The 72,089-nt window shown below is 34.5% G+C and overlaps 3 protein-coding genes, 2 non-coding genes and 1 pseudogene across 6 annotated transcripts; 2 read left to right on the forward strand and 4 right to left on the reverse strand.

Moving 5' to 3' along the window:
- Positions 1 to 3,996: 3,996 nt before the first annotated feature.
- LOC148544194 (small nucleolar RNA R71) lies at positions 3,997 to 4,104 on the reverse strand. Its single transcript, XR_015901438.1, has one exon. It is a non-coding gene; the product is annotated as a small nucleolar RNA R71 (small nucleolar RNA).
- A 14,013-nt stretch (positions 4,105 to 18,117) lies between these two features.
- On the reverse strand, positions 18,118 to 18,225 carry LOC148544195 (small nucleolar RNA R71). Its single transcript, XR_015900473.1, has one exon. It is a non-coding gene; the product is annotated as a small nucleolar RNA R71 (small nucleolar RNA).
- Positions 18,226 to 30,618: 12,393 nt separating this feature from the next.
- Positions 30,619 to 35,744, forward strand: LOC148544196 (uncharacterized). Its single transcript, XM_088498890.1, has 3 exons — positions 30,619 to 33,358; positions 33,904 to 34,241; positions 34,509 to 35,744. Exons 1-3 carry the CDS (start codon positions 30,619 to 30,621, stop codon positions 35,742 to 35,744), a joined length of 4,314 nt encoding a protein of 1,437 aa, XP_088355016.1.
- Positions 35,745 to 36,182: 438 nt separating this feature from the next.
- LOC148544197 (uncharacterized) lies at positions 36,183 to 37,960 on the reverse strand. Its single transcript, XM_088498328.1, has 3 exons — positions 37,201 to 37,960; positions 36,719 to 37,128; positions 36,183 to 36,644 (listed from the first exon to the last, which is right to left on the reverse strand). Exons 1-3 carry the CDS (start codon positions 37,958 to 37,960, stop codon positions 36,183 to 36,185), a joined length of 1,632 nt encoding a protein of 543 aa, XP_088354454.1.
- Positions 37,961 to 42,706: 4,746 nt separating this feature from the next.
- LOC107619431 (uncharacterized) lies at positions 42,707 to 46,910 on the reverse strand. 2 transcript variants are annotated; one of them, XM_016321722.3, is made up of 9 exons: positions 46,584 to 46,910; positions 45,080 to 45,607; positions 44,836 to 44,901; positions 44,537 to 44,703; positions 44,278 to 44,431; positions 44,110 to 44,191; positions 43,647 to 44,005; positions 43,438 to 43,542; positions 42,707 to 43,237 (listed from the first exon to the last, which is right to left on the reverse strand). In XM_016321722.3, exons 1-9 carry the CDS (start codon positions 46,728 to 46,730, stop codon positions 42,890 to 42,892), a joined length of 1,956 nt encoding a protein of 651 aa, XP_016177208.1. In that variant the 5' UTR covers positions 46,731 to 46,910; the 3' UTR covers positions 42,707 to 42,889. The 2 variants fall into 2 exon arrangements, with proteins under 2 accessions (XP_016177208.1, XP_016177207.1); XM_016321721.3 differs by having other exon boundaries at positions 44,278 to 44,434; positions 46,584 to 46,801.
- LOC110266810 (uncharacterized) lies at positions 46,869 to 56,728 on the forward strand (annotated as a pseudogene).
- Positions 56,729 to 72,089: the final 15,361 nt, after the last annotated feature.

A 72,089-nucleotide genomic window follows, 5' to 3' on the forward strand; every position in this document is an offset into this window, starting at 1 on the left:
TTATGTTAAATTCACATTTCTGGACTTTACTATGAGTTTGTGTGTTTTTCTGTGATTTCAGGTATTTTCTGGCTGAAATTGAGGGACTTGAGCGAAAATCAGATTCAGAGGTTGAAGAAGGACTGCTGATGCTGTTGGATTCTGACCTCCCTGCACTCAAAATGGATTTTCTGGAGCTACAGAACTCAAAATGGAGCGCTTCCAATTGCGTTAGAAAGTAGACATCTAGAGCTTTCCAGAAATATATAATAGTCCATACTTTTCTCAAGTTTAGATGACGCAAACTGGCATTCAACGCCAGCTCTCTGCCCAATTCTGGCGTCCAGCGCCAGAAACAAGCTGCAAAGTGGAGTTCAACGCCCAAACTGGCACAAAAGCTGGTGTTCAACTCCAAGAAGGACCTCTACACGTGCAACACTCAAGCTCAGCCCAAGCACACACTAAGTGGGCCCCGGAAGTGGATTTATGCATCAATTACTTACTTCTGTAAACCCTAGTAGCTAGTTTATTATAAATAGAACTTGTTATCATTGTATTCACAGTCTTGGTTACTCCGGTTCCCCTCTGGGGCCGAGACCAATGAACTTCATCATCACTTATGTATTTTCAACGGTAGAGTTTCTACACTCCATAGATTAAGGTGTGGAGCTCTGCTGTTCCTCAAAGATTAATGCAAAGTACTACTGTTTTTTATTTAATTCATCTTATTTCGCTTCTAAGATATTCATTCGCACTTTATTCTGAATGTGATGAACGTGACAATCATCATCATTCCCTATGAACGTGTTCCTGACAACCACTTCCGTTCTACCTTCGACTGAATGAGTATCTCTTAGATCTCTTAATCAGAATCTTCGTGGTGTAAGCTAGAATGATGGCGGCATTCAAGAGAATCCGGAAAGTCCAAACCTTGTCTGTGGTATTTCGAGTAGGATTCAATGATTGAATGACTGTGACGAGCTTCAAACTCGCGATTGCTGGGCGTAGTGACAGACGCAAAAGGATAGTAAATCCTATTCCAGCATGATCGAGAACCGACAGATGAATAGCCGTGCCGTGACAGGGTGCGTTGACTATATTCACTGAGAGGATAGGATGTAACCATTGACAAGGGTGATACCTCCAGACGATTAGTCGTGCCGTGACAGGGCATTTGGATCATTTTCCCGAGAGAAGAGCGAAAGTAGCCATTAACAATGGTGATGCATTACATAAAGCCAGCCATGGAAATGAGTAAGACTGATTGGATGAAGATAGCAGGAAAGCAGAGGTTCAGAGGAACAAATGCATCTCTATAAGCTTATCTGAAATTCTCACCAAGGAATTACATAAGTATTTCTATCCTTCTTTTATTAATTATTTTCGAAAACCCCATTACTATTTTATATCCGCTTGACTGAGATTTACAAGGTGACCATAGCTTGCTTCACACCGACAATCTCCGTGGGATTCGACCCTTACTCACGTAAGGTATTACTTGGACGACCCAGTGCACTTGCTGGTTAGTTGTGCGAAGTTGTGAACCATGGTACTGGCATCATGTTTTTGGCGCCATTACCAGGGAAAGAAAGAGCGATGAATTTTACATAATCAAGGTGTAATCACAATTTTTGCGCACCAAATTTTTGGCGCCGTTGCCGGGGATTGTTCGAGTTTGGACAACTGACGGTTCATCTTGTTGCTCAGATTAGGTAATTTTCTTTTTGTTTTGTTTTCAAAAATTTTTCAAAAATATTTCAAAAATTTCTACTTTGTTTTCGAAAAAAAAAATTTAAATAAAAATGTTTTCAAAAATAAAAATGTTTTCAAAAATCTATTTTTCTTCAGAATTTTTAAGAATGAATTCTAGTGTTTCATGAAACATGTTGAATCCTATCTGGCTGTAAAGCCATACCTAAACTGCTTTGGGATTGGTCTTCAACTAATCACCTCAGTGGAGCCATGTCCAATTCTTTTGGATAGGATATGTTAGGCTTGTCATGTCTGAGTACATACTAAAGCTTGGCTGGCTATTAATCCATGCCTGACCCTTTGATTGAAGCTTTAGACTAAAGAGCACAAGATTCCTGGAATTCATATTAAAGATTTTGAAATCCTTATTTTTGTTTTTCAAATAATTTTCGAAAAAAAAATAATACAAAAAAATTAGAAAATCATAAAAATCAAAAAAATATTTTGTGTTCTTGTTTGAGTCTTGAGTCATGTTATAAGTTTGGTGTCAATTGTATGTGCATCTTGCATTTTTCGAAAATTTCATGTATTCATAGTGTTCTTCATGATCTTCAAGTTGTTCTTGGTAAGTCTTCTTGTTTGATCTTTGCATTTGAATGTTTTGTGTCTTTTCTTGTTTTTCATATGCATTCTTGAATTCTTAGTGCCTAAGCATTAAAGATTTCTAAGTTTGGTGTCTTGCATGTTTTCCTTGCATTAAAAAAATTTTTCAAAAATGTGTTCTTGATGTTCATCATGATCTTCATAGTGTTCTTGGTGTTCATCTTGACATTCATAGCATTCTTGCATGCATTCATTGTTTTGATCCATAACTTTCATGCATTGCATCATTTTTCTTGTTTTTCTCTCTCTTCATTAAAAATTCAAAAATAAAAAAAATATCTTTCCCTTTTTCTCTCTCAAAATTTCGAAAATTAGATTTGACTTTTTCAAAAAAATTTTAAAATCTAGTTGTTTTTACGAGTCAAATCAAATTTTCAATTTAAAAATATTATCTTTTTCAAAATCTTTTTCAAAAATCAAATCTTTTTCAATTTTCTTAGTTATTTTCGAAAATTCTAAAAACATTTTTCAAAAATATTTTTCTTATTTTTATATCAAATTTTCGAAAATAACATCACCAATTAATATTTTGATTCAAAAATTTCAAGTTTGTTACTTACTTGTTAAGAAAGATTCAAACTTTAAGTTCTAGAATCATATCTTGTGATTTCTTGTGAATCAAGTCATTAATTGTGATTTTAAAAATCAAATCTTTTTCAAAACCAATTTCAATCATATCTTTTCAAAAATATCTTCTCATCATATCTTTTTCAAAAATTTGATTTCAAAATATCTTTTCTAACTTCTTATCTTCTTATCTTTTCAAAATTGATTTTCTAAATTTGTTTCAACTAACTAACTAACTTTTTGTTTGTTTCTCATCTTTTTCAAAACCACCTAACTAACTCTCTCTCTAATTTTCGAAAATATCTTCCCTCTTTTTTAAAATTTCTTTTTAATTAACTAATTATTTTAATCTTTGATTTTTAAAAAATTTCAAAAATTACTAACATTTTTCAAAAACCATTTTCGAAAATCACTAACTCCTTTTCAAAAATTATTTTCGAAAATTTTCTTCTCTCTCATCTCCTTCTATTTGTTTATTCATCTACTAACATCTCTCCCTTACTCACAAAAAAAAAAGATCTCTATTATTATTATTTTTTTTGTGCCCTCTTCTTTGTCATATGAGCAGGAATAAGGACAAGAATATTCTTGTTGAAGCAGATCCAGAACCTGAAAGGACTCTGAAGAAGAAAACTAAGAGAAGCTGAATTACAACAAACCAGCAAGCACCTGTCAGAAATTTTCGAACAGAAAGAGGAGATGGCAGCCGAAAATAATAATAATGTAAGGAAGATGCTTGGTGACTTTACTGCACTAAATTCCAATTTACATGGAAGAAGCATCTCCATTCCTGCCATTGGAGCAAACAATTTTTAGCTGAAACCTCAGCTAGTTTCTCTGATGCAGCAGAACTGCAAGTTTCATGGACTTCCATCTGAAGATCCTTTTCAGTTCTTAACTGAATTCTTGCAGATCTGTGATACTGTTAAGACTAATGGAGTAAATCCTGAAGTCTACAGGCTCATGCTTTTCCCTTTTGCTGTAAGAGACAGAGCTAGAGTGTAGTTGGACTCTCAACCCAAAGACAGCCTGAACTCTTGGGATAAGCTGGTCATGACTTTCTTAGCTAAGTTCTTTCCTCCTCAAAAGCTGAGCAAGCTTAGAGTGGATGTTCAAACCTTCAGACAGAAAGAAGGTGAATCCCTCTATGAAGCTTGGGAAAGATACAAGCAGCTGACCAAAAAGTGTCCTTCTGACATGCTTTCAGAATGGACCATCCTGGATATATTCTATGATGGTTTATCTGAGCTATCAAATATGTCATTGGATACTTCTGCAGGTGGATCCATTCACCTAAAGAAAATGCCTGCAGAAGCTCAAGAACTCATCGTCATGGTTGCTAATAACCAGTTCATGTACACTTCTGAGAGGAATCCTGTGAGTAATGGGACGCCTCAGAAGAAGGGAGTTCTTGAAGTTGATACTCTGAATGCCATATTGGCTCAGAACAAAATATTGACTCAGCAAGTCAATATGATTTCTCAGAGTCTGAATGGAATGCAAGCTGCATCCAACAGTACTCAAGAGGCATCTTCTGAAGAAGAAGCTTATGATCCTGAAAACCCTGCAATAGCAGAGGTAAATTACATGGGTGAACCTTATGGAAACACCTATAATCCATCATGGTGAAATCATCCAAATCTCTCATGGAAGGATCAAAGGCCTCAACAAGGCTTTAATAATGGTGGAAGAAACAGGTTTAGCAATAGCAAGCCTTTTCCATCATCCACTCAGCAACAGACAGAGAATTCTGAACAAAATACCTCTAATTTGGCAAACTCAGTCTCTGATCTGTCCAAGGCCACTGTAAGTTTCATGAATGAAACAAGGTCTTCCATTAGAAATTTGGAAGCACAAGTGGGCCAGCTGAGTAAGAGGATCACTGAAATCCCTCCTAGTACTCTCCCAAGCAATACAGAAGAGAACCCAAAAGGAGAGTGCAAGGCCATTGACATAAGCACCATGGCCGAACCTGTAAGGGAAGGAGAGGACGTGAATCCCAAGGAGGAAGACCTCCTAAGACGTCCAGTGATCAATAAGGAGCTTCCCTCTGAGGAACCAAAGGACTCTGAGGCTCATCTAGATACCATAGAGATTCCATTGAACCTCCTTATGCCCTTCATGAGCTCTGATGAGTATTCCTCTTCTGAAGAGAATGAGGATGTTACTGAAGAGCAAACTGCCAAGTTTCTTGGTGCAATCATGAAGCTGAATGCCAAATTATTTGGTATTGAAACTTGGGAAGATGAACCTCCTTTGTTCACCAATGAACTAAGTAATCTGGATCAACTGACATTGCCTCAGAAGAGACAGAATCCTGGAAAGTTCATAATACCTTGTACCATAGGCACCATGATCTTTAAGGCTCTGTGTGACCTTGGTTCAGGGATAAACCTCATGCCCCTCTCTGTAATAGAGAAACTGGGAATCTATGGGGTGCAAGCTGCTAAAATCTCATTAGAGATGGCAGACAATTCAAGAAAACAGGCTTATGGACAAGTAGAGGACGTGTTAGTAAAGGTTAAAGGCCTTTACATCCCTGCTGATTTCATAGTCCTGGATACTAGAAAGGAAGAGGATGAATCCATCATCCTAGGAAGACCTTTCCTAGCCACAGCAAGAGCTGTGATTGATGTGGACAGAGGAGAATTGATCCTTCAATTGAATAAGGACAACCTTGTGTTTACAACTCAAGGATCTCTCTTTGTATCCATGGAGAGGAAGCAGAAAAAGCTTCTCTCAAAGCAGAGTCAAACAAAGCCCCCACAGTCAAACTCTAAGTTTGGTGTTGGGAGGCCACAACCAAACTCTAAGTTTGGTGTTGAACTCCCATATCCAAACTCTAAGTTTGGTGTTGGAGGGTCTCAACAATGCTCTGAACATCTGTGAGGCTCCATGAGAGCCCACTGTCAAGCTATTGACATTAAAGAAGCGCTTGTTGGGAGGCAACCCAATTTTTATTTATCTAACTATATTTTTCTTAGTTATATGTCTTTATAGGTTCATGATCATGTGGAGTCACAAAATAAATATAAAAATTGAAAACGGAATCAAAAACAGCAGAAGAAAAATCACACCCTAGAGGAAGCATCTGTCTGGCGTTCAACGCCAGAACAGAGCATGGTTCTGGCGCTGAACGCCCAAAATGGGCAGTATCTGGGCGCTGAACGCCCAGAACAAGCATGGTTCTGGCGTTCAACGCCAGAAATGGCCAGTAAATGGGCGTTGAATGCCCAAAATGGGCACCAACCTGGCGCTGAACGCCCAGAGTTGCGTGCAAGGGCATTTTGCATGCCTAATTTGGTGCAAGGGTGTAAATCCTTGAACACCTCAGGATCTGTGGACCCCACAGGATCATCTCAGGATCTGTGGATCCCACAGGATCATCTCAGGATCTGTGGACCCTACAGGATCCCCACCTACCTCCACTCACTTCTTCTCACCTCTCTTTCACACAATCCCATAAACACCCTTCCCCAAAAACCCTTCACCAATCACCTCAATCTCTCTTCCCCATTACCTCTTCACCACTCACATCCATCCACTCTTCCCCATAAACCTACCTTATAAACTCCACCTACCTTCAAAATTCAAAACCAATTTCCCACCCAAACCCACCCTAAATGGCCGAACCTTAACTCCCCTCCCTCCCCTATATATAGCCCTCCATTCTTCCTCATTTTCACACACCACAACCCTCTCCTCTCTACTTGGCCGAAACACACTTCACCCCTCTTCTCCATATTTTCTTCTTCTTCTTCCTCTATTCTTTCTTCTTTTGCTCGATGGCGAGCAATATTCAAAGTTTGGTGTGGTAAAACAATTATGTAAAGGATCTATAGCTCAGTGGTAGAACATGTGGCTGCAAATCAAGAGATCCCTGAGATACCTCAGGGGATGCACTTCCCTCCACATAGTTATTGGAAGCAACTGAGGATAGAAATACCAAAAATCACTAGGAATCAAGCCACAAAGGCAAGGAAGAGACATAGAAGAGCTCAAGAACATCATTGGTTCCTCAAGAAGGAAATGCCATCATCACTAAGGTGGATTCATTCCTTGTTCTTATTTCTTCTGTTTTTCGTTTTCTATGTTATGTGCTTATCTATGTTTGTGTCTTCATTACATGATCATTAGTAGTTAGTAACTTTGTCTTAAAGTTATGAATGTCCTATAAATCCATCACCTCTCTTAAATAAAAACTGTTTTAATTCAAAAGAACAAGAAGTACATGAGTTTCGAATTTATCCTTGAACTTAGTTTAATTATATTGATGTGGTGACAATGCTTCTTGTTTTCTGAATGAATGCTTGAACAGTGCATATGTCTTTTGAAGTTGTTGTTTAAGAATGTTAAATATGTTGGCTCTTGAAAGAATGATGATAAGGAGACATGTTATTTGATAATCTGAAAAATCATAAAAATGATTCTTGAAGCAAGAAAAAGCAGCAAAGAACAAAGCTTGCAGAAAAAAAAATAGGCGAAAAAAAATAGAAAGAAAAAGCAAGCAGAAAAAGCCAAAAGCTCTTAAAACCAAGAGGCAAGAGCAAAAATCCAATAACCCTTAAAACCAAAAGGCAAGGGCAAATAAAAAGGATCCCAAGGCTTTGAGCATCAGTGGATAGGAGGGCCTAAAGGAATAAAATCCTGGTCTAAGCGGCTAAACCAAGCTGTCCCTAACCATGTGCTTGTGGCGTGTAGGTGTCAAGTGACAACTTGAGATTGAGCGGTTAAAGTCAAGGTCCAAAGCAAAAAAAAGGAGTGTGCTTAAGAACCCTGGACACCTCTAATTGGGGACTTTAGCAAAGCTGAGTCACAATCTGAAAAGGTTCACCCAATTATGTGTCTGTGACATTTATGTATCCGGTGGTAATACTGGAAAACAAAGTGCTTAGGGCCACGGCCAAGACTCATAAAGAAGCTGTGTTCAAGAATCATCATACTGAACTAGGAGAGTCAATAACACTATCTGAACTCTGAGTTCCTATAGATGCCAATCATTCTGAACCTCCATGGATAAAGTGAGATGCCAAAACTATTCAAGAGGCAAAAAGCTATAAGTCCCGCTCATATGATTGAAGCTATGTTTCATTGATAGTTTGGAATTTATAGTATATTCTCTTCTTTTTATCCTATTTGATTTTCAGTTGCTTGGGGACAAGCAACAATTTAAGTTTGGTGTTGTGATGAGCGGATAATTTATACGCTTTTTGGCATTGTTTTTAGTATGTTTTTAGTAGGATCTAGTTACTTTTAGGGATGTTTTTATTAGTTTTTATGTTAAATTCACATGTCTGGACTTTACTATGAGTTTGTGTGTTTTTCTGTGATTTCAGGTATTTTCTGGCTGAAATTGAGAGACTTGAGCAAAAATCAGATTCAGAGGTTGAAGAAGGACTGCTGATGCTGTTGGATTCTGACCTTCCTGCACTCAAAATGGATTTTCTGGAGCTACAGAATACAAAATGGTGCGCTTCCAATTGCGTTGGAAAATAGACATCCAGGGCTTTCTAGAAATATATAATAGTCCATACTTTACCCAAGTTTAGACGATGCAAACTGGCATTCAACGCTAGCTCTCTGCACAATTCTGGCGTCCAGCGCCAGAAACAAGCTGCAAAGTGGAGTTCAACGCCCAAACTGGCACAAAAGCTGGCGTTCAACTCTAAGAAGGACCTCTACACGTGTAACACTCAAGCTCAGCCCAAGCACACACCAAGTGGGCCCCGGAAGTGGATTTATGCATCAATTACTTACTTCTATAAACCCTAGTAGCTAGTTTATTATAAATAGAACTTGTTATCATTGTATTCACAGTCTTGGTTACTCCGGTTCCCCTCTGGGGCCGAGACCAATGAAATTCATCATCACTTATGTATTTTCAACGGTAGTGTTTCTACACTCCATAGATTAAGGTGTGGAGCTCTGCTGTTCCTCAAAGATTAATGCAAAGTACTACTGTTTTCTATTCAATTCATCTTATTTCGCTTCTAAGATATTCATTCGTACTTCAATCTGAATGTGATGAACGTGACAATCATCATCATTCCCTATGAACGCGTGCCTGACAACCACTTCCGTTCTACCTTCGACTGAATGAGTATCTCTTAGATCTCTTAATCAAAATCTTCGTGGTGTAAGCTAGAATGATGGCGGCATTCAAGAGAATCCGGAAAGTCTAAACCTTGTCTGTGGTATTCCGAGTAGGATTCAATGATTGAATGACTGTGACGAGCTTCAAACTCGCGATTGCTGGGCGTAGTGACAGACGCAAAAGGATAGTAAATCCTATTCCAGCATGATCGAGAACCGACAGATGAATAGCCATGCCGTGACAGGGTGCGTTGACCATATTCACTGAGAGGATAGGATGTAACCATTGACAAGGGTGATGCCTCCAGACGATTAGTCGTGCCGTGACAGGGCATTTGGATCATTTTCCCGAGAGAAGACCGAAAGTAGCCATTGACAATGGTGATGCATTACATAAAGCCAGCCATGGAAAGGAGTAAGACTGATTGGATGAAGATAGCAGGAAAGCAGAGGTTCAGAGGAACAAATGCATCTCTATAAGCTTATCTGAAATTCTCACCAAGGAATTACATAAGTATTTCTATCCTTCTTTTATTAATTATTTTCAAAAACCCCATTACTGTTTTATATCCGCCTGACTGAGATTTACAAGGTGACCATAGCTTGCTTCATACCAACAATCTCCGTGGGATTCGACCCTTACTCACGTAAGGTATTACTTGGATGACCCAGTGCACTTGCTGGTTAGTTGTGCGAAGTTGTGAACCATGGTACTGGCATCATGTTTTTGGCGCCATTACCAGGGAAAGAAAGAGCAATGAATTTTACATAATCAAGGTATAATCACAATTTCTGCGCACCAGTCGTATTATTGGTTTTGATGAATACATAAATTTGGTTCTGGATGATGCTGAAGAAGTGAATATCAAGATGAACACCAGAAAGACATTGATTTTGTTGAATATATGAATATTGTGTATTGTTGTTGTTGGTGCTCCATTACTGACTTCTTTGTGGTTCCTTTTTTTTCCATTAATAACTTCTCTGTTTTTTTCTTCTTTTTTTTATTTTATAATTTTTTTGTTAGGAATAATTTAGTCTAGAATTTTAAGATTTAGGTCAAAGGATGATTTGAAAATTACATGAAACATTAGAGACGATTTTGTATGCAAAAAAAGTTGGAGACGAAAAAAATTTTCGGCCTATACCTTATGGACAAAAATTGTACTTAATCTAAAGCAAAATAACTTAACAATTCATAGATTCAAGGTTGTCTTTTGAAGATTTTTTTTTTGTTTTCCACGGTATCTCCCAACCCAACAGGTCAAAGACTAATCCATCGCGGATCTAAGATCCATTTAAGGGTCTGCCGCTGGCCAATGGGTTGCTGCATGCACAAGGCAGGATTCGAACCCCTAACACTTGCTTAAACGGACGAGTGAGCTGACCACTCGACCAACCCAAGTTGGTTGTCTTTCGAAGATTTTATTATCATACATTAGATCACTTTCTATTATTAAAAGTCCGCCTTCCTCTTCTCACGAATTAAGCCCAGCTTAAGATTTAGGTTATTCTCTCGATAACAAGTAACTTTAGAGCAACTCCAATAAGATCAATTTTGGATATCACTTTTGACCTTTATTCTAATTGAAATGATTTAAAATTAAAACTTGTATTAGATATCATTGTTAAAATAATAATGGTATAGTAAGGAGATATCCTATCATTTTAAAAAAAGATCAATAAAATACTGTCACTTGTATAATTCATTAAATCCCAATTAAATGAACATTATAATATTGTTATTGTAATATTGTTATTGTAATTTTGTAACAAAAATTCAAATAAAACATACTCAAATAAATTAGATGTATTTAGTTATATTCTTATATTTATTATTCTATTTTTTATTATCTTATCAAGTTGATAGAAAAATTGATCCAAATCAATTATTTATAAAATTCTAAGTTTTCTCCCAATCCAAATACACAATTCTCAATCTTTATTTCCACAAAATTATTAATTTTGTAATTCTATATTTTTTATTTTAGTCAAATTTTTATAATTTAATTAAAATTATTTGAAATTATTAAAAATAATTTAAGTGTAAATTGAAATGAAACTAAGTATTAAAGTAATAAATTATACATTAAATTTTAAATTAAATTTTATGATATATAATCTCATAAATATTTATATAATATTTTATAAAATTCAAAATAAAATAAAATTAAAATTGTGTATTGGAGATGTTAGTAGAATAAGTGACAATTTTACTTTAATTAATTATTTATTATGGGAGACATCACATGATCAGAACTCGCATTTTTTTTTCTAGATGCATGTCATATATTATTACATTAAGGGCAATTTACGTATTTAAAATATTTGAAAAAAAAATTTATCATATTACAATTTTTTAAAACACCAAAGTAATTGTAATTTTTTTATTTATAAGTAAACCGCAACATTCTGATGCGAATTAGACTTTGTACATAAATTGCTACATGTTATCACAGCTTACGTTAAAGGATGTGCATGCAAAAATTATTACATTCTATAACGATTTTTGTAAGAATAGACAACATAAAAAAACTGCTATAGTTTGAAGCGATTTTTTCATAATGTGACTGCTTGAAAAATAATGTATTAATTATAAACTTGCAGGTATGTTTGAAATTTGAAGCTTGAAGCTTTGAAGATGGAAGACCGGTGGGAATACATTGTTTGAAGATGCAAGTTTGTATGGAATACATTGTTGAGTAAAGTTTTAATTTATTCTGTGTAAATAGTAACTAAATCCAAAAAGCATTGATTAATGTGAAATTATTGAAACATTAGTGGGACTACTGCTCTGCCCTGCTCTAACATCCAAACAAAAAAAAACTGTTATATTTTTAATTAAACATTAAATCAACAACAGAGAAATTTTTATTCTTATATTTTCATATATTTGGTCTAAATAAAGTGGAGAGAAGATTGAGTCCATTGTCAAAAAGAAAAAATTTCAAGTCGAAGCACCAAGCAAATAATAATTTTATAATATTAAACAAAAAGAAAATAAAAAAATAAATACAATAAAAAATAAAAATGTAAAAGAGAATATTATAAATTTTATAATGTCAAACAAAAAAAATATTATATAATTTTTTTAGTACTATTAATATTCTATGATTTAATATTATTTTAAATTATAAATTTTTATTATTTATGATTTTATTGTTATTTATAATTAGTTTTTATTTTATTTTGTCATTTTTGATAGGATCATAATTCATATTATGAAAAATTTTGATAATAAACGTATTATATAATAATTACAATTTTATTTTTTAATATAAAACGAAAATAGAGTACATCAAAAAATAGAAAAAAACTCATATAGATAAAAAACAATAAAAATTTCATAAAACTTACTACATATAGCATATGAAAAAAAAAACATAAAAATTAAAATGTGAAAAAGAGTACTAAAAATAATAACGAAAATTAAAATGTTCCCAACAGTAACCAGCCACCATGAACATGAATGCAGAAGCAACAAATTTTAACTTCACGTGTGAACGTGCGTTCAGAGTTGGAATCACTGCTGGATAAAAAGTTGCCAAACATGAAAATAAAGCGTTAAAAAGACTCAAATGCGCAATTCTCTTTTTCCCAACGCATTTGCCAAACACATCCATAACCATTTTTCAAGTAGCCACATTGTGAAGAACAGCTGCAGGCTACAGCAGTTTCTTCATGTTGCCTAATCCTTCAGAAACTGCTACACGCCGTTCAATATAAACCGCAATAGGGTATAACGGCTTACGTGCAAAATCTAATCTACGTTACGGTGTCGCAGTTTGCATATAAATAGAAAAATTGCAATTGCGTCTGGTGTTTTAAAAAGTTGTAATTTGGTAAAATTTTTCTCGAAATATTTTAAATACATAAATTTTCCTTACATTAAATTAGTTCTTTTTTTTTAAAGATAAATGTTATTTTATTAATATAAAATAAAGGTGTTTCCATAAGGAAGTACAAAAGAATTGGGTAATCCCATTTATCACTAACTGTGACTGAAAGATAAAGAGCTTAGAAAAGAGTAAAGTAAGAGTAAAGAGAATTAGCAGCATCCATCAGGTATGGCTCACAAGTTCACGCACTAAACTGTTGGCTTCTTTCACTATCTCTGGTGTCGGGCTTATTACCTTATAAAAAACACACTGATTCCTCACTTTCCAAGTGCTCCAACACAGCGCCGCTATGAAGAGGTTCTTTTGTCTACCGTCGAAATGAGTCGCTGCCCAAGATAAGACTCGTTGCCACCAATTGAAAAAGGTCTCTTCTTCTCTCATCCATAGGTTAGGGGTTATTAAGCTTAGGCTCCAGATTATTGAAGACAGGGGGCATTGGAACAATGGATGAGAAATTGATTCAGCCTTCAACATGCATCTTGGACAAGTGACAAGGGTGGATGCGAACCGGCTGTGAACTTGTTGCAACACCGGAAGCTTTTCATGAAGACTCTTCCATAGAAAAATCTTAATTTTATGAGGTAATTTCAATTCCCAAATGCCATTCTATACTCTGTTATTCTATATGTTCTGGGGCCTCAATGAAGTAGGAGAATGAAAGAATCTATAAGCAATTTTGTATCCTGACCCAACTTCATATATACCAGATTTTGTCCAGCACCAATTAACTTCATTCTCCTCCTTTGTAGGTTTGATTGAAAAAATTTTATTGCATATATCAACTGAAAAAATTGACTCAATCAGATTTCTGTTCTAGCTTCTATCAAGATTTAGTAATGCACTAACGTAATACACTTGCAGATTTGGCGGGATTGTGAGTGCATTTTGAGGGACATTAAAGGGCACTGGTGGTGGGAGCCAGGGGTCATGGAAGATGCGGACATGAGTACCAGAGCCTATTTTTCATAACAAGCATTTCTCGATCACCTTGCGCCCTTCAAGAACACTTCTCCATCCCCACGACGGTACGCTTCCTATCTCTGCATGTAGAAAATCTATATTTCTGAAATATATAGCTTTGAGCATTCTTGATAGATGATGAGCGGATAATTTATACGCTTTTTGGCATTATTTTTACATAGTTTTTAGTATGATTTAGTTAGTTTTTAATATATTTTTATTAGTTTTTAAATAAAAATCATATTTCTGGACTTTACTATGAGTTTGTGTGTTTTTCTGTGATTTCAAGTATTTTCTGGCTGAAATTGAGGGACTTGAGCAAAAATCTGATTTAGAGGCTGAAGAAGGACTACAGATGCTGTTGGATTCTGACCTCCCTGCACTCAAAGTAGAATTTCTGGAGTTACAAAAGTCCAAATGGTACGTTCTCAACTGCGTTGGAAAGTAGACATCCAGAGCTTTCCAGAAATATATAATAGTCTATACTTTGCCCAAGTTTAGACGATGCAAACTGGCGTTTAACGCCAGCTTTCTGCCCTATTCTGGCGTTAAACGCCAGAAACAAGTTGCAAAGCAGAGTTAAACGCCAGAAACAAGTTACAAACTGGCGTTCAACTCCAAGGAAGACCTCTACACGTGAAAGCTTCAATGCTCAACCTAAGTACACACCAAGTGGGCCCGGAAGTAGATTTCTGCATCATTTACTCATTTTTGTAAACCATAGTAACTAGTTTAGTATAAATAGGACTTTTTACTATTGTATTTACATCTTCGAATCATCTCTGGAACACATTATGTAACTTTTACGTTCTGAGACCTCCATGGGAGCCTGGCCACTCGGCCGTGTCTACCCTATTTTCACTTATGTATTTTCAATGGTAGAGTTTCTACACACCATAGATTAAGGTGTGGAGCTCTGTTGTTCCTCAAGAATTTATGCAAAGTACTATTATTTTTCTATTCAACTCAAGCCTATTTCTTCTCTAAGATATTCATTCGCACACAAGAATATGATGAATGTGATGATTATGTGACGCTCATCATCATTCTCACTTATGAACGCGTGCCTGACAACCACTTCCGTTCTACATGCAAACAAGCTTGAATGTGTATCTCTTAGCCTCCTGATCATGAGATCAGAGTCTTCATGGTATAGACTAGAACTATTGGCGGCCATTCTTGAGATCCGGAAAGTCTAAACCTTTTCTGTGGTATTCCGAGTAGGATCTGGGAAGGGATGGCTGTGACGAGCTTCAAACTCGCGAGTGCTGGGTGTAGTGACAGACGCAAAAGGATTACTGAATCCTATTCTAGCATGATCGAGAACCGACAGATGATTAGCCGTGCGGTGACAGCGCATTTTGGAACATTTTCACTGAGAGGACGGGAAGTAGCCATTGACAACGGTGATGCCCAACATACAGCTTGCCATAGAAAGGAGTATGAAGGATTGGATGAAAGCAGTAGGAAAGCAGAGGTTCAGAATGGATAAAAGCATCTCCATACGCTTATCTGAAATTCTCACCAATGAATTACATAAGTATTTCTATCCTATTTTATATTTTAATTATATTTTAATTATTAAAACTCTATAACCATTTGAATCCGCCTGACTGAGATTTACAAGGTGACCATAGCTTGCTTCAAGCCGACAATCTCCGTGGGATTGACCCTTACTCACGTAAGGTTTATTACTTGGACGACCCAGTGCACTTGCTGGTTAGTTGTGCGAAGTTGTGAAGAAGAACTAAGATTATGAACGTGCGTATTAAGTTTTCAGCACCGTTACCAAGGAATGAACGATCACGATTTCGTGCACCAAGTTTTTGGCGCCGTTGCCGGGGATTGTTCGAGTTTGGACAACTGACGGTTCATCTTGTTTCTCAGATTAGGTAATTTTATTTTAATTTTAAGTTTTTGTTTTTATTCCTTTTATTTAAAAAAAAAAAAGATTTTCAAAAAAAATTATTTTTCTATGACTTCAGAATTTTTAAGAATGAATTCTAGAGTTTTTTTATGATCTGTTGAAGCCTGGCTGGCTGTCAAGACATGTCTAAATTTTTGGACTGAGGCTTCCACTTATCATGGCAAGATCCCTTGGACTCTCATCTAATCAGCTGTTATATGCCTGATTTGTATCTGCTGAAACTTGGCTGGCCATTGGCCATGTCTAGTGTTTTGGACCGGAGCTTTTACTGAAAGCTTGGCTGGCTAGTGAGCCATGTCTAATTCCTGGACCGGAGCTTTAGACTAATATTGCATGATTCTTGGAATTCTCATTAAAAATTTTGAAATCCTTATTTTTCTTTTTCCAAATAATTTTCGAAAAATCTCAAAAAAATTTTACAAAATCATAAAATCAAAAATAATTTGATGTTTCTTGTTTGAGTCTTGTGTCAATTTTTAAGTCTAGTGTCAATTGCATCTTTTTAATTTCATTAAAATTTTCAAAAACTCATGCATAACGTTCTTCATGATCTTCAAGTTGTTCTTGATGAATTTCCTTGTTTGATCTTTGCATTTTTATATTTTATGTCTTTTCTTGTTTTTCATATGCATTTTTAATCTATTAGTGTCTAGAGTTTAAAAATTTTTTAAGTTTGGTGTCTTGCATGTTTTTCTTTTCTTAAAAAAATTTTAAAAAATAAGTTCTTGATGTTCATCTTGACATTCAAAGTGTTCTTGGTGTTCATCTTGACATTCAAAAATGTTCTTGCATGCATCATGTGTTTTGATCTTGAATTCTCATGTTCTGAGTCTTTTCATTGTTTTCTCTTTCATCATTAAAAATTCAAAAATCAAAAAAATTATCTTTCCCTTTTTATCTCATAAATTTTCGAAAATTTGAGTTGACTTTTTCAAAACTTTTTAAAATTTAGCTGTTTCTTATGAGTCAAGTCAAATTTTCAATTTAAAAATTCTATCTTTTTCAAATCTTTTTTTTTTCAAAAATTAAATCTTTTTCATTTTTTCTTTCATAATTTTGAAATTTTCAAAATTTATTTTCAAAATCTTTTTCTTATTTCTATTTCATATTTTTAAAATTAATGCTAACAATTAATATGATTGATTCAAAAAAATTTTAGTTTGTTACTTGCCTACTAAGAAAAATCTTTAAACTCTAGAACCATATCTTTTTAGTTTCTTGTTAGTCAAGTAATTAACTTTAATTTTCAAAATCCAATCTTTTTAAATTTCTTTTTCAAATCTTTTTCAAAATAAATTTCAATCACATCTTTTTTAAAATCAATTTCAAAATCTTTTCTAACTTCTTATCTTTTCAAAATTGATTTTCAAATCTTTTTCAATTAATCCTATCTTTTTGTTTGATTCTTATCTTTTTCAAAACTACCTAACTAATTCTCTCTCTCTAATTTTCGAAAATCACTAACCTCTTTTTCAAAATTCCTTTTTAATTAACTATTTGTTTTAAATTCTAATTTAATTTAATTTAATTTTTCTTTTTTTAAAACTTTCAAATTTTAACTTCAAATTTTAAATTAAAAATAAAAATATTTTTATTTTATTTTATTTTATTTTCAAATTCTTCCATCTCTCATCCTCTTCTAATTATTTATTTATCTACTAACACTTCTCTTCTTCTCAAAAATTTGAACCCTCTCCCTCTTTCTGTGTTCGAATTCTCTTTTTTTTTTCTTATACTCATATAAGAAATCTCTATACTATGACATAGAGGATTCCATATTTTCTTTTCTGTTCTCTTCTTTTTCATATGAGCAGGAACAAGGATAAGAACATTCTTGTTGAAGCTGATCCTGAACCTGAAAGGACTCTGAAGAGGAAGCTAAGGGAAGCTAAAGCACAACTCTCTGGAGAAAATCTGACAGAAATTTTTGAAAAAGAAGGAGACATGACCGAAAATAATAACAATGCAAGGAAGATGCTTGGTAACTTTACTGCACCAAATTCCAACTTCCATGGAAGAAACATCTCAATCCCTGCCATTGGAGCAAACAATTTTGAGCTAAAGCCTCAATTAGTTTCTCTGATGCAACAGAATTGCAAGTTTCATGGACTTCCATCAGAAGATCCTTTTCAGTTCTTAACTGAATTCTTGTAGATCTGTGATACTGTTAAGATTAATGGGGTTGATCCCGAGGTCTACAGGCTTATGCTTTTCCCGTTTGCTGTAAGAGACAGAGGTAGAATATGGTTGGACTCTCAACCTAAAGATAGCCTGAACTCTTGGGATAAACTGGTCACGGCTTTCTTAGCCAAGTTCTTTCCTCCTCAAAAGCTTAGCAAACTTAGAGTGGATGTTCAAACCTTCAAACAGAAAGAAGGTGAATCCCTCTATGAAGCTTGGGAGAGATACAAGCAACTGACCAAAAAGTGTCCTTCTGACATGCTTTCAGAATAGACCATCTTGAATATATTCTATGATGGTGTGTCTGAATTATCTAAGATGTCATTGGACCATTCTACAGGTGGATCCATTCACCTAAAGAAAACGCCTGCAGAAACTCAAGAACTCATTTACATGGTTGCAAATAACCAGTTCATGTACACTTCTGAAAGGAATCCTGTGAGTAATGGGACGCCTCAGAGGAAGGAAGTTCTTGAAATTGATACTCTGAATGCCATATTGGCTCAGAATAAAGTATTAACTCAGCAAGTCAATATGATTTCTCAGAGTCTGAATGGATTGCAAGCTGCATCCAACAGTACTAAAGAAGCATCTTCTGACGAAGAAGCTTATGATCCTGAGAACCCTGCAATAGCAGAGGTGAATTACATGGGAGAACCCTATGGAAACACCTATAATCCTTCATGGAGAAATCATCCAAATTTCTCATGGAAGGACCAACAGAAGCCTCAACAAGGCTTTAATAATGGTGGAAAAAACAGGTTTAGCAATAGCAAGCCTTTTCCATCATCTTCTCAGCAAAACAGAGAATTCTGAGCAGAGTCTCTCTAACTTAGCAACCATAGTCTCTGATCTATCCAAAACCACTCTCAGTTTCATGAATGAGGCACAGTCCTCTATCAAAAATCTGGAGGCACAAGTGGGTCAGCTGAGTAAGAAAATCACTAAAACTCCTCCTAGTACTCTCCCAGGAAATACAGAAGAAAATCCAAAAAGAGAGTGCAAGGCCATTGATTTGACCATCATGGCCGAACCTACAAGGGAAGAGGGGGACGTGAATCCCAATGAGGAAGACCTCATGGGATGTCCTCTGGACACTAAGGGGTTCCTCAATGAGGACCTGAAGGAATTTGAGACTCATACAGAGACCATAGAGATTCCATTCAACTCACTTCTACCCTTCATGAGCTCTGATGAGCATTCTTCCTCTGAAGAGGATGAAGACATTACTGAAGAGCAAGTTTCTAAGTACCTTGATGCAATCATGAAGCTGAATGCCAAATTATTTGGTAATGAGATTTGGGAAGATGAACCTCCCTTGCTCACCAATGAACTGAATGCATTGGATAGGCAGAAATTACCTCAAAAAAAATAGGATCCTGGTAAATTCTTAATACCCTGTACCATAGGCACCGTGACCTTTGAGAAGGCTCTGTGTGACCTGGAGTCAGGTATTAACCTTATGCCACTCTCTGTAATGGAGAAACTTGGGATCTTTGAGGTGCAAGCTGCCAGAATCTCATTAGAGATGGCAGACAACTCAAGAAAACAGGCTTATGGATTAGTAGAGGACTTGTTAGTAAAGGTTGAAGGCCTTTACATGCCTGCTGATTTCATAATCCTAGACACTGGGAAGGATGAGGATGAATCCATCATCCTTGGAAGACCCTTCCTAGCCATAGCAAAAGCTGTGATTGATGTGGACAGAGGAGAGTTGGTCCTTCAACTAAATGAGGACTACCTTGTATTTAAGACTCAAGGTTCTCCTTCTGTAACCATGGAGAGAAAGTATGAAAAGCTTCTCTCACTGCAGAGTCAACCAAAGCCCCCACAGTCAAACTCTAAGTTTGGTGTTGGGAGGTCCCAACGAAGCTCTGAACATCTGTGAGGCTCCATGAGAGCTCACTGTCAAGCTATTGACTTTAAAGAAGCGCTTGTTGGGAGGCAACCCAATGTTATTTAATTATATCTATTTATTTTCCATTGCTATTTTATGTTTTCTTTAGGTTGATGATCATGTGAAGTCACAAAAACTACTAAAAAATAAAAAATAGAATGAAAAAATAGCATTAAAAGCAGCACACCCTGGAGGAAGAGCATTCTGGCGTTTAAACGCCAGAAACAAGCATCTGTCTGGCATTTAACGCCAGAAACAAGCATCAAGCTGGCGTTTAACGCCAGAAACAAGCATCAACCTGGCGTAAACACCAGAAACAGGCTACATTTGGGCGTTTAACGCCAAAAACTGGTAGCAGTCTGGCGTTAAACGCCAGTATTGCATACAGAGGGCGTTTTGCACGCCTAAATGGTGTAGGGATGAGAAATCCTTGACACCTCAGGATCTGTGGACCCCACAGGATCTCCACCTACCCCACCTCTTCTTCTTTCCTCTTCACACCTTTTCATAACTCTCTTCCCTAAATACCCTTCACCAATCACCTCCACACCTCTTCCCTAAATACCCTTAACCAATCACATCCATCCACTCTTCCCCATAAACCTCACCTACCTCCAAAATTCAAATTCTTTTCCCTCCCAAACCCAACCCTAATGGTCGAAACCTACCCACCTACCACACCCTATATAAACCCCTCAACACTACTCCATTTACACACATTAAAACCACCACTTCTCCCCTTTGGCCAAATACACCTTCTCCCTCTATCTCCTTCATTTTCTTCTTCTTCTACTACTTTCTTTCTTCTTTTGCTCGAGGACGAGCAAACCTTTTAAGTTTGGTGTGGTAAAAGCATTACTTTTTGTTTTTCCATAACCATCAATGGCACCTAAGGCCAGAGAAATCTCAAGAAAGAGGAAAGGGAAGGCAATTGCTTCCACCTCTGAGTCATGGGAGATGGAGAGATTCATCTCAAAGGTCCATCAAGACCACTTCTATGAAGTTGTGGCCAAGAAGAAGGTGATCCCTGAGGTCCCTTTTAAGCTCAAAAGAGCGAATATCCAGAGATCCGACAAGAGATTAGAAGAAGAGGATGGGAAGTTCTCTCTAATCCTATTCAACAAGTCGGGATCTTAATGGTTCAAGAGTTCTATAAAAATGCATGGATCACTAGGAACCAGGATTAAAGTAGGAACCCGAATCCAAAGAATTGGCTTACAATGGTTCGGGGGAAATACTTAGATTTCAGTCCGGAAAATGTAAGGTTGGCGTTCAACTTGCCAATGATGCAAGAAAACGCACTCCCCTACACTAGAAGGGTCAACTTTGATCAAAGGTTGGACCAAGTCCTCATGGACATATGTGTGGAAAGAGCTCAATGGAAAGTGGACTCAAGAGGCAAGTCGGTTCAATTGAGAAGACCGGACCTTAAGCCTGTGGCTAGAGGATGGTTGGAGTTCATTCAACGCTCAATTATTCCTACTAGCAACCGGTCTGAAGTTACTGTAGACCGGGCCATCATGATCCATAGTATCATGATTGGGGAGGAAGTGGAAGTTCATGAGATTATACCTCAAGAACTCTACAAGGTGGCTGACAAGTCCTCCACTTTGGCAAGGTTAGCCTTTCTTCACCTCATTTGCCACCTCTACAACTCGGCTGGGATTGACATAGAGGGAGATATCCTCATTGATGAGGACAAGACCATCACTAAGAAAAGGATGGAGCAAACAAGAGATCATGGACCTCAACAAGAGCATGAGGAAATTCCTCACCATGAAATCCCTGAGATGCCTCAAGGGAAGCACTTCCCTCCACAAAACTATTGGGAGCAAACCAACACCTCCCTAGTAGTGAATAGAAAAAGCTTGCAAAAAAAAAAAAGAGAAAAGAAAATTGGCAAAAAAAAAAAAAAGAAAAAGAAAAAGCAAGCAGAAAAAACCAAAAGCTCTTTAAACCAAAAGGCAAAAGCAAAAAGCCAGTAACCCTTTAAACCAAAAGGCAAGGGTAATAAAAGGGATCCAAGGCTTTGAGCATCAGTGGATAGAAGGGCCCAAAGGAATGAAATCCTGGCCTAAGCGGCTAAACCAAGCTGTCCCTAACCATGTGCTTGTGGCATGAAGGTGTCAAGCAAAAAGCTTGAGACTGAGCGGTTAAAGTCAAGGTCCAAAGCAAAAAAAAGAGAGTGTGCTTAAGAACCCTGGACACCTATAACTGGGGACTCTAGCAAAGCTGAGTCACAATCTGAAAAGGTTCACCCAGTTATATGTCTGTGGCATTTATGTATCCGGTGGTAATACTAAAAAATAAAGTGCTTAGGGCCACGACCAAGACTCATAAAGTAGCTGTGTTCAAGAATCAACATACTGAACTAGGAGAATCAATAACACTATCTAAATTCTAAGTTCCTATAGATGCCAAAACTGTTCAGAGGCAAAAAGCTACTAGTCCCACTCATCTGATTGGAGCTAAGTTTCATTGATATTTGGAATTTATAGTATATTCTCTTTTTTTATCCTATTTGATTTTCAGTTGCTTGGGGACAAGCAACAATTTAAGTTTGGTGTCGTGATGAGCGGATAATTTATACGCCCTTTGACATTGTTTTTACATAGTTTTTAGTATGATTTAGTTAGTTTTTAATATATTTTTATTATTTTTTAAATAAAAATTACATTTCTGGACTTTACTATGAGTTTGTGTATTTTTCTATGATTTTAGGTATTTTCTGGTTGAAATTGAGGGACTTGAGCAAAAATCTGATTTAGAGGCTGAAGAAGGACTGCAGATGCTGTTGGATTTTGACCTCCCTGCACTCAAAGTGGAATTTCTGGAGCTAAAGAAGTCCAAATGGAGCTATCTCAACTGATTTTGAAAGTAGACATCCAGGGCTTTCCAGCAATATATAATAGTCCATACTTTGCCCAAGTTTAGATGATGCAAACTGGTGTTTAACGCTAGCTTTCTGCCCTATTCTGGCGTTAAACGCCAGAAACAAGTTGCAAAGTAGAGTTAAACGCCAGAAACAAGTTACAAACTAACGTTCAACTCCAAGAAAGACCTCTACATATGAAAGCTTCAATGCTCAGCCGAAGCACACACCAAGTGGGCTCGGAAGTAGATTTCTGCATCATTTACTCATTTCTGTAAACCCTAGTAACTAGTTTAGTATAAATAGGACTTTTTACTATTGTATTTACATCTTCGGATCATCTCTGGAACACATTATGTAACTTTTACGTTCTGAGACCTCCATGGGAGCCTGGCCACTCGGCCATGTCTAACCTATTTTCACTTATGTATTTTTAACGGTAGAGTTTCTACACACCATAGATTAAGGTGTGGAGCTCTGCTGTTCCTCATGAATTTATGCAAAGTACTATTGTTTTTCTATTCAACTCAAGCCTATTTCTTCTCTAAGATATTCATTCGCACACAAGAACATGATGAATGTGATGATTATGTGACGCTCATCATCATTCTCACTTATGAACGCGTGCCTGACAACCACTTCCGTTCTACATGCAAACAAGCTTGAATGTGTATCTCTTAGCCTCTTGATCGTGAGATCAGAGTCTTCATGGTATAGACTAGAACTATTGGCGGCCATTCTTGAGATTCGGAAAGTCTAAACCTTTTCTGTGGTATTCCGAGTAGGATCTGGGAAGGGATGGCTGTGACGAGCTTCAAACTCGCGAGTGCTGGGTGTAGTGACAGACGCAAAAGGATTACTGAATCCTATTCTAGCATGATCGAGAACCGACAGATGATTAGCCGTGCGGTGACAGCGCATTTTGGACCATTTTCACTGAGAGGACGGGAAGTAGCCATTGACAACGGTGATGCCCAACATACAGCTTGCCATAGAAAGGAGTATGAAGGATTGGATGAAAGCAGTAGGAAAGCAGAGGTTCAGAATGGATAAAAGCATCTCCATACGCTTATCTGAAATTCTCACCAATGAATTACATAAGTATTTCTATCCTATTTTATATTTTAATTATATTTTAATTATTAAAACTCTATAACCATTTGAATCTGCCTGACTGAGATTTACAAGGTGACCATAGCTTGCTTCAAGCCGACAATCTCCGTGGGATTGACCCTTACTCACGTAAGGTTTATTACTTGGACGACCCAGTGCACTTGCTGGTTAGTTGTGCGAAGTTGTGAAGAAAAACTAAGATTATGAACGTACGTATTAAGTTTTCAGCACCGTTACCAAGGAATGAACGATCACGATTTCGTGCACCAATAGAGTAGAATTAGGGTATTTCATTAGACGCCAACATTTCTTGCCCAATAAGGCCAAATTTTGTGCCCTTAGGTCCTTGATCCCCAACCCTCCATCTTTCTTCGGTCTCATCATTGTGTCCCATTTAATCCAAACCATTCTTCGTTCTACGCCTTTTTGACCCCACCAAAATTACGCGAGCATGCTATGAATCTTAGTCAACAGCGTGTCCGGGAGCTTGAAACAAGAGAGTGTATAAATAGGAATCGCCTCCCCCACCGCTCTCAATAGCGTGTGTCTACCACCTGGTGACAATAGACTTCTATTCCAACCCATAATCCTCTTTTGAACTTTATCCTTGATAGCTCCAAAGGTTGCTTTCTTTGATTTTTGGACTATAGAGAGCAGCCCCAGGTATTTGTCTTATGCTCCGATATGTTCAATATTTAGTGTCTGAGCAATTGCTAGTCTTGTGTTCTGAGGAGTGTTGTGACTGAAAAAGATGGCCGACTTATTCAAATTGACTTTTTGCCCACTGAAACCCTCATAGATCTCTAGCAATTCTAGAATACTTTGGCTTGTAATAGGTGCGCTCTTGCAAAAAAGGATTGAATCATTAGCAAACAAAAGGTGATTAACTGTTTGGCATCTCCGATTAACTTGAACTCCTTGAATTAATCTGTTTTGCTCTGCCTTGTGTAGCAAGAAGGAAAGTCCTTCTGCACAAAAAATAAAGAGATATGGAGATAGGGGTCACCCTGTCGGATGCCCCTATTTGGCCTAAAATAGCCAAAAGGTTGACCTTCCACAACAACATAGTAAGAAACAGTCATTACCAATTCCTTAATCCAGTTAATCCATTTAGCATCAAAGCCCAGCTTATCCATAATATACCATAAGAAATGCCATTCAACCCTATCATAAGCCTTGCTCATGTCTAGTTTTATAGCAATCTCATGCTCTGCCCCACTTCTCTTATTTTTCAAATAGTGCATACATTCATGGACAATTAGAATATTATCTGAAATGAGTCTACCTTTGAGAAACGCACTTTGATTTGAGCTTATAATTTTATTCATAATACCTTGTAATCGGTGCACCATAACTTTAGAAATAATTTTATACATAACTGAAGACAAACTGATCGGTCGTACCTGAGTCATGTCACTGGCATATGGCACATTCGGAATCAAACAAATTTGAGTATGATTGAAACTTTTTAGAATTTTGCCACTTTGAAAGAAACTGCTCACTGCCTTAAAAACGTCACCTCCAACTATATCCCAGAAAAAGTAAAAAAACTTACCTGTAAACCCGTCATCACTAGGAGCACTCTGAGCATGAACACTAATTGTAGCTCTTTTGACCTCGTCCATAGTTACCGGCCTTTGGAGCCTGCGATTTATGGAAGCTGTAACCTTAGGCTCCAAATCCTCTAAGTATGGATTCGGATCAGCCGAACAAGAAAAAGTAAAAATATCGCAAAAGTAGTCTTCAGCTACCTTTGCAATATCCTCCGGTTTCGATGCAATCTCATTGTCCCTCCCTACTAATCTCCAAATTCTGTTCCTTCGCACCCTTGATTGAAATTTCTGGTGAAAGAATCTAGTGTTCTGATCTCCTTCTTTTAGCCACTTGACTTTAGATTTTTCTCGCCAATAGCTCTCTTCTTTCAAATATGCCAGCTCCAACTTCTCCTCCAAACTGGTACCTCCTCTCCCCTATTGATTCCAGCCACCCGCAACTCCTCTAGTTTAGCTTGAAGGTCCTCAATTTCTTTTCGGGAGTTTGCTTAGTGAGTTTTCTGCCATTGAACTAGTCTATGTCTACAATCTTTCAACTTTTGGGCCAAGGAGAACATACCCGAGCCTACAACTTCCATTCTCCACACTTCACTGACAATTCTCTTGACATCTTCTTCTCTACACCAACTTTCCTGGTATTTAAAACGCCTTTTACTATGCCAGGATTGAGGTTTGGTTTCCATCAAGATTGGAGCATGATCTGAGCCTGACTTTGTGAGCCTGTGCACCACTGCATTCGGAAACTTCAGCTTCCATCCCATCCCAACTAAATAGCGGTCAAGCCTCTCCTTCACTAAATCCTCTCCTTGTCTTCGATTTGTCCACGTGAAAGGGCGCCCCACCATTCCAATATCCACTAATTCGTTACTGTCAATAAAATTAGTGAATATTGCAATAGTGGTTGCTGATTTTTGGCCTCCACCCTCTTTTCCGTTTAGCTTGTTATAGCACTAAAATCGCCTGCTATTACCACTTTTTCTTCCAGGTGTTGACTCATTGTTGTAAGCTCCTCAAACTGTAAGGATCGAATTTGTTCCGAACAACTCAAATGGACACCAATGAACACCCATACCTCACTACTTCCGACTTTCTTACTTTCGGCTGCGACAAAGAATTCTCCACTGTTAATAATTTGAACGTTGATACCGTCCTTCCAAGCTAGCACAAGTCCTCCTGCCACTCCTGCCGGGTTAACAATATGATAGCTTTCGTAGCCGCATACCCAAAGTTTTGCTTCCACCTGTCGAGATTGGTTCTTTGTTTCACTTATAAACACAATCTCGGGGGGAGTGGGATTTACAGATCCCTTTTAGGGTGTGAATTGTCAGAGATCTCCCCAAACCCCAACAATTCCAAACTATAGTTCTCATGGCGCCTTGGGTGCCATTTGTAGGCTGACACCCTCCACCATCTGTTCAACTACATTTTCATCCTCTGTTCTTACTTTCTTTGTAGATCCTTCAGCTATACCACTCATCAACCTTATTTTGGATTCACTTTTAGTATCTGACCCTCCAGCACCTTGTCTTGCTAAGCTTTTTCACTTCCTACCTTTCTCTGTGGTGAGACACTGCCCAATAGAGAATTGCATAAGCTGCCCTTCATCCTCTTTGGCATTGGACTGACCAGCTATGATAACCTCCATGCATTCTGTTCTAGAATTGGCTGATTGAGGTGACTCATGTGCTGCCCTGTTACCAGTGTCTTGTGGTGTCAAACTTTGTTTTCCTTCTTGCATTGACATCCCTGCAAATTCTTCCAATAAGTAGTTTAAGACCGGTTTTTCTTACATTGAGTGGCCTTATTCTGATTTTGGGTTGAGTTATTGAATGTTCTTTCTCCTTTAGAGTAGATTCGCGTTCCCACTTGGCTGGCTTTAACCCATTCGCCAATGTCATCCTCTTTTACCATATCACTCTCTGTGTCCTTCAGCAGATCATGGCAGTTTTTCACCTCGTGCCCCAATTTTGCGCAATAGGTACAGAACTTTCTAAGTCTCTCATAGCGCAATGCTACTCCTACCTCCTTTTTATTAGGTCCTTCCACTATTAACTGATCCCTAACTTGCCTGGCAGCATCAATATTGATTTTGGCCTACACAATTCTAGTTTTTCTGTCCCACATCTGAAATTTACCTACCTCCAACACTGTGCCAAGTCTCTCTCCCAATTTATGTCCAACTTCGAGGGTTTTAAACGATTCTGGCAAACCCCAAAATTGAATCCAAACTGAAAAATTGGAAATAATCTCTTCATCACAGTTCTGATCTTCCTTCCATCTCTTGACGTGGAGCACATAATCTTTGAATAGCCATGGAGAACCACGTTCAACACGCAAGACATCCACTTCTTTATTAAAAAAGAATTTGAAGAAATTGTCCCCTTTGTCACTCACGCTAAATCCTTCCGGGTTTCCCCATATAGCCTTTAAAGCATTCCCCATGGTTCCAATTGAGAAGGTTTTGGAAGCAAAGAGTCTACCATAGAGACTATTGGAGCAAGTGTTAATACCTTCTGATATATCTGCCTCTTCCAGTAGAATCACATTCCTACCTCCTTTCCAGTTGTCTTTCTCGATCCGATCTTCATTCCTCTTTGTCTCAGCCATGCAGATTATGTAGACTTGTATTGAGATTTAATTGACATTGACAATGTAGCCTTAACGACAGTAGAAACTCCATTAAGAAACCTTAACAGAGCACTAAAAAATCCTAACAGAGCACTAAATATAACTTTTAATAAATAAAATAAATTATTGTATTAAAGTAGTTCTTTTAAAATTTTAAAGAAAATAATTAATATAAATTAAATATTTCAATAAATGTGAACCCCATCAACTATGGGTCATATATATGTAATAAATATATTGGCCAAAATACTGAAATAGTGTGATTTGTTATTTATTATGAAAACGCCAAAAAGCTTCTCAAAATAATAAAAGATATATGTAAATACAACCAGAGTAAAGTATCGTTTTTGTCCCCAACGTTTGGGGTAAGTCCTATTTGTGTCCCTAACGTTTAAATCGTCTTATTTGTATCCTTAACGTTTATAAAAGTGATTCAATGTTATCCTACTATCAATTATACTAACAAATCAGATTATATTTTTCAATTATTCTCACTTGGATGTATTTATTCTCAATTAGGTCTCACTTGGATTTGTTCGATTTTAATATTATATCCACTATTTGTATTTAGATTCAATTATGTCCCTAGAAAAGTGAATTATGTAAATGTTGTATGAATTAGTTTCAACATTTGATGAGCTATTTTTCGGAGTAGATCATCGATTCTATCCTAGACGTGTATTCTAACTTCAAGAAGAGATTTTTAAAACTCAAACTAAAGCACTCATGATATGTAATTGACGGCAGAATAACATTGAATCACTTTTACAAACGTTAGGGATACAAATAGGACGATTTAAACGTTAGGACACAAATAAGATTTACCCCAAATGTTGGGAACAAAAACGATACTTTACTCATACAACAATGCTAGGGAACGAAGATGGTACCAGCAAAAAATCAGCCAAATGCTTCTGGGTGAATCCAAAAATTCTATGTGAATGGTGCTTATACTAGGCATTAGGATGTTTTTTCTACTAAGTATCAGAATATTTCTTTTTCATACTAAATGGATGTTCTTTTATATATTTTATAAATTTTTTTATATACTAAGAATTGGGATTGTTGGAAATTCCGTGATCTCCGCCTCTATTTCTCCAACGTATCATTCAGAATTTTAATTTAGGGTGAGAAGCAATTAATATCAAATATTATAAATTAAAAACAAATAAAATTAATTAAATATAATTATAAATTAATTAAGTTGTTTACTTTTTGACTGATCACCTCTTAGTTCCATATACTTTTCCATGAAAATATTAACATAATATACTTGTCCTTTGCACTGACAAATTTGTACGTGCAGAAGTAGAAGTAAATGCGTAAGCGCTTGGAAGCAGCAAGCAGGTATAGTGTTACAATAAATATAGGTGAAGTTCTCAATTTTTTTAGTAAAATATAATTTTTTTATTTTATATTTTTAAATAAAATTAAAAAAATATGTAAAAAAAATATTGAATAATAAAAAATTATACTTTACTAAACAATTGAAAAAAATTAAAAGAATTCACTTCCAATAAAAATTTGTACAAAATTATAATATTTTTATACCATTTTTTCTGTCGATAATACTAAAAAAAATTTAAATTTATTTTATTTAATATTTATTTATTACAGAATATATTAAATAAATATTAAATTTTATTAATTTTTTAATATTTTTAGTTATCAAACAATTTTTTTTACCCTGAAATATTCATCTTAGCTTAACTATATTGCAGTTCATGGCTAAATAAAAAAACTCAGTTGACTATTCAATAGTATTTTTATAATTAATTCCCCCATTAGTGGTTTTATAATTATTATTAACGACGTAAATTATTTTTTTTATTTCTAAGGTTTGTTATAAAATTTAAAGTTATTCTCAACATTTAATTTAATTTAATTTTATTTTTAACATTTAAAATAAATTTTAATTTTATTTCTCTCTTTTAAATCTATTAAATTATTTGTTTTTTTTTCTTAAAAAAATTTTGCTTTATGAAATTGACTATCTCAAAAGAGGAGCATATGGTTTTAGGTAGGACTGTCATCATTGATGTTATTATTAAATTCTGTTTAATTGAATTGTTGTTGATATGGTCACCATTAATACAAGCTATAACTCGGCCTCATAACCGTTACTGACCATCACCATAACTCGCCATTTTGTCGTTATTGCTCGGCCCTTATGAGCTATAACTCGGTGGCGTTAATATTACCATAACCGACGTCCCAAACGGAAAGATAAAATCGGTTACGAAACCGATTTTATTACCTACAATGTAACGGACGAACATATTTCTATAAAAGGAAGGTAAAATGTCTTTTCTAGACAGATCTTTTAGCTGAACTTAACACCATAACTGACTTAAGCATTGGAGTGTCTTTGCAGGTACACTCCACTCCCTTTTGTATTGCTCGTACCTTCACATCTACAACGAACATAAAGAACTCGGACTTTGAGGAGCGGACGCCTGACCTTGTAGCACATAGCTCGGCTAGTCTCGAGGAGTTGAAGCCGACCTATTTCCCAGGCAAGATCAATTGGCGCCCACCGTGGGGCCGAGGAAATCATATTTTTTCTTTTGGTCCCATCACCTCCATCTGCATCCATGGCTGACGTACCGCCTCCGTCACTGTCCGAACTCATGCGAATGGTAGCTGAGCTACAACAAGCTAATCAACGGATGGCTGACGAGAACCAAATAATGTCTGCTCAAATTGCTGAGCTAAATCATGCTCGGATCGAACACAATGATGCTCACCGCCAACAGGCGGAAGACGAGGAACATCAATCCCAACCGACTCATGTTTCGGAAACCGCTCAACATGAAGAGCAGCAGCCCGAAGACGAGAAAGAAGAATCCGAGGACCTTGTAGGCCCTTTTACAGAAGAAGTAATGAACTTCGAACTGCCGAAGAGGTTCACTCTGCCGTTGACCCTCACGCCTTATGATGGACTCGGAGATCCGAGGAAGTTCATAAAGAAATTCCGATCAATAATGATCGTTAATGGTGCATCAGATACAGTCTTATGTCGTTGTTTTCCGAATTATTTAGACGGTCATGCACTTGATTGGTTGTGTGCTTTGCCTGCAGGTTCTATTTCATGCTTTCATCAACTGGCGAAGTTATTTGAAGAACATTTCGCCGGATCTGCAATATACTTGCACGACTCCGATTACCTGAACACCATCAAGCAAGGACCAAACGAAAGCCTAAAGGACTATATGACTCGCTTTACCAAAGTCGCAATCAGCATACCAGATCTCCACCCCGAGGTCCATCTGCATGCAATTAAAAGCGGCCTCCGACCCGGGAAATTCCAGGAGACGATCGCAGTGGCAAAACCAAAGACTCTAGCAGAATTTCGAGAGAAAGCAAAAGGACAAATTGACATCGAGGAACTCAGACAAGCTCGGAAATCTGACAAGTCACACTTCCGCGAAGAAGATAAGAACTCAACCACTAAGAAAAGTTTTAAACTAACACCTCGATTTGATTCTTATACGCAGTTTAACACTAAAAGAGAAGACATAATCAAGGAGATCCTGAACTCCAAATTAATCAAGCCACCAAGAAAGGCCGGCACATACCAGGATGCAAAGCATGTAGACAGATCAAAGTACTGCGCTTTCCACCAAAAACACAGCCACAATACCGATGATTGTGTGGTCGCCAAAGATCTCTTAGAACGACTAGCAAGACAAGGCCACCTAGACAAATACATTGGGGGTCACATCCAAAAACGCGGCCCCAGTTCCACAATAAACGACCTCTCTGAACAACACCGAGGAAAAGAAAAGGCATCCTCAAACCAATATGAAAGACCACGAGGTATAATCAATTATATTTCAGGAGGATACGCAAGTGGGGGATACTCAAACTCGGCAAGGAAAAGGTCATTCAGAGAAATATGCTCAGTAGAAGGACCAAAGGAAGATGTAGCAATCAATAACCCACAACCAGAGGTCACCTTCACACAGGCCGACTTTAACTCCAACATACAAAATTTGGACGACCCTGTGGTAATCACCCTCCAGCTAGGGGATCTGTTAGTGAAAAAAGTACTCCTGGATCCCGGGAGCAGTGCCGATGTTCTGTTTTACTCAACATTTCAAAAGATGAAGCTCAGCGACAACATGCTACAGTCCACAGGAGGAGACTTAGTCGGATTCTCGGGAGAACGCGTTCCAATACTCGGATCAGTGTGGTTACAAACCACACTGGGTGAGCATCTTCTTTCAAAAACTAATGATATTCAATATCTAGTAGTTGACTGTTTCAGCCCATATAACCTTATCCTTGGCCGACCTTTTTTAAATAAGTTCGGCGCCATTGTCTCTACCGTCCATCTCTGTGTAAAGTTTCCATTGCAGGATGATCAGGTTGCAACAATCCATGGAGATCATAAAGAGGCCCGACAGTGTTATAACACCAGCATGAAGTTCCAAAACCGCTCAACACAACAAGTCAACAATGTCGAACTCAAGCAAAACGAAGACACACTAGCTGACCTCGACCCAAGAGCCGATTTTCTCGAGCGACCAAAACCATCCGATGACCTGCAAAAAGTGTATTTTAATAATGACCCTAACAAATTTACATATGTAGGTACATCAATCAACCCAGCTGAGTTACAGGCCATAAAAACGTTTTTACAAGAAAACGCTGAGCTTTTCGCCTGGAAACCTGCAGACATGCCCGGCATCGATCCACAAATCATCAGTCATAAGCTAGCAATAAACTCGGCAGTCCGACCAGTACAGCAGAAGAAACGAAAACTCGGCGAAGAAAAGAGGAGAGCATCCCTAGAAGAAACACAAAAACTCCTCAACGCTGAATTTATCAAAGAGATCAGATTCACTACATGGCTAGCCAATGTGGTAATGGTAAGGAAACAAAACGGTAAGTGGTGCATGTGCGTCGATTTCACCGATTTAAACAAGGCATGCCCAAAGGATTCTTACCCCCTACCATCCATAGACTCTTTAGTAGACAATGCATCAGGTTACGCTACTTTAAGTTTTATGGATGCGTATTCAGGGTATAATCAAATACTCATGCACCCCTCCGATAAAGATAAAACAGCTTTTATCACTGATTTCGGTAACTATTGTTATAAAGTTATGCCATTTGGATTAAAGAACGCAGGTGCAACTTATCAACGCCTTATGGATAAAGTGTTCGCCAAACAAATCGGCAAAAACATGGAAGTTTATGTCGATGATATGGTCGCCAAAACAAAAACCGGACATAATCACATCAACGACCTTACAGAAATATTCGGCCAAATCCGCCAGTACAACATGCGCCTCAACCCCGAGAAATGTGCCTTCGCCGTTCAAGGGGGTAAGTTTTTAGGTTTTTTACTAACGTGCAGGGGAATAGAGGCAAACCCAGACAAATGCCGAGCAGTGCTGGACATGGCCAGCCCCAAAACAGTAAAAGAAGTTCAGCGTCTCACAGGACGCCTTGCCGCACTTTCCAGATTTGTTCCCTGTTTAGCTTCAACTTCTATTCCCTTTTTCCAAACAATTAAAAAGAAAAACAGATTTGAATGGAACGACGATTGTGAGAAAGCATTTTCCAAATTAAAAACAACTTTCTCACAACCGCCAATTTTACAAAAACCCCTACAAGGGGAGGACTTATTTCTATATCTGTCAGTCACTGATTGGGCGATAAGCTCGGCCCTTGTATCAGAAAGAAACAAAGCGCAACATCCGAATACTTCGTCAGCAAAACCCTCCAACATGCCGAGCTCAATTACCCAAGGATTGAGAAGCTCGCACTGGCACTAATATTCTCGGCACGACGTCTCCGACCTTACTTCCAGAGCCACGTTATCTACGTCAGAACAGATCACCCACTAAGACAAGTGTTACACAAACCAGAAATCGCAGGACGACTCATAAAGTGGGCAGTCGAACTGTCTGAGTTCGATATCAGATACCAATCCAGAGGACCGATCAAGTCACAATTTTTAGCGGATTTCATCGCCGAGTTTACTACACCATCCGAAGAAGATCATGCAAAACAATGGATCTTATATGTCGACGGATCTTCCAATAATGGGGGCTGTGGAGCAGGAATACGTCTGGAAGCCGGGGACGGATTCATACTTGAACACTCAATACACTTCGCTTTCAAAGCCAGCAATAACCAATCCGAGTATGAAGCACTGCTCGCTGGACTCCGACTCTGTTTAGATCTCCAAATCTCGACGATCAAGGTATATTGTGATTCTTTGTTAGTAGTACAGCAGGTAAACGACCTTTTCCAGGTAAAAGATCTTCTACTCTCTAAATACCTGCTATTAGTCAAAAAATTATTAAAAAAATTTGTCAAATTTGAAATAGAACATATACCACGCGAACAAAATCAAAGGGCAGATATCTTATCAAAGCTCGGCAGCACACAATCCGAGTTATCCACACTGCAACAATTCACAATAACATCACCCACTGTTACTCTGACAAATGTGTTAAGTGTTACACAGGTAAAAGATTGGAGGGACGACTTTATATACTATTTACAAACAGGTAATATACCAGAAGGGGTCGAGAACGATAAAAAGTTCCGACGGCAAGCATCTTCCTTCACAATACTCAACAGAACATTATATCGACGTGGATATACTCGCCCCCTACTAAAATGCCTCAACAAGCCAGAAGCTGACATAGCATTAGCAGAAGCACATGAAGGAATCTGTGGCACACATACAGGAGCTCGGAGCCTAGCATCAAAAATCCTCCGAGCTGGATTCTTCTGGCCGTCGTTGAAACAGGACAGCCAACAAAAAATCAGGACATGCCAGAATTGCCAAAAACACGCACCACTGATACACATACCTGCCGAGCAAATGCATCATTCAGAAATCAGCTGGCCATTTAACCAATGGGGTTTGGATATACTCGGGCCGTTTCCTACGGCACCGGGCCAGGTAAAATTTCTTATTGTCGGCATTGATTATTTCTCCAAATGGGTGGAAGCCCAACCTTTAGCAAGAATAACATCTCAACAAATGATTTCTTTCGTTTGGAAAAACATTATTTGCCGATTTGGCATACCTCAACATATCACAACTGACAACGGTCGCCAGTTTGCCGACCAAAAGTTTCAATCTTTCTTGCAGAATCTCAAAATAAACCAACACTTCGCCTCCGTTGAACACCCTCAAACGAACGGACTAGCAGAGGCTGCAAATAAGGTCATCCTGCATGCACTAAAAAAGAAACTAGATGACGCCAAAGGACTCTGGGACGAACTAATTCCTGAAGTCCTTTGGGGATACAACACCACCCCACAAACATCAACAAAAGAAACGCCATTCAGACTGGTATATGGATCGGAAGCCATGATCCCCCTCGAGATCTCCCAGAACTCAATCCGAACTTACATGGACAACCAAGACGAAGCTCGGAAATCCGAGCTCGACATCATTGAAGAAATCAGAGACATCGCCGCCTTGAAGCAACGCGCGGCGCAGCAAGTAATTGCTCGACAGTACAACAAGTCGGTCAAAAGCAGATCATTCGTGAAAGGAGACTTAGTCCTCCGCAAGACCGAAACTGCTCGGAAACCACCAAAACATGGAAAGCTCGCAGCCAATTGGGACGGTCCATACCGAGTATCAAACGTACTCGGTCAAGGAGCGTACAAGCTAGAATCATTAGATGGTAAACTCATGCCTAGTACATGGAATGTGTCTTCCTTAAAGAAATTTTATAGTTAAAAGACAGGGACAGGCTTGTACTCTTTTTCCTACTACCAAGATTTTATCCCAAAGGGTTTTGCTTGGAGAGGTTTTAACGAGGCTAGCCTACCTGCACCTTTGTATTCAAAAGGTTCATAAAACTCCGAATATATAGGAGACAAATATTATCTTCTTTATCAAATAACTATACGACTAGTATTGTCGATCAAATATAACCCTATCAAACACAGCTCAGACAAAGCCCAATACATGTCTAAGCTACAACCTGCCATAATCAGATAACCACACCAACAAAAATAGCAATAAGCTCGGAACACTTTCCGGCAAACATCAAACAGCTTTTATAAAAAGCATCACATTCAAAATTCAAACAAGTCAAATTCAACAAAGTTCAAACAAAACTAACTAACTATCACATATGCAAAATAAATTCAAACATGTTTCTAACAGAACACATTAAACATTATCGGCTTCATCTTCTGCATCGCCATCATCTTCGATCAGTTGACCATCTCGAACTATTTTTCCAGGATCCATACCAGAAAGATCGGCATCTGGAACCAAAAACTTAACCTGCAACCTCGCCCTTTCAAAACCTTCAACAAAAGAATCTAATATCTCATCCGCCTTTTTCTTCTCCATCTCCTTAAATTGAGCAGTAACCTCAATCAAACGAGTTTGTATGTTCACCAGATCACTTTCCTTTTTCTTCAAATCTTCCACATCTCTAGAGTAACTTTCTTTAGTCTCCTTCAACAACTTCTCGGTCTCAGTCAAACGAGCTTGAAGCTCAGCAGCAACACTCTTACTCTTCACCAACTCCTCCTTCAAAACAGAAACCTCTCCTTTCTCTGCAGCAACCCTCTTATTTTTCAACTCTTGGCTACGCCCAAGACTTGCAAGACGAAGACCAACAACCTAAAGAAAGAAATAATACCAAAACTAATAAGAATCCAGAGGAAGAGCAAAGAAAAAACAAGTAAAATCATTACCTGCATATACTGCCCAATAGCCATGTCCCCGACTTCCTTTGCAAGAGTAACGTCAGCCGACGACTGACAATACTCGTCCACCACAGCCATATAGGGATACTCCTTTCCCCACACCGAAAATGCCTCACTTTGTTCCGAAATTTCATGAAGCCTTTTTTGATTGCCCATAAAAGCCTGTATCTCTTCAAGAGGAACCCCTATCTCCTTATCGTCAGAATCATCCGACAAATCAACAAGGTCGGATTTCTTTCTCTTCTTCGCAATCACCTTCCTCTGACCTTGACGAGGCTGCGTAACCTCGCCGACACCAGCAACTTTCTCAGCATTAGACGACGATACCTCCTTCTCCAGATTCTTATTCTTGAAACGCGTCCTCAAAGACGCAGCTGAAACACCAGGATATTTACCACCTGTGAAAACAACAAACACATCAGACATACGACAAGAAGCAATAAACACCTTATAAAAACCCTATGACTCACCCAAATAGGCTACCACAGCATCTTTATCCTCCTCCCACTTCAGAAGCTCATACATTGAAATTAAGTCTCCCCGACCGATATTTTCAACAAGAAACTCAATCACACAAATGTTCCTCGGGGAGATAACCTCAGGACCGAGTATATTCTGAGGTTCCGAGCACCAATACAATGGGAACTTCTCAGCCAGATTTTCATCCACAAAAAACGGAAAATCTTTTTCCAAAGCCCTAACCTTTAAATACATCTCTTTAAAATCTTTAAAAGAGGATTTGTACAATTTGAAAATGCCAAAACCAGGGGTGCTATTGAAGTTTATCCAACCACCTTTCCACACCCCTTTGGCTTGAAATAAAGAAAAGAAAAGGTCAACAGACGGCACCACTTCCAGAAACTCCATTAAAATTTCAAACGAACGGAGAAACGCCCACCCATTGGGATGAAGCTGCGACGGAGCACAGTTTAACTGCCTCAAGACCTGACATTCGAAATCAGTGAAAGGTAATCTAACTCTCAACTCCTCAAGAACACAGCTGTGCATATAGAAAAATTCAAAGCCTCTGCCCCGGTGATAAACCCTATCATTAACACTACAGGGCAGCAACTCAACCCCAACCCCAGAATTCTGCCTCACCACCCTACTAGCATCTACTTCCTTAACAGCAGCTTCATCACAGAACAATGACACCCGAGACCTCACGTCATCCCCCACCCAGTCATAAGACCAGTCTATTTCACCTTTCTTCTCCTTCTCAAACCCCATTAGAAACAGTAAACAAACATGCAACCAAGAAATACAAAGAGTTGAGAGAAGAAACGAATTAGAAGAACACAAACATGACCATACCTCTCTTGCTCATTCTCCAGACAAGAAGCAGAAAACCAAAAATGCCCAAAATTCCAATCAGCAAAAACAATTAATCACAACCAAAAAACGTTCCAAATATCAAAACTCCCTCAGTCACATCAAACGACGAAAGGAGCATTGGAAAACATCAAAACATTAATGAAGCACCCACTCCTTCTCTCTCCTGAACAAAAAACACGCACAATTTTCCACGTGGCGCAAACGGGAAGTTACTTTAATGAAGTACGTTGAACTGGGGGCTCACTCAGTAACCCACCTAACCGAGTTATAACTCATTACAAAAGCTCAACCTGCTTCATTAAAAAACTTTCCTCAGGCTAAGCTTGGGGGCTGTGATATGGTCACCATTAATACAAGCTATAACTCGGCCTCATAACCGTTACTGACCATCACCATAACTCGCCATTTTGCCGTTATTGCTCGGCCCTTATGAGCTATAACTCGGTGGCGTTAATATTACCATAACCGACGTCCCAAACGGAAAGATAAAATCGGTTACGAAACCGATTTTATTACCTACAATGTAACGGACGAACATATTTCTATAAAAGGAAGGTAAAATGTCTTTTCTAGACAGATCTTTTAGCTGAACTTAACACCATAACTGACTTAAGCATTGGAGTGTCTTTGCAGGTACACTCCATTCCCTTTTGTATTGCTCGTACCTTCACATCTACAACGAACATAAAGAACTCGGACTTTGAGGAGCGGACGCCTGACCTTGTAGCACATAGCTCGGCTAGTCTCGAGGAGTTGAAGCCGACCTATTTCCCAGGCAAGATCAACTACTATTATCATTTTCTTTATCCTCATCATTATCACTTCTATCTCTATTATTTTTGTTGTGTAACCATACTTTATCACTATCTCCTCTACCTCATCATCACTAATACAAATATCATCAACAATAATGTTATTTCATGTCATTTCTTGTTCGATGTTATTTTTTTCTTTAAAAAATTTTTGTACTGCAATTACTTTTTTTTTCATGCAATATCATTTTTAACAATGGCCTTTCTCCACTTAACCACCACCGACGATTTTTTTTTTAAAATAAACTTATTAATTATATGTGGAAAATTATTACAAATAAAATCCCAACAAAGCTAATTTTTGTTGCTATTTAACGAATTTTTTAATAGAAGAATCGTATTGCCCTAAAATAAAAAAGGTTGATGGCCGAAGTTTTCTTCTTCTTTTTTTTGGGACAAGGGGCGCCTTATCCATTGTTAAAATAGACAAGGGTCGAGTTGGGTCTTTACTCGTATGTTTATGAAACATGGTTAGGATTAAGTTTTAGAAAAATTTTAAATTCCTAGGTAGAGTTAAAATAGAATTTAAATCCTACCCTACTCTACTCATTGACAGTTCTAAAAGTGTTGTATTGTTGGTAATGTGGGTGATGGCAATGGCGATGAGAAGGGATAGTGGCGGTACCTACAGTTAGCAATGATAAAAAACTAACCCAACCTGAATTCTAGTTTGAACTTAAAGTATATTTTATCGAGACAGTTTGTTTTTGTCATTTTTATTCGATGTGATTTTGGATTGTGTTCGGGTCATACTTCAAGTTGATTTGATTCAACTTGAAATTGTATTTTATAATAAAAAATATATTTTAGAATAGAGTAAGTAATGAGATATATTTTTATGCTTTAATTAATATTTTTTATATTATATGATATTATTTTTATTTTAAAATAATTTATATTTTTATAAATACAATATAATATTGTTAAATTTAATTTTTTAAAAAAATTTTATTTAAATTTTTATACCGAAGTGATTCAATTTAATCTAATTTATTTTAAATTAATTTATGGTTGAATCCGAATCTAATTAAAGTTGACTCAACACTACTCATATGCAACGCCAAATAGTTGTAAGGGAAGAAGTACGTTTAAACTTCTTGAAAGCTTCAACTTTTGGTTTGGCAAAATTTTTTTCTCATGAACGCAGAAGTGATTTTGCTACCAAAACCAGGTTTACAAGAAGCAACTATTTGTAGCTTCTGCGTTTTTCTAACGAGCTTTTAGCCATGGATACTAATCATTTATTTACCTTTTACCAATCTTATCCTTTATGTATGTTATTGTATTATTTATACAATTCTTGTTATTTCTATTTATATAAACTCTATTTTTTTATTATTTATTATTTTTATTTTTTTCAATTGTTTGTTTGACATTATACACTTTTATAATTGTGATTTTTGTGTATTATGTTTGTTATTATCTTTTTATAATATGATTTATTAATTCTATTAGGTAAAATAAATTAAACAAAAAATTAACTGTAAATAATAATAATAGTAAGAAATTATAATATACTAAAAAAATACTAAAAATACTAAAAATATACTATATAAAAAGATTATCAAGAACTTTTATATTATTTTTATTTTTATTTAAAAATATATTTTATCTATTTTTATATGTTATTTTTATTTTAGGAAGTAAATATTAATTTTATTATAAAATTAACTAATAAGATCTATTTAAATATCTAAATTAAAATAATAGAATAATATAAAAAAATTATTTAGATTGATGTCCATTTTAGTAATTTTTTATTTAAAAGTGATTTTGACTCGTGCAAGCCAAACAACATTTATTTTACTATAATCAATTTTGATACAAAAATTACCAAACATAAATCACTTTAACACAAACTTACTTTTTATTAAAATCAAGTTTGCAAAATCAATTTTATGCAAACTCCAGTTTGCAAACTGTATTCCAAACACACACGTAGTAGTGAGTTGGTTGAGAAAAAGATAAGAGATATATTAGACCATTAAAATAGGTTAAATTTATTTGATTAGTCTATTTATTCGTTTAAACGAATAGATTTTACTCTAAAATTAAGTCTGTTTAAATTTTAGATTAAAGCCGAAAAAATTACGGGTTAAACAAGCTAGTTTATGGGTTAAATGGATGGTCTGATTATTTTTTTTCATTTTTTTAAAAATAATATTTTTAACCAATATTTCTTTGATCTGACCCAAAAATTCGATCTATCAACTGAAAAAAATACTGTTTGTTTCAAATTTTTAATCTAAAAATAATATTTTTTTATCAAAATATTTTTTGAAAAAATAAAATAAAATAGTAAACGGCCAACCTGTTTAACCAATTGGAATGATCTTAAACAATTTGAATTAAAAAATTATGGTCTATAAATAAAGTAAATTTAAATGGACTAAATCTAAATGGGTAGGGCTGACTTGTTTAATAGTTCTAAGATATAAGATAAAATTATCTATCAAAATATTAAAACGTCAATAATTTAATAATTTAATAGATTTAAATGGTAGAAATAAAAGTAAAACATATCCCAAACTTTAATAGTAAAACTGAAATAAATTTGCCATTCAGAATAATTTTAAAACTTGTGACAAATAAACTAGAGTTTATTTGAAGAAAACTTAATTGTTAATATTATTAACATACAATTGGATAAAATAAGAACATATTTATGATTTATTTTTGTTTTTCTCGAATCCTTGTGTATTATTCTTCTTCATCCAATAGAATTTCACTTTTCTATTTTTATTTAAAAATAATTGTATATTATTAGATCATTTATATATAAGTGCATGATGAGGCCTATATATTATTATAATGATTACAATAATTATATAATTTTAACAATACTTAAAACTGTTGCTAAATTAAAATAATATTTTTTTAATATTTGAAAATATTTTTTAATTAAAAATTTACAAAAATATATAAAAAAAGTTGCCAACATTACATAATCACCACAACTACTGAAATAACAGTCATTATAAAGAGAAAATATTCAATTTGGTTCTTAAAGTTATACTCAAACTTCAATTTACTCCTTAAAATTGAAGTAAAAACCATCCAAAAACTAACGTGATTAAAATTTAAAAAATTTAAGGACTAAATTAAAACAATTAAAATTTTAAAAACTAAATTAAAACTTGAATATAATTTCAAGAACCAAATAGAATATTTTCTCCACTATAAACTTCACCCTATATATATATAACTGCTTTGTGACATTTTCGATTAGGGTAGTAGTAAAACTAAATTTTTAAGATAAGCATAGAAATAACAAATGTAGCGTATAACTTATTAAGTAGTGTATAAAACTTATAGTATAATATATTAATTATAATATTTAATACAAAAATAAGATTTTTTTTTTTTTTTTATATTTCACGTTATCTTCTATTCTAACGCGGATTAAGAACTAATTTGCTATAAATCTAAACTAAGCATCTGTCAACCGCCAATGATTCAAAAGAATTATATGGATAAGAAATTAATTACTTGCTCTCCTTTTGTCGATCCTTCAAATTGGTTCCAATCCAGTCAAGGATAGTTTAATAATAACAACAATTTCAATTATCCAAACTTTAGACCATTATTAGGTACCTATCTTGTCAATACCCATTCTACAACAAAAAAATCTTGTAATATACGAATGAAATTTAATTTAATCTTCCGAACGTGTATAGTATACTTGTATCTTGTATGTGTTATGAATTACTCTAAATTCTTTAGTTATAAAAATTAAAAACAGATATACTAGTTATCATGTCATAAATTATCTTTCCTAAAAACTTAGGCAATTAAGTAGTAATACATGAATACTTTTATATCTAATATATGGTGGCAAGAAATTAAAAAGACTTGCTCATTACTAAAAAAATGTGAATAAAACATCTACACAAATAATGGTTGATCACATAAACTCAATAAACCATAGAAGTACAAAGGAATAATAATTATTTCTAAAATTTACATCACATGAACCTTATTAGTTACCCTCCTCATCATTAATCACTAATTTTCAAGCATTGTTGCCACTACTAGCAGGCCCTCCAAGTGTCAAAGCCAATCCTTGAAGATCACTCCTCATTTTATTATTATTATTATTATGGTCTCTGGATAATGATCCATTATTAGTGCCTCTCATTATTGGAAATGGTCTAGTAGCTATTAGATCTTGCCTACCATTATAACTCTCTACATGCGAACTATTATTATTATTATTATTATTATTATTATTGTTAGCTACCTGCTTGGAATAATGCCTCAAAATCTCTACTTGGTTTGTGTTCATCAATGTTTGATGATGAGGTGAAGAAAATGAACATGGTAAAGAACAATTTGGCTCAGCACTGCTTGTTCCTGCTCCCTGATAACAATTTTCAAATACATTTGTTAGGGAACCACAACAAAAAATAGGTTTAAAGTTTGATATTTTTATGAAATAAATAAATATTTTAAAACATTTATAATGATGAGGATAAAAAACTAGTACACCAAAAGTAATAAGAGACTCAAGATATTTAAAGCATTAAAATGTGAGAATGTAAGCAGAGTTGAGAAGCTAACAGGTGCAAACAACACTCCTCTGAAAATTCTTCCATTCACGGTTGCAGTCATGAGCAACCCCGAATCGAAGGCTCCGTCGACCTTCCCTCGAACTTCAGCGCCAATCTAGGATTGAAAAGAAAGGACTAAAACTCTAAGTAACATGAAACAGGATAAGGAAATTTTGTTAGCATAGTTGAATTCTGAAATTTTGAAAGCAAAAGATCTACCAGATGCTGAACGTGTCCTCGCGCTACCGGCTTCTGATCTGCGGCTGCTTGTTTCTGTTGATGATCTAGGAGATGAAGATCTGGTGGTTGTGGACTTCTTTGTGTGACATTGTTTAAACTCAAAGATTTCTTATTACTCAAGCCATTTTCATTGCTTGGAATTCTATTGATATGTTTGAACAAATGATACCGTTGCGAATCCATGACGGATGCATTCACCTTTTGACCTGGGGTCTGTTCTTGATCGGACTGAGATGGCGAAGAATGCTGCGAATGCGAAAGAGAATGCTCTTCTTGCTCTGAGTCAACATCCCACACCTTCGCAGCCGCAATTCTTCTTCTCTTCTGTTGCAAAATACCTGCATCGAATCGCATCTTGGGTCAATAATTAGTCCTTGAATGATGAAATGTCCTTTTTCTCACAAAATGTGATCTTAAAAAACAAGTCTTAACTTAACCCCACCTGAATCAAACTGATAAGGCTGCGCTTTCTCCGAAACTAGTTCGTAACCCCATTTTCCTAGTCCTTCTGTTGGTGGCATATTCTGCTTCGAAAAAACATTGGTTAGTACAAAATTTTGTAAGAGAAATAAAACTATTACATGAACAAGTACATAACGAGATTCTGTACCAAGTTGTTATCTGCTTCTGGAATAGTCCTCTTTTCTTGATTCCAGTAAGTTCCAAAAACTTTGCACATCGAAATGTTATGGCGTCCGATCGGATGCTCCCCTCCAAGCTGCAATACTAACAATTCATTTAGAGGACGTTCGTCTTCTCCACACCTGCTATAAGATCATATTAACCAAAGGATATAGAAAGTGAAGTGTAAAATTTGTCATGTTTATAAAGTAGGATAGGGTTAGTTAATTAGTTCACAAGGAAACTACCCGCCAAACATGGCAATGTCCATGTCCATGACAATGGCCGTATGAGAAAACCGCCCTTGCGGCTGTTGACCACCAGCATCGAGTTGAGTCCACGAACAAGTGCAGATATCAAAGACCCAAATGTCATTATAATAACGGTTATCTCCTACTCCTCCAATGATGTACACCTATAAAGTATGTAGTGTTCATTTGCTTAGTTAAGAGTATCATACATTTATTAATAAGTCTTGATGAAAATGGAAATATTCATAACTAAATATTTTAAAGAAAGAAAGAAAAAAGGATGTAGAAGAACTTACCTTGGTACCGATATTCACGGCGGCATGACCAGCCCTTACTCCTGGTGAAGAACCTTGAATTTTCAACTAGAATTGAATTGCAAATTTAAGGAAAAACCATTAAGACCCATGAAGTTGAAAAACATGAATTGCAATTTTGTATAATATAAAGATATTGCATCCTAAAAATATTGCTAAATACTAAATGACACACAAATTTGATATTTACACTCTGTTGGAATTCATTTAGTAGTTAGGAGGATACCTTTGACCAAGTCATTGTTTCCATATCAAGCATACTAAGATCCCCATGATAGTGATCGCCGCAATCTCCGCCATACACAACAAGCTTGTTGCCTATTGCAAGAGTTGTGTGACTATCCCTGGGGACAGGGAATTCGCCTTTCAACAAAGGCGAACTCCATTTCATTGTTCTAAGGTCTAGAATGTGCAAATCATTCAAGTAGTTTGCCTCGCCTTCACCGCTACCACCAAAGATAACTATCCTCTTGTCACCAACAAGAGTGGCAGTGTGACTCTCCCTCGGCGAAGGAGGAGTCCCATGACACATTGGCCGAATCCACTCTTTCGTGACAAGGTCGAGGATGTGAGTGTCATTTACCTTCTTGAAGCCATCTGTGCCACCAAACACAATCATCTTGTTCCCAACAAGAACAGCACTGTGGCTATCTCTAGGTCCCGGCTTTTCGCCTGTGGTGGCGAGCTTGCTCCAGGCCATTTTCTCGAGGTCTAAACACACAACATCGCTGAAATGCAGCCCCCCACAACAGCCCTGAAAATGTGTCAAAACATACCATAATTATAATCATTTCTAAACATAAACTTTTCAACAACGGTTAGTAAGCCTTCAAGGCAGTGTAACCAAAGTACAAGACTTGAATCATATCAAGTATTGATCAAATAAACAGAATGGAAATTAGAAATTTAGAATAATATTCATGCATTTTCTTAATAAGAGTTATTTCTTTCAGTTAATCAAGTAATTCTTAACATGATAAAATTAGAGATTCTGCAATTTATACTTGAAACTAATTAACCATCAAGAGACACCTAATTAAGAAAGTAATTACCTAAGATAAAATAACTTTACTAACATTAAACTGATAAAATAAGAGTTTTCGAATAATTAAAAACTAAGCTAAAACTGACTTTAAGAAGGTTAATCTTGCTTAAAATGATAAAATGGGAGTTTTGCAATAATTAAAACTAATCAACATGAAACAAGAGTGAAGAGACATCAAAGTAATTAATTAAGATAGATATTCCTCAGAACTTTTTTCACCCAAAAAAGAAAAAAAAAAAGAAATAAGAAAATGAAGTTCTCAGATTTCAAAGGAATGGAAGAATGTTTCTATTCAAGTGCATGTTCTGGAAGTTTTGAAGCATAACACAAGGAGAGAAGAAGAGCAAGAACAACAACAAAAAAATGTGATTTTTTCTATATTAAGAAAGCAGAAAGATGATTGTCAAAAAAACAAGCATTGTCCCCACTAATTACAGAAAGAAATAAATAAAACATAGGTGATGAGATGAATGAGGGAAAAAACTAAAATTCAGAGAAGAAAGTGTGTTTGGTTATTAGCCAAAGATAGCGAATAAAAAAAAATTAAAATAAACAAAGATTGAAAAGCAGAACTTGAGACAAGTTTAACTAAGTAATAGTACTACTTAAGATTATGAAAACTTTTCAGACATCATTAAATGACACAAAAGCACTTTCTCAGTAGTAATTAGTAATAAAATAATACCCCAAAGATATACATAAGGGAATTGGAGAAGCAAGCAGAGTGACCCCATCTTTGAGAAGGATTGAAACCCAAAACCTTTGGATACAACCACATTGCTCCTTTCTTCTTCTTTGCTTCACTTTCAGCTACCATTGCCAAAGACCCCATTATCTCTTTCTTTCTCTATCTATCTGTTTCTCCTTCTTTAATAATAAGTAGTAAGTGGTAGTAGTAGTAGTTAGTGTTATTTATTGAGTTGACAAGGATGAATAAGAAATGGAGAGAAAGAAAAAGATGAAGAAGTAGATGGACCCAAATGATGTATCAACTATCAATATCAATGTCAGTAAGCTAAGACATGAAAAGATGGCCTCTTTCAATTCCAAATCACTCCCAACTAACACACATACATATACATATATCTATACATACATATAAGTACACACATACTTACATGATTCTTGTCATTCTGAAAAAAAACACTTAAGACATTACTTTATTTTTTATTTTATTTTTTGTAATTCATGCAATTATGGTTATTTTAATAAAGATATTTTTATATAAAATTTATATTATAAACTATTAGATAGTTCAATTAAATATATTTAATAAAATATACCAAATTATTTAATAATTTATAATATAATTTTTACAGAAAAATATCTTCGTAAAAATAGTCACTTCATCAAATTAATTTCTTGTGAATTGGAATATTATTGTATTTTTATATATGACAATGAAACGGGATATTAAGATATGATATGATATGATGTTAATGTATATTATAACAGCAGTGATAGTGGTTATATAATTTTAAAAATATTTATAATTTCAAAAATTAAAATTAAAAAAACTTATAAAAATATAAAAAATAATGTGATTTTAATTTTAGAAATATTGTTTTAGTATTTTCAAAATTTTATATCTAACATAATTATTGTAATAATGGTTACTACAAATTCCACTAATATATATATTAAAAAATATTAATAATTTTTTTTATTTCCAGAAGTGTATTAAAATATTGCATTGCATATGTTTTTCTTTCTTTTTTTTTTAAATCTAAGTACAATTAAATGTATTTATGTTCTAACCAAATGAAAGTATATATTACTGTTTCTGTCAAATATTTGCAGCTATTGAAAATTGTAGCAGAAAAATTTTTGTTTGTATAGATGTATAAACAATATAATTGAACAATTTTATGAAGCCAAAATTTTTTTAAAATATAATTGTAAACATTGTGAGAATTATAAACTTCTGTAATACACTTTTTTTTTTTTTTAACTGCATTTAGAATTGCGATAGTTTATATACGGCTTTAATTTTTAAAAAAAATCTGCTAACCGCATTGCAACGATTCCAAACTATCGCAAAATAATTTAATCCTATTTTGTGGTGATTATATCAGCAGTTGTTAAAAACTGTCGCAAACATTAATTCCTATACGATAAAGTATACCGTTTATAAAACAGTTGGAATGTAGTTATACGGTGGTTTAAAACCGCCGCAAATCTCAAAAAAATTACCGCAATTTTCTTTGTGTGTTGTAGTGATTATATAATTTGCATTATAATAATTAAAGAATGAAATAAGTTAGAAACTAAATATAAAATTTTAAAGTCAAATAAAATATGTATAAGATAATCACTATAAGCTCATCCACAAATGGTTATAGCAACATATAATATGGATAAGGACTTTTTTAGTTGGAGAGTATCTTAATTAATTAATTTTTTCATATTTTATATGGAGTAATAAATTTTTGTACTCCTCATCCATTTATTTTAAAATATTTTAATAAAGTAGAAAAGAAAAAAGAACATAAAGAAAACAATAAATTGCAGATAAATATAGTGAAGAAAAAATTGATTTATACTATAGTAGTAAGAATTTTTCAAAAAAAAAAAAAATTGCTTATTCTAATAATAATAATATGATTTACAATAGTTTTTGTTCAACTTTAATCGTAGTATAATATCTCTATTTATAACATTTTTAATGAGTGTCATTAACAATACCCCATGTATTAAGGTATAAATAAACTATATGAACAGTGATATATATATTACAAAATTGAAGAACTAGCATTAGACAAACATGTTTAGGCCCAAGTGAATTTTTTTCCTTTTTAAGAAGTAAAATTTTTATTCATAATAAAAAAGCCGAATGATATTTATAAATTATAAATAGTATAAGATTTATATCTAATAAAAATAAATAAATAATATCCGTTTCGATAAATTATTATCTAATACGAGACGCACTATTCAATTCTATAAAATTTTAAAAAGTAGAAACAGAAACAAATTTAAAGGCACTAGTGATATTACCACACTACTAAAAACATATTTGTATGTACTGGATGGATAAGCTTAACAAACATTAACTAGTGATGTAAAATCATGGAATGTGACTATTGAAGGGGGAGTGTCAACAGAGAAGGATAGACCGATATTTTAATTTGTGGTAGCTAAAGTTTTTTTTAGAAAAATTTGTATCAGATTATTAAATGAAATTATTTATAACAAAAATTTAAATTTTTTAATAGATATATTATGAAAATATTAATTTGATTTTTAATTAAACTTTTATATTAAATATACTATATATTATGGGTACTTAGGAATGTTTAGGTTTGTTGTTTTTTATTTTAGTGTGGGAGCATTTGAGTTTGTTTGAAATGAGGGTATTAAATCTAATTTTAAGTTTTTTATGTAATCATTCATTGACACACCCTTATATTTTACAGCATCTTACTAATAAATATCTTAAAATTAAAACATTAATTAAGAATATCATATATAAATAATTTTAATAGAAGATATAAATTAAATCTAATTTTAAGTTTTTATGTATTGAAACATTAAAAATTTAAATTATATTTATTTTCTTTTTTTTTAACCAATATTTTTAGAATAATTTTTTGCTATTTTATATTAAGTCCAGGTATGTTTTTATGTTAAACGTTTGAATAGTTAGGCTAATAATAAAAATTTTTCTTTTATTACTTCTTTAAATACTATTTTAATTACTTGTAAATAGTAGGATTTGTATTTTCTAAAGTTTGAATTTTATTATAGAGAGTAAAATGTGATCTCTTACCATTTATCTTATAAATGGAATTAAGAATAAATATGAAAAAGAAATTATTTAAAAATAAAAAATTATATTTTATCCTCTGAAATACAAATTTAAAATTTAAAGGATCTAAATTTTAAACAGTAATATGATTAGGGATTGATGGATTTTTTATTTGTGATTTTCTCTGTGCTGGTTCACCCAAGTCTCAAGGTGGGATGTAGATCTAGAAATGTCTATTTTCAAGGTTCTTTGGGGAAGTGTGTTAAGCTTTGTTTTGTGGAAATTCTTTTTAGTTTTGGGAAATGGGATGGTCTTGTTTACCTCAAAAAGGTCAAGTGTTTTATTACAGCAGATTTCTTTATTTTCTTAAAAAAGTAACTCTTCAGCTAGTTCAAATAAATTAAACCAACACTAGATTTATTACTTTCTCAGGAGATATATATTTTTTCAATAATGCTAGGATCTAAGAGAGTATTAGCTAAAAACTAGTTAAATATTTTTGGGTGAATTTAAAATTTTTATATAAATGGTGTTTATACTAGGTATTAGGATGTTTCTTTTACTAAGTATCAGAATATTTCTTTTTTATATACTAAATGGATATTTTTTATATATTTTATAAATTTTTTTATATACTAAGAATCGGAATTATTGGAAGTTTCATGATTTCTACCCCTATTTCTCTAACGTATTATTCAGAATTTTAATTTAGAGTGAGAAGTAATTAATATCAAATATTATAAATTAAAAACAAATAAAATTAATTAAATATAATTATAAATTAATTAAATTATTTATTTTTTGGCTGATCACTTCTTAGTTCATATACTTTTTCATATTTTTTATATTAAATAATCTTAGCATGCACTCTAGCAAAATTCTTTTATATTAATCTTAATTTTCAACATGAGTAATAGAAATAGCTCATGTTAGGAGTAGGGAGTTAGGGTTCAGAAAAAAAAAAAAATCGAACTCATGAAATTTAATTAATTTGGTTTGAGTTAAATTGGATGAGATTTTTTTTATAAATGAATTCGATTCAATTCAAACCAATTAAATCCGTGATAAACCGATTTGGATAATCAAGTACTCTATTGAAAATTAAATTTTAAAAAAATTACAAAAAAAAAAAAAGAAAACGAGGGGAAATTATATAAATATGTAATAGTAAAAAAAAAAACTACAATACATCATTAAATTTATAATCAAATAAATATTATCTAATATTTATAATTTGGCAAACTTTATATCTTTAAATTTTAACAAAAAAAATTACAAAATAAACCACAAAACATAAGTTATTAAGTCTTTGAGTATCATAAAATAAACTGGTAAGTAGCAAGTATATAAGTTATTAAGTTTAAACACGTTAAAAAGTTTGTATATATATTTTATCTTTTAAAATATAATATAAAACTAATCGAGTAATTGAGTTAATTTGGATTTTACAATCATAAAATTGATATCTAAATCAATTAAAGTAAGATTTAACTAAGTCATATCCGATTATATTTGATTATTCAATAAATTCAAAATTAATTAAATTGGGTTGAGCTGATTTTGATAGACTAATCAAATTATCTACATCTAAAACATCTCAAATAAGAGATCACACCATTTTATTTGTACTGTATCACCAATAATAGTTGATAAAAGTATAAAACACTAAAAATTTTTAGAAAATTAAAAAAAAAATTAATTCATAATATACAACAAATATTAGTTTTCCATTATTATTTTATTTTCACGCATACTTCTTACTAAATCATATTTCTTTATAAAAGCATTCATATACTTTATTTGAAACAAATTTTATCATTATTCTTAAAATTTGAACGCGACATATCTTAATATAGATTATTTAATCTACTAGTAATATAGTATCAGCTAGGAAGTAGGGATAGGACAAGTAGCAGATAGGAGAGAGTGAAAGGAAATAAAATAAAAAAATATTAGATAATTATTAAAATTTATTATTTTTTATTATCAATCAATTATTAATATTTAAAAATATAAAATAAAATATATTATTAAATTATTAAATTAAAAAAATTAAATTAATAATTAAAAATAATAAATTTTGATAATCATTAATATTTTTCTCTAATAAAATAAAATAAAATAAAAGGTAAAACAGAGGAGATGCGAGTCATGCGACGAACACGGGGGTATTGTCAGTGAATAATAGATGGCGGTAGCAGCAGATAGATAACAAAACTCAAGTCATAAACCTTAGAATTTTCAAAGCCTATATACTACAATGTCCTGCCTTTTCTATTTTTCTTGAGCTCACACTCTCACTCTCACACACCACACCAGTCAATGTCAATGTGTCATAGTAACTTGAGCAAATAATTAGGATTTGTTTGGGTAAGTATATTAAAAAATATATTCTTTTAACTAGTTTTTTTAAAGTAATTTTTTAAAAGATTTTTAAGAAAATAATTATAATTTGATGTTTAAATATTTTATATAAAAATATGTTTATTTATTAATTAAATTTGAGTATAATATAAAAATATTTTTATTTATTTATTATGTTAAAATATTTTTTAAAATAAAAATCTTTTTACAAAAAGATATAAAGTTTTTTTAAAAAAATATTTTTTATTTTGTTTTTCTAATATTTTTAGTTTACTATAAAAATTTATTGAAGACACTAAAAGAAGGGAAAAATATTTTTATTGAAAAAAATTATTTTTAATAACTTAATGAAACTCAAACAAATTTTTAGATTAAAACAAGAAAATTATTTGAGAAAACTACCCGATTCACCATTAAAAAAATCACCAAAAGTATATTTGAATTACTAAGTTATTAATAAAAGTATTATTTAAATTTATTAACAATAAAAATGTTTTAACTATTTTAAAATATGATAAAATAAACAAAAATATTGTTTTCATCCCTAACGTTTTGGGTCAAAATCAAAATCGTTCCCGACATTTTTTCATTATTAAAATCATCCTCAACGTTCAAAAACGCTTTAAAATCATCCTTTCTTGAATTCTTGGACCAAAATACCCTCATCATCATAAAAAAAAAAAGAAAACAGGGGAGGGGGCAGGGGAGAGGGGAGAGGGGAGAAGGGAAAAGGGGAAGGGCGAGGGGGCAGGGGAGAAGGGAAAAGGGAGAGGGGAAGGGAGAAGGGGGAAGGGGGGAGGGGGGACGGCGCCGGCGAAGGGAGAAAGGGGAAAGGACGCGTGTGGGGGGGGGGGGGAGGGGAAAGGATGCGGGGTGGGGGTGGGGGGAAGGGGTGTCGGGGAGGAGGTGGGGGAAGGGGAAAGGGGGGAGGGGGACGGCGGCGGCGAAGCTTGGAGCCACCGTCGCCGTCGTCGTGGCCGTCGTCGTTGGGGATCGCGAGGGAGAGAGGAGACGTGAGCCACTACCGCCGCCTCGTCGCCTCCACCTCGCCGCCTCGCCGCCTCCGCCTCGCCGCCTCCGCCTCGCCGCCTCCGCCTCGCCGCCTCCGCCTCGCCGCCTCCGCCTCGCCGCCTCATCTGTATCGCTTTCTGCTTCTGCATCTTGCTTCTGCTTTCTTGCTTTCCTGCTTTCTTGTTTCTACTTTCTAGCTTTCTATTTCTACTTCTTGGTTTGGTGTTGTTTGGTGTTGTTGCTGTTGTTTGGTGTTCTTGGTGTTGGTGTTGGTTGGGTGTTGGTGGTGGTGTTGGTGTTGGTGTTGGTGCTGGTGCTGGTGCTGGTGGTGGTTGTGGTGGTAATGTTGGTGGCAGTGGAGGTGGTGGGGTGAGGAAGGTGAAGAGGAGAATGATGATGATGAGGGTATTTTGGTCCAAAAATTTGAGAAAAGATGATTTTAAAGCGTTTTTGAACATTGAGGATGATTTTAATAACGAAAAAAGGTTGGGGACGATTTTGATTTTGACCCAAGACGTTAGGGACGAAAACAATATTTAACCCTAATATGTATGTATGTATGTATGTATGTATGTATGTATGTATGTATGTATGTATGTATGAGACAAATGATTAAATCTGCTTTTATACTACACCTGCGATACATAGTTGATCCTAAACTTGGATAAAGGAGGAGGGTTATGTTAGGTCTTCGACAGCTAATATAAATACTTAGTCAAATTTTCATGACATGGATCAAAGACGTTATTGCGCTAAAGTTAGATCGTTGTCCGGAAGCAATGCACTGTATGTCTCGTGTACAGTATCAAATGAGCAAGAGCCGCTGCATTGGTGCTCGGGTATAATGTTAAATGAGTAAGGATTCCCGTGTTTTCGTGAATGAGCGAGGGTATATAAACTAGTTCACAAAGAAAAAGGTAAAGGTAAAGTTCGGAGCGCCAGAAGATTGAGATTTGAGACATGAAATATAAGTACTCTAACAGGAAAATTCATGGAGGTGGTCGATATCACAACAAGGAGAAAGATTAACATCATGTACATACAAGAAACAAAATGGGTCGGCGCGAAGGCTATGGAGTTGGATACCTTTGGGTTCAAATTTTGGTATACAGGAAAGGCGAAGAATAGGAATGTGATAGGTATTATCGTGGACAAACAGTGGAAGAAGGACATAGTAGATGTCAAGAGGGTAGGTGATCGATCATCTCTATCAAACTTGTGGTGGAAAGAGGTACTTTTCATGTGATCAGTGCCTATGCACCACAAGTGGGTTCGGATGAACAACACAAGATAAGGTTTTGGGAAGATTTAGAGAGTTTGGTCCAAGACATATCTTCGGGAGAAAATATTTTCTTAGGAGGAGATTTGAATGGCCATATTGGAAGAGAAGTGACTGGGTTTGAAAGTATTTATGGAGGACATGGTTTCGGGGTAGTCAATACCGAGGGTAAAACTATTTTAGACTTTTCCTCAACTTTTGACCTTCTCATCGCAAATACATGCTTTAAAAAGAGAGACGAACACCTTATAACCTATAAAAGTGGCATGACAAGCTCTCAAATTGACTTTTTCTTGTTGAGGAGAGTCGATCAGAAATTTTGTATTAATTGTAAAATTATTTCGGGAGAGAGTTTAACAAAACAACATAGGATGCTCGTCATGGATTTTCGCGTTGAATAAAAATTGAGAAAAAGACATCATATGAAGAATCCAAGGACGAAGTGGTGGCGAATGAAAGGTGAGGAATAAAGAAACTTCATAAGGGTAGGAGAAGAGGTAAAGTGGGAAGGGGATGGAAGCGCGGAGGAGATGCGGAGGGAGATGGTAGAAGTTATTAGAAGAACAACAAAAGAAAATTTTTGGTGAATCTAGAGTGATAAGACCAAGAGACAAGGAATTTTGATGGTGGAATGCGAGTGTACAAGAAAAGATAAAGGTAAAAAGGGAGTGCTTTAAAGAGTGGTCTTTGTTTCACAATGCAGATAATTGGAAAAAATATAAGGTGACTAAGAAAGAGATAAAAGTGGCTGTAAGTGAAGCAAGAATAAGAGCATATGAGGTCTCTACCAGTCTTTAGGCACGAAGAAAGAAGAAAAAGGCATATATAGAATCGAAAAGAGCCATGAAAGAAGAACGAGAAATTTAGATCAGGTTAAGTGCATAAAGGATAAAGATGGAGAGGTTTTGGCTCAAGATGAGAAGATCAATAAAAGGTAGAAAAGCTGCTTCTACAAGTTATTTAATAAAGGATAGAAGACTTTTTCGAGCTTTGGTCAATTATGCATGAGGGAAGAAGATCAAAATTTTGACTATTATCGAAGGATTCGAAACTTCGAGGTAAAAGAGGATCTAAAGCAGATGAAAAATGCAAGGCAGTAAGACTCGATAATATTCCGATTGAATTTTGGAAGGGCCTTGGAGAGAAAGGTATCAGTTAGTTAACCAAACTTTTTAATGAAATTTTAAGGTCAAAGAAGATGATAGATGAGTAGAGAAAGAGCATCTTGATACCTATCTACAAGAATAAGAGGTATATACAGAGTTGCGAAAACTATAGAAGGATCAAACTCATGAGCCATATCATGAAGTTATGGAAAAAGGTGATAGAATGGAGGTTGAGACAAAAGACACAAGTAACAGAGAACTAATTTGGTTTTATGCCAGGAAGATCCACTACTAAAGTTACATACCTATTAAGAAGGATGATAGAGAGATATCGTAGTAATAAAAAGAATCTACATATGGTGTTTATTAATTTGGAAAAAACATACGATAAGGTGCCAAGGGAGGTCTTATAGAAAGTTTTGGAAAAGAAGAGAATAAGGATTGTATATATTCGTGCAATTAAAGACATGTATGATGGAGTTACAACTAGGGTGAAGACTCAAGATGGTGTGACAGAGGAATTTTCTATTAGTATAGGATTACAATAGGGATCCTCCTTAAGTCCATACTTTTTCACATTAGTCTTGGAAGTACTCACAGAGCATATCCAAGAGCATGTGCCATGGTGCATGCTTTTTGTCGATGATATCATCCTTATAGGAGAGTCAAGAGAAGACCTAAATAAGAAGTTGGATTTATGCTGAGAAGCTCTAGAAGTGTATGGTATGCTCATAAGCCGTAGTAAGATGGAATATATGGAATGTAAGTTCGGCCGTCGAAGAAAAAACCCTAATACAAAGGTGAAGATTGGAGAAAATATCCTACAAAAAGTTAAAAGTTTTAAGTATCTTGGGTGCATCATACATGATAATAGAGAGATTGAACAGGATGTAAATCATAATATTCAAGTAGGTTGGTCAAAATAGTGGAGTGCATTTGGTTTTATATGTGACAAAAAAGTGCTTTTAAAACTTAAAAGTAAATTCTATCGCACTGCTATTAGACCGGTTATGATTTAAGGTACAGAGTGTTGGGCGGCCAAAGGAGAGTACGAACATAAGTTAAGCATGGCAGAGATGAAAATGTTGAAATGGATGAGTGGTCATACACAATTGGATAGAATAAGGAACGAAAATATAAGAGAGAGAGTTGGAGTAGCACCTATTGTGGAAAAGATGGTAGAATCGCTTCTCAGGTGGTTTGGATATGTGAGAAAAAGACCGATATATCACCCAATCAGGAGGGTAGATGAGATGGAAGATGGATAAGGAGTGAAAGGCAGAGGAAGACCTAGGAAGACCATCCATGAGGTGGTCAAATGAGATCCATATATAAACAATTTTTCTATAGACATGATACATGATAGAATTCAACGACGTCGTTTGATCCATGTAGTCGACCCCGTCTAGTGGAACAAGACTTTGTTGTTGTTATTGTTGTATGAGACAAATGATTTTAATATTTAGCAATTTATTTGTATATTTGATGTGAAATTTAAAAAAAATATTTGAATAAATATTTAAAACATACATGCAAAAAACCAAATTTTGATTTCTATGATTTTTCATTTTTTTAAATATTTTTTATCATTTATAAAAAAAATAAAAATATCTACTATATATAAAATCACTAAATTTTAATGATAAAATTATCTTTTTTTTTTAATCGTACTTAAAGAAACTATATCAAACTTATGCTTCGCATAGAGCTAGGTTTTTAGCTTATTCGACCCCACTTTTATCCTATTTTATCTTATATAATATTTGTTCTATTGATAGTAAAATTTGAACATCATTTAAATATAAATTAAATTAAAAAATAAGTTATATAATCTCAAATATAATACAGGATAATGAAGAGACTGAACAGGATGTAAATCATAGAATTTAAGTAGGTTAGTCAAAATGGTGGAGTGCGTTTGGTTTTATATGTGACAAAAAAGTGCCTTTAAAACTTAAAGAGAAAATTTCACTCCACTCTCCTGTGAGATGCTAAAATGACACTCCCCTCCCCCTCTATTTTATAAATATACATTTTCCTCCCTTCTATCTTTTAAAAAACTTCATCTTTAATCCATTTTAAACTTTTTGTGTTAACTAATGTTAACTTTATCCATTTTTTAGAAAAAAATTAATTATTTTTTTAAAAAATACCCATTAACAAAAATTTTATTTTTAATCATTAAATTTTGCTTACCAAAATATTATTTAATAAATTATTCTTTTATTGATTAAATTATATTTTTTAAAAAATTTAATAATTATATTATTTTTTTTTAAAATACCCTTCAATAATTTTTTAATTATTAAATTATAATTTTACCAAAATTTTCATTAACACTTTTTTTTATATTTTACTATTAATTCTTCGATATCTATATATATTATTTTAACATTAAATAAAAATTTTAGTAAGATTATTTTTCAATATCAATATATATTAATTGTTATATATATTAATAGTGGTAAGATTTTTTATTTAATGTTAAAATAATATATATTGATATAAAAAAATTAATAGTAAAATATAAAAATAATTGTTAACAAAAATTTTGGTAAAATCACAATTTAATAATTAAAAAATTATTGAAGGGTAGGTATCTTAGAAAAAATAATTTAATTATTAATTTTTTTAAAAGTATTTTAATAAAAATATAATTTAATCAATAAAAAAATAATTTATTAAAGGGTATTTTGGTAAGCAAAATTTAATAATAAAAAATAAAATTTTTGCTAATGGGTATTTTTTCAAAAAATAATTTATTTTTTCTTAAAAAATGGATAAAGTTAATATTAGTTAACAAAAAAAATTTAAAATAGATTAAAGAGGAGATTTTTTAAAAGTTAGAAGGGAGGGGAATATACATTTATAAAATAAAGGGGAGGGGAGTGTCATTTTAGCATCTCGTAGGGGAGGAAAGTGGAATTTTATCAAACTTAAAAGTAAATTCTATCGCACTGTTATCAGACCGGCTATGCTTTAACATACAGAGTGTTGGGCGGCCAAAGAAAAGTACGAACATAAGTTAAGTGTAATAGAGATGAAGATGTTGCGATGGATGAGTGGTCATACACGATTGGGTAGAGTAAGGAACGAAGATATAAGAGAGAGAGTTGGAGTAGCACCTATTGTGGAAAAGATGGTAGAATCGCATCTCAGGTGGTTTGAACATGTGAGAAAAAGACCGACAGAGCACCCAATCAGGAGGGTGGATGAGATGGAAGATGGATAAGGAGTGAAAGGCAGAGAAAGACCTAAGAAGACCATTTATGAGGTGGTCAAATGAGATCTATATGTAAATGATTTCTCTGTAGACATGATACATAATAGAGCTCAATGACGTCGTTTAATCCATATAGCCGATCCTATCTAGTGGGACAAGACGTTGTTGTTGTTGTTAAAATGATTTTAATATTTAGCAATTTATTTGTATATTTGATTTAAAATTTTAAAAAAATATTTGAATAAATATTTAAAACATACATGCAAAAAACCAAATTTTGATCTCTATAGTTTTTTATTTTTTTAAAAATATTTTTTATCATTTATAAAAAAATAAAAATATCTACTATATATAAAATCACTAAATTTTGATGATAAAATTATCTTATTTTTTTTTTATCATACTTAAAGATACTATATCAAAATCATGCTTTGTATAGAGATATATTTTTACATTATTCGACCCCACTTTTATCCTATTTTATCCTATATAATACTTGTTCTATGGATAGTAAAATTTAAACATCATTCAAATGTAAATTAAATTAAAAGATAAGTTATATAATCTATATATATATATATATATATATATATATATTATTTGTATTAGGACAAGTAAAAATATCTCAAATTCAACCCAATTCACTCCAATAAAAATTCACTTCACGCAGAGTCAAATAATTATTTGCCCCAATCAAATAGGGATGGAATATCATATATGTATACTTTTTTTGAAAAGCGCATTGGGTTCAAAGAAAAATACTAAAAAATTAATTAGAATTTATTGTTTTTGGCCATTATTTTTAGCCATCAATCTAATATTTTTAGTTTAATAATAACTAATTAACGATCAAATACAATAAATTTTGATAATCCTCTAATATATTTTGCATTCAAATCTTAGGTGAGAGTAACAAATAGGCATAGAATCCATAAAAAGAGGGAGGAGGGGGGAGGTTGTGTGTGTGTTTACGTTAGAGTATAATTTGTCCAAAAAAAAAAAAAAAACAGAAAAGAATAGAGTGGATGTATTATGTTACTACTCCTAATCCCATATTCAATCCTTAATTTCTTACACAACGTGTACATATGTAGTAAGTCATCTGGTTACCTAAAGAGGTAATAAGTAGGTAAGAATAAGAGCGAAACTTTATCCCGACCCCTAACAATTTCACCAAATTCCTTTCTGTCCCTTAACAAAAGTATAATCCCATCGCGACTCCAAACAATTAACTCCGCGAGACCTTATAACTCTTCTATGAATGTCTCCGTCTATAGCTAATGGATGATTGTTAAGTCAACAATTTAATCGGACAAATCGCCCCTCTTCTTCTTCTCTTTTCTCCTCTCCTCCTCTTGACGAACCAGAACACCACCATGCCAACTCTCTTCTCTCCTTTTCCTCAACATCATTTTCGGCCACCAACATCACCAACATCCACTAGCATTCTCTGTTCTCGTTGCACCAACCCACTGCCACCTCCTCCTCCTCCTCCTCCTCCTCCTCCTTCGCTGCGCCAACCCACTGTCACTTCCTTTTAATTGAGTAATTTTATCTGTTTAAATACTTGAATTTGGTTTGAGATATAGTCTTACGAGTTATACTTTTCTAAATTTTAATGATTGAGTATGGATATTTACTTAAAGTATCAATTTTTATGTGAAAGCGTGATTGATGATTATGGGGTGTGTCGGTATTTTAATTTATTTGATGTAAAGTTCTCTCTACTTCGGATGTAGATTTAAAATTTAGTGTGAAACCAAATAGAGACAAGAGCAAGCTAGTGAGAGAAGGATTGTGAGGATAAGGAGAAGAAAAAGGGAAATAGGATAGCCATGGCAGCGTTGGAATTACTGATGGTGAACAGAGAAGTAGAGGGAGCGATCTGGCTTCGTGGTTTTGGTTCGGTCAAAAAGAAGAAGAATGATGGTAGTGGAGTGGTGCAGCAAAAGCAAAGAATGGTGGTGGATGTTAGTGATGATGGGGACAAAAATGGTGGAGAGAAGAAAGAGAAAATGCAGAGAATGGTAATAGATATTGGTGATTATTAGGGGCCGAGTTGGAGTTATACTCTTTTTATTAACAAAGACTTTGACAGAATGGCTAGAATGTTTGACGAAAATTATGGATAAGGATCGCGATGGGATTATGCTTTTGTTAAAGGGCGAAAAGGAATTTTGCAAAATTATTAAGCATTGACCATGGGGTGAGGTTTTACTCTAAGAATAATAAAGTTTCTAATATATTAATTTATTAAAAATATATTGAAAATTAAAAAAATTAGTTTTAGTAAAAAAATTTCTTTTTACTACTTGTTTAAAATATTTTTTAACCAAATAATAATTTAATAGATTTAGATTATAAGGTCAATATCACAATTTTAAAAAATATTAAGAACAAAATTACAAATAAAATATCAAGTGTATTTTTAAAAGAAATACTACTAACAAGTGTGTGAGTAGGTACTAGTTAAGATGTTTAACAGAAAAAAATATGGAAAAAAATTTAAATAATTAAATATTTTAACGTACTTATAATATATTTATTAAGAAAGAAATTTTTTTAAAAAACTTATTTGTAATGACCTTAGTCAATACCTTAAAGACACCTGTTAGGAAAAAGAACCCAATAATCTATATATATCTTGTCATATCTAAGTACCCAGCAAACTATTTGAATAGAAGCACATTATATTGTTGTTTCGTTAGATGCTAATATGCTATAAAACAGAAATGATAAACGCCAAAACGAGATTTAGAAATAATTAAGCAGATTTGGAAGAATGACAGAAAGATCATTCATTATTCATTAGCATAGAGTGCACGTAATACGCTCTCCGAAGAAGGGACCAACGTGACGGATACGTTCATGTTCTCACCAATAACACTGTTATTACGGTACACATAACGGGATCAACCGGTCAACACGACACTTTTTTACGGATAATTTTTTTAAGGTTAATATTTTATTTAATATATATTAGTTCTAATTTTTTAAATTTTATTGTTTCAAGAGTTATTTAAAACTAATGTAATTTTAGTCTAGATATAAGATTGAGGTTTCTTTTTATGAAGGTTCTAATATCTTTTTTAATCGATATAAAATTATCCGAGATTTTTAAGTGAGGAAAGTGAGTGATATTTACAAGTAATTCCGATAGTTAAATTAATAAGAGTTGTAAAGAGATTTTTGTAAAATAGAATTTGAAAGATACTGTATTTCATGAAATATTTATATAAGTGGGATGGTGATTTGATCATCACTCTAGAACTCTTATACCTATATAGTGAGTAGTTATTTTTCAATATTTAAGAAATTATTGTTATCGAACATTTTAAATAGTAGACAAGTTTATAAACGGGTATGTTACTGTAGTTAAAGCCATTCTTCTTGCCCAAGTTGGGTCGGACTTGGATCAAGGAATCCAGGCTCTAGACAAATCGAGTAGCTTAGTAATCATAATAAATCTTTTAGACTCTTTTGAATTTTGTGGACTGAGCTTATTTATTTTGGTTCTGACTTTAATTGTGAGTTAAGATTGTTGAAAATAAATAGTATAATTACAATTTAATCTATTATGTGTTAAATAATTTATTATTGTTATTATATTAAAAAGTTTAATTAATATAATAAGGTCCTTAATTAAATTTATAGATTTATCATTGTAATAGTGATTATAATATTGAGAGATAAATTTTTTATAATTTAATTTAAATTGTTTTTGGTCATATGATTATTAAAAGGACATTAATAATCCGAAAAGATCAATATATATATATATATATATATATATATATATATAATGGTTTTCATTAGATAAAAATTAATAGATCTCATTCATTAAATTATATATATAGATGGTGCATATAGAGATATGACCATTGAACTGACTCACTTTGAGAAATTCTAATAGTTATAATTACCGCATATTTGTCAATAGGATATTCTCAAGATGAACATAGTAATAGAATTTCCTTTAACCTGCGATTGTCATAATAATTAACAATGTATTTATTATACTTTGATTTTGGACACATAATACCCTAAGGTGCTAGTTGAATGGATATCAGATATGATTTAAATACTTGTAGAATTAATTATTAGTCAATAAAGAATCCGTCAACTCTCGGTAAAGAGTTTGAGCTATATGATTATATTGACTGAGATAAATAAAACATTGGACAAGGAGATTGAATGAATGAAGAAATGAGTTTCTTAGGTCATTCACAGTTCATTATAATAATGGTAACAAGTTAGAGTTTTGGCAATTAAACATACTCTATGAGTTAACCAAGAGCTAAAAAGATTGAAGAAATTATACTTTATGTTCTTCTCGGGTTCTTAGTAAAAATATATTGCTTCATAGTATCAGGTCGTTAAGCAATGTTGCTAGACGCCAACTTTAATTAGTAAATTTAGTATGACTAATTTACTACCCGCTTAGTATTGAACATATGGAGTCACACACTAACGAGTGTTCTAATCTTTGCTGTATAATTATTTAATTATTATTTTGATTTGATCAAATAAATAATTATATTAATTTAAATAGAATATTATTGTATTCTTTACTAGCACCAAAAATATAATAGTAATATGATAATTGAGAATATTAAATGAGATTTGAGAATAATTAGTTATTCTATTTCTAAATTTGAATTCTAAATTTGGATGAGATCCTAACTGATTCTGTTTTAAATTAAGTTATGATATGATTCATAAATTTGAAATATTCAAATTTAAAATCAGTAACAAATCTCATACTATATATGTAACACCCTACCACTCAGAGCTTTATGCTTAGGTCGTAAATCAAAGGTAGTGAGATATTACGACATCTAAAAACAAAATATATACATAGTATTTAAAAAAATATATGTTAACTAGGAGCCCGTAAAAAGAATAATTAAAACAAGTCCGTATCCCTCGCGAAACGATGAGAATAAACGCGCATAACCGAAAAAATAAAAGCGATAAGGATATATATATATATATATATATATATATATATATAAATACATAAATAGTACTAGTCTCGACTTGCGAAAAAAAAGCTGATTAGACAATAATATACAATTCCAAAAGTATGACAAAAATATAAACATAAATCCTGTTTCTCCATAATCAACCTCTAAGAGGGATGTACTAGTTAATATATAAAAGTGGAGAATATATATATATATATATATATATATATATATATATATATATATATATATAATCTAAGTACAGAATATAAAACACAAAAGAAATCTTCGCTTTCCAAAAATAGATTATACACTTTCAACGAGGTGCATCACGTCTAATACCTGTAAAGTGAAAATTTTCAAAACGGGTGAGAATATCATCCCTTTCAGAGTTCTTAGTAAGGGTAACATTTTCAAAGCAAAGACAATGTAAAGACTACACGAATCCTCTAGGTAATCCTAAAACTTCAATAGACAGAAATCCAAGCCTAGAAGTATATTAAACCAGAAAAATAGTAAGGCATACTAGGTGTAACTAACTATGCTCATACATCTCTGATTTTCACTCGCCCTTTCTCTTTGCATCAAGCCTTAAGTCCCTTTCAGCCTATCTCTTATCAATTCTCTCACCTTTCACTCGTCTTGTTTCTTCTCAGTCTCAAGTTCTTCCCGTTTCATTTTAGCACCCATATACATGGTCTCACAGTTGATCAGTAACAACAAACACGAGTAATGAAATTCAAACACAACCAAATTCAATTACAGCAATTATGACAGATAGCAGTTAGACAATAATAATCATATAGGCAAACCATATATACAATAAATACACTCAAACAATGTCACATAGTTACAAATGATGCATGTCAATCCTATTGGACATGTGCTCACGCGTCAGTTATGTTTCCAGACTCGACTTGGATAAGCGGGATTCAACCACTGTCCTTACCCGTAGGTTCCATAAACAAGCGGGATTACACCACCATCCTTGCCCGCATACGCATAATAATCACGAAAAAACGGGATTAAACCACCGTCCTTACCGGGACAACTCAACCCAGTTAACAATAATCTCTCATAATTTTTTTATACATTACAAAGCTCATAAATCCCAGTCATTCATCAATTACTCATTTTTATTAACTCGTGAGCGGGATGAAAACTCCGTCCTCACCGCACAATTTAATTTGTAAGCAGGACCACACCTCTCTCCTTACTACAGCTAGGATAAAACCACCATCTCTGCACAATGGTTTACGCATTGAGCAAGCGGGATTATACCAGCATCATTGCCAAGCCAGAAACTCGCATCATATTCACAATCACTATTGTACACATTCCATTCATTCTCGGGATATCATACTCACCCTCGTCATACCTTACTTATAATTAATCATTATTCCTCAATATCACATCTCTCATTAAGACGTGAGTGGGATACGACCACCGTTCTCATCACCATTCTCAATTCCAACTCATTCTTTTCTTTCATCCATGCCATATCAATTCACAATTCAAAACCCAATACTTTTCTTATTAAGTACCAAACTCACATAATCATCAATTATCATAAAAATCATATTTTACTTCATTCATAGTCATAATCATAGTTGTTCCCATCATCTCTCGATATTAATTTACCAGGCTTCTTCCTTAACTCTTCTACCCTCTCGCTCATCCCAAGGCTTAAACATTAGCTATCTTACCTTAAACAGGTATTGCAGAAGTTTACAAGTTTGTCGGAAAGGTCAAACAGTTAAAAATAGAGTCTTGTGTGAAAAACAGGCTAATAAAATCTATCAATACTCTCTTTTTATAACATTTTTTAGTTTTCATTTAATAAAATCTAATCATTCATAAAAATTGGTGCATCCAATCTGAATAATTGGTGGCAGGAATTCTCACACTTCGTACAACTGAACCAACAAGTGCACTGGGTTGTCAAAGTAAAAACTTGAGTGAGTCAGGGTCGATCCCATGAGGATTGTGGTTTGAAGCAAGTTATGGTTATCTTGTAGATCTTAGTCAGGTGAATAGAAGAAGTAGGTATGTTGTTTAAAGCGCATAAAATTAGAATAAGATGGAATTACAATGTTTGATTATAACCAGTGATAAGAAGATGGTTAAGGCTTGAAGATGCTTTGTTCTTCTGGATAATTCTAGTTTTACTGTCTTCTTCAACTGTGAATGATTTCTTCTGTGGCAGGCTGTATGTGATCAACACCGGTTGAGAGGTTGCCAATGCTCCTCCAGATCTGAATCTCAGGGTTAGTGTGGATCCATTCTGGTTGAGGGTGAAGCTTCTGCAGTCCATTGTCCTTAATGATCCTACTCAAAATGCCACAAACAAGGTTGGATCTTCCGGATCAGAGAATGCTGCGCCTTTGGGTTCTAGCCTCTACCACAAAGACTCTAATCTCCCTATACCTCGGCTGAACTGATGTTTCGAGAAGTCCCCAACGAAGTCGTGGATTAGCCGTCTAAGAGATGTATAATCAAGTTAGTGGTTCATCATTGTCCGATGAAAGACGCACTCTGAATCCATGTAGAATGAGATAACCGTGTTCCAGTTCAATGCATTCATAATGATAAAGAGCGAAGATACATCTTAGAATTGAGAATCAAACACGGATTGAAGAGAAACAGTAACACTTTTATTGATCCATAAAACTCAGCGGAGCTCCTCCCCTCAACCTAGGAGGTTTAGAAACTCATACAGATAGAAAATACAATGTAAAATTTGAAATATGCTGGGAGAGATCCTAAACAAGTGTGATCTTCTCCTTTTAATACTAAACTAATGACTAAGGATTACATAAAAAGGGTAAAACAGTCTTTTAGTACTAAAATCCACTTTCAGAGCCCACTTAGTGAGTGTTTGGGCTGAGCATTGATGAGATCCACGTGCTAGGAGGCCTCTAGGGTGTTGAACACTGGATAGGGGGTCCTTTATGGGCGTTGGACGCTGGTCTCTTCTCCTTTAGGCGCTGGACGCCAGAATAGGGCAGGAGGCTGGCATTGGACTCCAGTTTTGGGGCTTCAATTCTGAAGCAAAGTATGAAATATTATATATTGATGGAAAGCTCTGGATGTTAGCTTTGCATAGCCATTGAGAACGCTCCATTTGGATGTCTGTAGCTCCTGAAAAGCTCTTTCGAGTACAAGGAGGTCAGATCTAGATAGCATCTGCAGTACTTTCTCTGCCTCTGAATCAGACTTTTCCTCCAGCTCCTTGATAAACCACTATTTTATGATTTATCTTGTGCTCAATTGAGTAGTTTTTATTAACTCTTTACCCACTTATTCATACTATTCGCATGGTTTTACATTTGCCTTCCTAATTATGTGCTTTGATTGAAAACATGCTTCTTTGACCTTAAGTTCCCTATGTTTAATCCTCTCTTATTACCATTTGATGCCTTGATATGTGTGTTAAGTGATTTTAGAGATTATAGGGCAGGAATGGCTCAGAGGATGGAAAGGAAGCATGCAAAAGTGAAAGGAATACAAGAAGTTGGAGAAACTGCTAAGCTGTCCAACTTAACCTCTCCGCACTCAAACGGCTATAACTTTAGCTACAGAGGTCCAAACGACGCGGTTTCAGTTGTGTTGGAAAGCTAACGTCCGGGGTTTCGATTTGATATATAATATGCCATAGTTGCTTTGACGCTAGGTGACGCGGTCGCATGATCCACGCGGACGCGTTGCAGTGGCGAAAAACCAGCGTGGCAGATTTCTTCTCCAGCGATTTCTGGGCTATTTTCGACCCAGTTTGCGGCCCAGAAAACACATATTAGAGGCTATAAAGTGGGAGAATGCATCCATACATGATAAAGCTTTCATATTCACAATTTTAGGATTTAGATGTAGTTTTTAGAGAGAGAGGTTCTCTCCTCTCTCTTAGGATTAGGATTTAGGATTTCTCTTAGTTTTAGGAGTGCCTCTCAATCCGAGGTTCAATGTTCTTTTTATTTATTTTTTCAATTTAATTTATGAACTTTTCCATGTTAGAATTGATATCTTCATTTAATATAATTTGAGGTATTTCAGAATTATGATTGTTCTCTTTAATTTATTAATGCTCTCTGTTTATCCAAATTATTTTCATTCAAGTAGACTTTTTTTCCCTTTTGGCTTTGGTTGAGTTATTGGAGACACTTGAGTCATCAAACTCATTATTGATTGAAAATTAGAATTCTTCAAGAATTAATTCGAAGTTCCAATAACTCTAGCCTTTCCCAAGGAAAGACTAGGACCTGAGGAATCAAAATTAATTCATCCACTTAACTTACCTTCATAGTTAGAGGTTAACAAAGTGAAAGAAAAATCCAATTCTCATCACAATTGATAAGGATAACTAGGATAGGACTTCCAGTTCTTCATATCTTGCCAAGAGATTTTATTATTGTTAATTTATTTTACTTGTCATTTAAATATACCTATGCCCATTGCCCAAACTCCAAAACCCCAATTTACAAACTTATAACCAATAATACGAACATACCTCCCTGCAATTCCTTGAGAAGACGACCCGAGATTTAAATACTCGGTTATCAATTTATTTAGGGGTTTGTTACTTGTGACAACCAAAACGTTTGTAAGAAAGGTTGATTGCTTGGTTTAGTAACTATACTTACAACGAGAGTTTACTATAACCTCTAAACCATCAATCTTCAGTTCTTCAAAATGGCGCCGTTGCCGGGAGAATTGCAAACGTGTGCCTTATTATTGGTTATTGTAAATATTTGCTTTTTACTTGTTTATTTGTTTTTATTTTGTTTTTTATTTTTGCTTTTTCATAAATTAAGAGGTTATTGGTTTTTATTTAGTTATTAAAATTTTTTTCAAAAATTTGTTTTTGGTGTTCATCTTGATCTTCAAGTTGTTCTTCGTGTTCATCTTGACCTTCAAGTTGTTCTTAGTTGTTCTCTTCGTTTTGGTCTGAAAATTTTAAGTTTGGTGTCATTTTATCTTTTTTCTCTTTCCTCATTTAATTCAAAAATATTTTTTCTCTTTATTTTTATTAAATTTTTGAAATTTCCATTAAAAAAAAATTTCAGATTTGATTTTAAAATTTTTATCTTATCTTATCTTAGTTTTAATTTTCAAAATTCAAATCTTTTTCAAAAATCATATATTTTTCAAAAATATTATCTTTTCTTATTTCAAAAATCAAATTTTCAAATTTTAATATTTAAATTCAAAAATCCAAATTTAAAATTTAAAATTTAAAATTAAAAAAATCAAACCTTTTTCAAAATTTAAATCTTCTTCAAATTTTCATCTTATATTGTTGACTTTTTCAAAATTCAAATTTTTTCAAATTTCAAAATTCAAATTTCAAATTTTCAAAATTTCAAATTTCAAAATTTAAAATTCAGATTTCAAAATTTAATTTTCAAATTCAAAATTTAAATTTCAATAACCTTTTAATTTAAAATTTGTTTTTATTTTTGTTTTTAATTTTTAATTGCTATTATGAGTTCTCACCCCTCTCGCTTTGAGTTTGGTTCCAATGTTGTTAGGAATGGAAATTATAACAGGAACATGTACCAAGGTCAAAACAATCAGAGATGGAAGGAGCCACGAGGATCTGATCGACCCTTCCGGCAACAACACCTTCCACAGTACCACAGACAAAGACCATTCCACGATGCATACCAAGACAATAGCTATGGTGGACCCTTCCGTGACAACCAACATCCACCAAATTACTATAGTCAAGAGACATTCCAGGGGGCATACCAAGATGATAGATATGATGGACCCCCATCATATGCCTATGAACCTCCTCAACACAACTTTGAACCACCACACTCACAAGCCAACTACAACCATTCACCTCCATATGACACTAACCCGTATCCACCATACCAACCACCTTATGAGCCAAATGAACCATACACAGAACCACTACCTTTCCAACACAACTACTCTCACGAACCACCACCTCAATATTCACCATCTCCATATCATTATCAAGATGAACCACCTTCCTATTATGAACCCTCTCTCCCAACCAATGAATCCTCATATCCACCCCAACCTCTAATGGATGACAGACTTCGTGTTATTCTTCAAAGGCAAGAAAGGATGAATAAGAGTGTGCTAAATTTTGCGGCCGCCTTAGGCGAGTTAGTAAATATAATAGCTTCCCAATATCTGAGCACTCAAAGAACTCCCATGGCTACATGTGGAGAATCAAAAGAAGAGCAAAGCATGAATGAGACACTAGAAACTTCGGTGGACAATGAGGAACATGGCTTTGTATTGGAACAAGTGGAGGAAGCCATAATAGTTGCAGAGGAAGAAGTGGTTGAAGACTTAGGAGATGCTGAACCTCCATGGGAAAGTCAGGTTATAAAACCTCCTTCCAAGGCGATTGAAATTGATGCTGAGGAGGGTGTACAACCTCCAATGCATATCATGACTAAGGACTTGGAAGAGGTCGATCAAGAGATGGAGATTAAAGAAGAAGAAGCACAGCCTCCCATGCCCTTGGTGAGCAATGAAGAAGATATTGAATTGGAAGAAAGCTACCAAGAGGAAGATGTTGATATTGAAGAAGCTTGCAAAGAGGTGGAAATTGTCAAAGAAGAACCCAAGGGAATGGAGCTTGAAATCACCTTGCCAAAGTTATTGGAGACCCCTCCCCCTAAGTTTCCATCATCCTTCACAACATTCAAGTGGGTAAAATTCATATCCCTTAGCTTTCTAATTCCACTTGAATATGGGCTACTGGAGACAGATGGTCAACTTAGAGCTCTTTGTGGCATTAAGAGTAAGAGGAAGATGGTCAGTGGTAAGAATTGTCCTGCAAGGTTCATTATGGTTGGAAGCCTTAAGTTTAAACGCAAAGGTTGGTGTAGAGCCCAATTGAATGGGTCTAGGAAGCTGTTTGGTAGCTGCAGTGAGAATTCAAATTGCTTATCACCCGGCTGGAAAAATACAAATCCCAACAAAAATGGGTGTAAAAGCAAGATTTGGGATCCTGAAATTTGCTCTGACATTTGTCATTCCGGGAGCCTACAAATCTGTTTGAAGCTTCTTAAGGGCTTTACATGCCTAGTTTGGGATCCCGGAGGATATTGGAATCACAAACATTGGTGGAGATTCCTGGATGAGTTCAAGCATAAGCCACCATAACAGGGAGCTCACCAAATGTCCAACTTAAGGACACTAACTAAAAGTGCTAGGTGGGAGACAACCCACCATGGTATGATCATTTCTTTTTCAATTTTATTTCATGTTGTTTGTTTTTATTTTATTTTAATTGAACCTGGAATTATTCATAGCATCTACATTAGCATTGCATACTGCATAATTGCATAAAAAAAAAGAGCACGCACGTGACGCGGCAGCATCGCCGACGCGTCCGCGTCGAGTGAGAATACTGGCCTCCCACGCGACCGCGTCAATCACGCGGCCGCGTGCCCTGGAATTCGACGTGAAAAGGGTACACGACCGAAAGTTGTGCTAGAGTGGTGCTGGATTGGTGTTGAACGCACAATCCTTCCCACGCGGACGCATGACCGACGCGTCCACGTCATATGCTTATACTGGCCACTCACGCGATCGCATGCCCCACGCGATCGCGTCGCCCAATATTTGGCATTTAATGATTTTGAACAGAGAGTTGTGCGAGTGCGAGGCTGCCCTCGCACCAGCAGCATAAAACGGGTCACGCGACCGCGTGACCGACGCGACCGCGTCAATCAGTTTAAGCACAAGTCGCGCGACCGCGTGCCCCACGCGACCGCGTCGCTTGCGCCGCACAGCTTATCCTAATTTGCCAAATATCTTATCTTTTCTTCTCCAATCCTAATTTTTCCTCCCTCCTTTCTTACTTACTTCTTCTTCCCTCCTTTCCCTTCTCATTCTTCTTATCTTTCATTTTATTTTATTTAATTTATTTGCATATTTCATTCATTACATTTTAATTTTGTGCATATTTTTTATTTTCTTTTCTAAATTAATTATTTTTCCTTTGGTGTAGACTTTTCTTATTATTTTAGGTGCTTAGTGACTTGTTTTTATTCTGGTTAGGTAATATTATTTAAATCAATGTCTATCTTTTATACCTGTATTACTTTTACATTGACATGAATTTATATTATCTTTCCTTACCCACACTCTCTTCCCCATTGTTACAAATTTTGTACCACTGGTATGCCATGGCTTCTATTGTTTTCTCACGTACATGTTGAAGTTTCCATGTAAATGAGACCTTTATCATTTGGCATTAACCCAACCATACTTCATTTATTTTCTTATCTTTATTATTGGGTTACCTTTCTTCCCTTTTTCTTTCAGGATGGCCACCAGGAAGCGAACCGGAAGACGTTTACATGAGGAGACAAACAAGTCCATCTGCACAATTCTTGAAGGAAAACATCAGTTGGAACAACCCATCCACCTGTACATCTTAGCATGCACCGAGGACGGTGCAATCTTTAAGTGTGGGGAGGTCGATATCGACCTCCATGGGTTAGT

The sequence above is a fragment of the Arachis ipaensis genome, chromosome B9 (genome assembly GCF_059453495.1).
Source record: "Arachis ipaensis isolate K30076 ecotype BB chromosome B9, ASM5945349v1, whole genome shotgun sequence".
In the NCBI taxonomy this organism is placed as follows: Eukaryota; Viridiplantae; Streptophyta; class Magnoliopsida; order Fabales; family Fabaceae; genus Arachis; species Arachis ipaensis.

Bases quoted from the DNA above. Each gene is read 5' to 3' on its own strand.
- LOC107619431 (XM_016321721.3), bottom strand. From the start codon at position 46,730: ATGGGGTCTTTGGCAATGGTAGCTGAAAGTGAAGCAAAGAAGAAGAAA. The intron at 45,608-46,583 runs GTATTATTTTAT...ACACATTTTCAG, and splicing joins CCCTTATGTATATCTTTGGG to GGCTGTTGTGGGGGGCTGCA. The intron at 44,435-44,536 runs GTAGTTTCCTTG...ATGATCTTATAG, and splicing joins GACATTGCCATGTTTGGCGG to CAGGTGTGGAGAAGACGAAC.
- LOC148544197 (XM_088498328.1), bottom strand. From the start codon at position 37,960: ATGGGGTTTGAGAAGGAGAAGAAAGGTGAAATAGACTGGTCTTATGAC. The intron at 37,129-37,200 runs GTGAGTCATAGG...TTGTTTTCACAG, and splicing joins TGCTGTGGTAGCCTATTTGG to GTGGTAAATATCCTGGTGTT. The intron at 36,645-36,718 runs GTAATGATTTTA...TTCTTTCTTTAG, and splicing joins CTATTGGGCAGTATATGCAG to GTTGTTGGTCTTCGTCTTGC.
- LOC148544196 (XM_088498890.1), top strand. From the start codon at position 30,619: ATGGCTGACGTACCGCCTCCGTCACTGTCCGAACTCATGCGAATGGTA. The intron at 33,359-33,903 runs GTAAGTTTTTAG...TACACAAACCAG, and splicing joins TGCCTTCGCCGTTCAAGGGG to AAATCGCAGGACGACTCATA. The intron at 34,242-34,508 runs GTATATTGTGAT...AGTGTTACACAG, and splicing joins TCCAAATCTCGACGATCAAG to GTAAAAGATTGGAGGGACGA.